Source organism: Coptis chinensis, chromosome 2 (assembly GCF_015680905.1).
Source record: "Coptis chinensis isolate HL-2020 chromosome 2, ASM1568090v1, whole genome shotgun sequence".
Classification (NCBI taxonomy): Eukaryota; Viridiplantae; Streptophyta; class Magnoliopsida; order Ranunculales; family Ranunculaceae; genus Coptis; species Coptis chinensis.
In genome coordinates, this window is record NC_141457.1 from 92,376,201 (window position 1) to 92,448,289 (window position 72,089).

The 72,089-nt window shown below is 37.4% G+C and overlaps 5 protein-coding genes and 1 long non-coding RNA gene across 9 annotated transcripts; 5 read left to right on the forward strand and 1 right to left on the reverse strand.

Moving 5' to 3' along the window:
• Positions 1–1,133: 1,133 nt before the first annotated feature.
• Positions 1,134–9,250, forward strand: LOC147518984 (uncharacterized). Its single transcript, XR_015214171.1, has 5 exons — positions 1,134–1,318; positions 1,497–1,599; positions 2,650–2,708; positions 2,832–2,903; positions 9,139–9,250. It is a non-coding gene; the product is annotated as an uncharacterized LOC147518984 (long non-coding RNA).
• A 1,984-nt stretch (positions 9,251–11,234) lies between these two features.
• LOC147518985 (protein MEI2-like 2) lies at positions 11,235–19,649 on the forward strand. Of its 2 annotated transcripts, XM_086590654.1 has the most exons (13): positions 11,278–11,525; positions 11,926–12,069; positions 12,149–12,615; positions 13,947–14,105; positions 14,236–14,352; positions 14,463–14,614; positions 16,324–16,415; positions 16,529–17,134; positions 17,219–17,477; positions 17,591–17,675; positions 17,757–17,825; positions 18,267–18,446; positions 19,243–19,649. In XM_086590654.1, the coding sequence occupies exons 2-13, from the start codon at positions 11,946–11,948 to the stop codon at positions 19,246–19,248; spliced, it is 2,316 nt and encodes a 771-aa protein (XP_086446780.1). In that variant the 5' UTR covers positions 11,278–11,525; positions 11,926–11,945; the 3' UTR covers positions 19,249–19,649. The 2 variants fall into 2 exon arrangements, with proteins under 2 accessions (XP_086446779.1, XP_086446780.1); XM_086590653.1 differs by having other exon boundaries at positions 11,235–11,525; positions 16,529–17,477.
• Positions 19,650–20,546: 897 nt separating this feature from the next.
• On the forward strand, positions 20,547–22,306 carry LOC147518986 (stemmadenine O-acetyltransferase-like). Its single transcript, XM_086590655.1, has one exon. It carries the CDS (start codon positions 20,650–20,652, stop codon positions 22,207–22,209), a length of 1,560 nt encoding a protein of 519 aa, XP_086446781.1. The 5' UTR covers positions 20,547–20,649; the 3' UTR covers positions 22,210–22,306.
• A 387-nt stretch (positions 22,307–22,693) lies between these two features.
• Positions 22,694–28,088, reverse strand: LOC147518987 (phytochrome E-like). Of its 2 annotated transcripts, XM_086590652.1 has the most exons (5): positions 27,759–27,933; positions 25,896–27,546; positions 24,661–25,468; positions 23,788–24,081; positions 22,694–23,420 (listed from the first exon to the last, which is right to left on the reverse strand). In XM_086590652.1, exons 1-5 carry the CDS (start codon positions 27,798–27,800, stop codon positions 23,207–23,209), a joined length of 3,009 nt encoding a protein of 1,002 aa, XP_086446778.1. In that variant the 5' UTR covers positions 27,801–27,933; the 3' UTR covers positions 22,694–23,206. The 2 variants fall into 2 exon arrangements, with proteins under 2 accessions (XP_086446778.1, XP_086446777.1); XM_086590651.1 differs by having other exon boundaries at positions 25,896–28,088.
• A 32,081-nt stretch (positions 28,089–60,169) lies between these two features.
• Positions 60,170–61,132, forward strand: LOC147518988 (ribokinase-like). Its single transcript, XM_086590658.1, is given in 4 exon segments — positions 60,170–60,340; positions 60,464–60,620; positions 60,623–60,658; positions 60,749–61,132. Coding segments are annotated over 4 exon segments (441 nt in total). The 5' UTR covers positions 60,170–60,184; the 3' UTR covers positions 60,841–61,132.
• Positions 61,133–61,235: 103 nt separating this feature from the next.
• Positions 61,236–62,780, forward strand: MSRB1 (methionine sulfoxide reductase B 1). Of its 2 annotated transcripts, none has more exons than XM_086590656.1 (5): positions 61,236–61,588; positions 61,674–61,785; positions 61,907–61,972; positions 62,063–62,260; positions 62,564–62,780. In XM_086590656.1, exons 1-5 carry the CDS (start codon positions 61,402–61,404, stop codon positions 62,589–62,591), a joined length of 591 nt encoding a protein of 196 aa, XP_086446782.1. In that variant the 5' UTR covers positions 61,236–61,401; the 3' UTR covers positions 62,592–62,780. The 2 variants fall into 2 exon arrangements, with proteins under 2 accessions (XP_086446782.1, XP_086446783.1); XM_086590657.1 differs by having other exon boundaries at positions 61,357–61,588; positions 61,680–61,785.
• Positions 62,781–72,089: the final 9,309 nt, after the last annotated feature.

Sequence of the window (72,089 nt, forward strand, 5' to 3'; positions counted from 1 at the left end):
TTACTCTCGTCAGTAGTGGAACAACCTTGCACGAACTCTCGTCAGTAGTGGAACAACACCTTGCGCGAAAATAACTTGAAAGAAATTGAACAACTTGCGCGAAAATAACTTGAAAGAAATTGAAGGTGAAATTGTGTTAGAAAGCCGGGTAGACTTTATTTCTAATTTTTGTATGCAACTGCTTTCCTAACTTCACTTTCTTCTGTCTTGTTAATAGCAAAAATAAAAAATTGGGTTTTCTCTCACATTTATTGTTCTCTAGGCTGCTCTTGTCGCAAGGAAGAAATCTCTTATCTAGCGAAAAGGTGTTTTGGACACTACTCATTAAATTCTTGAAAAACTGGAAGCTCATTTGGGGTAGTCGCTCATTTTCGAAAAACAGCTTTTCTTAAAATTTATGTTTGTTTTTTTACGTGATTTTGTGTGTCACTGTTTTTTCTGAAATCAATTGAGTTTTTACACTGAGTTTGTCTCCTTTAGCATGTTTTCTTGCACATCTACTGGGATGAAACAGTCAATACTATTCAAAAGATGAAGAACCATCTTGAATCGGCAACAACACGGGGTTCATCTCATGCCTTTGTAGTATGTGTTTAGAAGCATGTTAGGGAAAAAAATATCGATTTATGAATTCTTTTTGATTACTTTTTAACTTGTTTAAACTTTTCAAAAAAATTAATGGAGTTTATTTTGTTGCATACATAGCCGACAATGAAAATTCATCTACAAATGTGTGTTTTAGGGACCGTATGATGTCTTTTGTTGGTTGTTCTTGAAAGCATGCTCAAGAGATGGTCCTTCTTTAGGTAGTCTGTTTTCCTTTAATCTTGTTTTTCTTATTTTTGCAGCTCAGTTTTTAGCATGTTTTAAAATCACATCATACTTGGACGATGAGAGTCATTGTGCCGGCTGTGCTGCACTGCTGCCTAAAGGTTCATTTCATTTCGAGGTGGTTCTTTTTGTAGAGGAGAAATTGTAATGATTTGCCATTGCTTATTAGATTTGACTTCCTAGCTTGGACGTGTCCCAACCTGTACCAAAACATTTCTGTTTTCAAAATGGTATTAATATCTTGAATAACTGGCCCTTAAACTTTTCAAAACAATCCAGGGATTTATCAGTATTGTATCATGTTGAATCCTTAATGCAGAATTTCTTGAATATGCTTATAAATCTCATATATGAAAGCATGGTTTTTTCATGTAGTAATCAAAATATCAAACTTTCTATGTAGGCTGAACAAAGGGCGCGAGAAGAAAGCGACAAGTTGAGTCAACAAGAGCGTGAAAAAATTTCAGAAAATCGGTGGAGGGATTTGGTGTGTACTTCCTTCTTTGCTTATTTATGAAACTTGATTGGGGACTTTTTACCAAGATATACCTCTTGACTTCTTTACTTTTGTACTATGGCTGAAATAAAGGAAACAGACCTTCCAAATAATTTACCTAGCAGTTTGATCTCCAAAGATAGCCTAATTCCTCTTATGTTTACTGCAGACTCTCCGACCTCGGGGGTAGCTGCCAAGGTAGAAGAAAAAAAACTGGAGTTGCTCTTTCTCAAGTGGAGTGAGCACCATAAAATACTTGGCAATTATTTAAGGTAAATTTTCATATGATTAGATGTGCTATTTCATAAGGTGATTTTGCTGCTGGGAGGTTGTATTCATGACAACAATTGAGTCACGGTCCCGAGTATAATCTCCTTGTGTATAGCTATGGATGGTGCTGATGTCCAGTGTAATTTTGTTATTTTCACATTGTTTTGGGAAAAGACATTAGTTTGCCTTAGTTCCTCCAGTCAACTTTTTAGGCATGCTATACTTTGAAAATTTCTTAACGTATAATGTAGTTTTCTTAGATGAGATGTTCTTAGAATTATTTTTAAAATGTATTATTTTTTTCCTTTTATTCTCTTTTGCAGTTTCTTAGTTTTGAATAATTTTCCTATGCAACATTACCTCTCCATGTTTTATATTCATGCCTACAATGTCTTCAAGCGTGAGAGCTAACTCCCCCTTCCCCAGATATGGCTTCCATTCAGATTATCATCTCCATGTGCAATATTTGGCGTATTTGGTATTACCCTTTACTCTTGCCAAATATGAATAGTTTTATGCTTCTGTCCTATAACGACACATTTATTATGTGTACTTTCTTTGCGCTATTTTCCATGTATATTTCTTTATATATATCATTCATGCATGTTCTACCATGTCATGTCCCAATAACCCAATAGAAGGGATGCAAGTAGGCTTACGGCTAGTGGGTTACACCACTGGTGTCGGTGTCGAAAGCCCCAACCACATCACCAACTAAAGATCCATTAGCGTTTACACTTCTGGGGAGGTTTGAAGATGTGGAACCAAGCCTTATTAGATGCATAAACCAAATCTCTATATGTTTAAATCATGATTCAGAATTTTTGTTTGTTTATGTCAACTGCATGTAAGTCCAATTTTAAATTTGGAAATGTATTTTTACTTTAAATTTGTTAGAAATATTATCCAAAATGAATAACAAGAATTAAGATACAACTTTATTCTATCATTTTCAAACAATTCAACAAATAAAAGCAACCTAATCGTTATATAGATTTACTTGATTAAATATCTATATTCATGGAGCTAACCATTTTCTTCTGTCTTTACAGCTGCAGTTTTTTGGCTCTAGGTCTTTCTGTTATTGTGGATTTATTTTTAAAAGGAAGCGGTATGTTTTCATTCAGATTTGTGGTATTCCTATTCCTGCAACAAATATTTTCTTGGCCTCTAACTACCCGTTTTCATTACAATATATTTCCAAAGCTAACCACTATTTGTTTTGTCCTTGCAGGCTCAGTTCTTTTGGGTTTTTTTTTGTTCTAAGTCTTTCTGTTTCTTGGAGATATTTTTGTCAAAGAAATTGGTATGTATTCATTCGCATTTGCTTTACTCTTGTTTTAATTTGTTTTCATTTTGAAACTACTATTTACATGGTAATGCAATTGGTGGAGACGGTCTTATATAAGTCATGCATTCCTCATGAATATTCATGCATTTCTCTTGCGCTTAATATTCTAAATATATCCTAATACATTAGTTACTTTGGGTGCATTTAATAGGCGGGTAATAATGGTCCAAATTTCATTATTTCATTTAGATATAACAAAGTAAGTGGTCATATTTATGTTTCATATATATTGCAAGTTTTTCACATTTATGACAACCACAGTTGAAATAATAAGTTTGAAGTAGTTCGACTTTATAGTTTTTATCCGTTTACTCAACTTTTCCTGCCTTAACTTCTCGTTAGAGAAAAGAAACATAATTCCTAAGCAAAACTTTCAACTATTTAATGCCCATGTAGGGATTTCAATTGACACGACATAAGAAGGCTTCCCTCTCATCCCTCCTTTTCCACTCTCAGTGTTTTAATAATACACAATGGATGTAGCTGATGAAGGTTTTTCAGTAACACTGCACCAAATTGATAAGTTCTTTGGTAGATTTTATAGTCGTCGGAATCGACATACTCCCCTACCAACTACTACTCGGCCGCGTCTTCATAATCATCGGCCCCGTAACTCTTTCGCCCAACTTTCAACATGCATCGGGAGATTAGATTGCCTACCAGAAATTGTATATCCAACTACTCGAAGACGTACAATTCGTTCCAGACGTACTTCTTCTCGGATTATGACGGCAGTGGCATCTCAACCTGAGAGTTCAATGCATATTCATAGGATACCTGATCAGCCAGAATCCTCTATAAGTAATCACTTGGTTAGAAATTATGCAGAAATCTCTTCAGCAAGGGAGAGGGTCGATGATCTAGATGAAAATTGTCCGCTCATGGAATGGGTTCGTATGGTTGGAAATCCTACGCAAAATTCTTTGCCAAGGGAGACTATATCTGATTTACCAGAAAATCTACCCCATATGCAAAGGGTTGACAATCTACCAGATCCAACAGAGACTTCAAGAGGTATGACAGTGTTGGAAGTCAAGCAGATAAATCTTTGCAACTAGATAGTGTATCTAATTTTGATTTAGCAGACAATTGTCCCCTCATTCAGTGGCTCCGTAATCCAAGGGTTGCAGGCCCAGTTGATAATATTTGCCTGACACCGTTTCATGCTGAACCTTCTAGACATAATTCTTTGCAAAGAAGTTGGGTTCTAATCATAACAGCATTTCCCACACAAGGCAACGGGTGGAGCAAAAAAGGGCTAAAAATACTGCAAAAAAGAAAAGAGCCCGTGCAAAACAGACAAGTGAGCAGCATGCATCGACCCAGTCAATTAATAGTGCTAGAAGAAAAGTTGCAACGATTGGCGAAACCTCCAAGCACCGAGATGCTCATCGTACCCTAGACACCGCCAAAAGCTTTCGCCGCGTGCATTGCACATGGACGGAGTACGAAATTCGAGACAAACTCGAAGAAGATCAACATTTGTAAGGCAAAACCCTGTTGAAAGGGTTGTTCAAAACGCCCTTAATGCGTTTCGTAGTAGAGTTGTTGGGCGAAGAGTTGCACGTCAAATAATTGCCCGTCAAAGAGTTGTTATTGCTCGTCAAAGAGTTATTTCACAAAACGTTGTTCATCAAAGACTTCCTGGTGTTCAACTGATGGTGTGTGAAGACAATATCCGTGAAAACCCTGATCTGCCACCTACTATAGACGACTACATACCACTCTCCAACGCACAAGTATTTAGAAAATCATGCAATGATATTTCATGGGTCAGTTGTCCTCTATGCAAAAGAAAATTTCCCGATCTAAGGATTTCTGCAGGTATTTGCTTTTCTTTGTATATTTTATAGGAATATGTTAACCTCGCTTATAACAATAATTGATGCAGGTATTTGTACCTCTTGCAAGTTGGATAACCGGGCCAACACTGACGCTGGCATGTTCAGTGTTAACAATTCAATGGATCCGAGCATTGTACCTCTGGAACTGTCTCATTTGTCTGATTTAGAAAGAATTCTCATTGCCAGGGTGCACCCCATGATGTCTGTGTATCGTGTTAGGGGTCAACAATACAAGTACAGTGGTAATGTGATCAATTTTTCCCAAGATATATGTCAATCTAATTGCCACTGTTCTTCCATTCAAACCCGCTGATTTGTCTGCAATTCTTGTTGTTAATAGAGGGGGGCCACATGCAAGTAAGGAATTCCGTTCGGCAGAATTTTGTGCTTGGTTTGGTTGAAAACTTATCATCGGTACTATAATGATATAATTATTGACGATGGAACTATCGAAGGACTACCTGTTGATGGACAACCTGATGACCTACCACATATGTCCCGACAAAGATATCAACGACCCTAGGGAAGCCGATGACGCGATGACGGGCCACCTCACTTGCATAACCGTGGATTTGCACATTGATGAGTTTCATCTTTGTTGGAACTATTTCTATTCTTGCGAAACCCAATCAACAAGCACGTCTCCAGAGGGCATTTATGGTACCAAGTGTAGATCAAATTAATGTTCATATGCCTTTAACAACTCACATCATTGATGAGTTTTCAATCACAGGGTATATTGCTATGACATTTCCAACTTTGTTTCCTTACGGTGATGCTGATCTACGTCAAGCTCGCCAGCGGAAAGTCAATCCATTGTCATACTTCCAGTTTTTGATGAAATATCATGATGGGCGTTTTGCTAGAGATACGAGGTTCCACTACTTTGCTTGGAACTCTCTTTCAAGGTGGCGCTTTAGGCGATGTTTTTTTGTGAGGAAGAATCCGGGGGATCTTTGAGTTGTCAATTGAGGAAATTGAAATATGGTTTCGTCCGGGGGACAAGCAATTAGCTAATCGTGTCTCTTACTTTGCTAACAACATTCATTGGTACCGGTCTTATTGGTATACAAGATTGAAAGAGTTGACTGCCATAGTTAAACAGTTAGGTGCACCAACCATTTTCTTCACACTCAGCGCTGCTGACATGCAATGGCCAGAACTGTTTTGTATTTTAGATCCTTCTAATGATCTTGAAAGGATGTCTCCTTTAGATAAAAGAAGGGGACGCACAAAATTAATTAATGATAACCCAAATGTTGTCGCTTGGTTCTTCCAAGCAAGAGTGGAATTCTTCTTTCGGGATTACTTACAAGCTGAGTTCTCTGTGGTTGATCATTGGTACCGGTTTGAGTGGCAAAATCGTGGTAGTGGTCATGTTCATGGATTTCTTTGGCTAGCAGATGCTCCAGATGTTACTAAGATTGCTACAAGTGCTATCGATAGATCTAATGTCATTGAATATTTTGATAGACTTGTTTGCACTGTGAACCCAGACCCCAGCATGTCTAGAAATCTGCAAGACCATCCTTGTGCACGCACTTTGCCACTCGATTTACAACTTGATACAGATGAAGATGACTATGTTTCGTTGGTCAATTGGGTCATGCGACACTCTATATGTGGGAGTCATTGTTTGCGCTTACACAAAACAACCAAACAAATGGTATGTCGCTTTAGATACCCATTTGATGTAATTGGTCAGTCGAAGATTGTAGAAGAGCCTCCCAACAGTAACATGTATTGTTTCCTCGGCTGCCGGAATGATGAACTAGTGTGTTCCCACAATCGAAAGATTTTGCAGACTTGGCGTGCAAACATTGATTGGTCTCCTGTCCTTTCAGTGCAATCTGTTGTCAATTACATTGCTAAATACGCCGCTAAATCTGAACCAGCTTCAAAAAGTTTCAGAGATACTTTTCAAGATATTGTTGAAGATTTTCATCGACCCTGTCAAAATGCAAGATCTGTTTTCAAGTGGCTACTTATGAAAAGTGTCTCTGAAAGAGATATTTCTGCCCAGGAAGTATGTCACTTGCTAATGGGGTACCCATTAACCCGATCATCCAGAAAGTTTGTACTCTTAAATGTTAGTGAAAAGAGCATGGTAGCATCAATTGTACGCCGTCGAAGAGTGGCCGATGATGATGAAATTGTTGGAACAGATCCAACCTTTGTAGGAAGATATCTGCAATGACCTTCTTGCTATGAAAATACTTCCCTCCTGAATATGGCAAAGAGACATTACTTCAAGCAGCAGGTTTGGCACACTTCTAGAGTGGGCGCATGCGTCGCTTAGTTCCCCGAGCTAGACGGTGACATCCTACCAAACACTGAAAAATGGGAATCATTTTGTCGTCGACAAGTCTTAATTCATCACCATTATCGAACTCTCGAAGAAGCTCAGGGAGATTTTACCTTGTGGTCTGAAAGATACTATGACTTGGGTTTCGAAATCACTCATAGGATTATTCTTCCAGAACCGATAGATGAAGAGCTTGAAGATGGTATTGAGGTAGAGCTTGGTACTGAAGACTTACTTAGGGATGAGTGGATGATGGCAGCATCAATGGGGCCCATGTTTGTCCTTGGGGAAACTGTGGAATTAGGAAGGAGAGACTTCAACATTTCACACAATTGGGTTGAAGGTTTACATCGATATCCAAATATAGAAATTGATAGAAAATTTGTTCATGCTCTGCGTGGTGGCAATGAACTAAATCATGAACCTCAAACCGTTGTACCAGATCATGATTTATCTAATGAACAAAGACTGGCTCATGATATGGTTGTTAGAGCACTACAAGCTGGAGCATGTATTCGGTTCATTGTTTGTGGGGGAGCAGGCACAGGCAAGTCCACACTCATAAATGCAATTGTGTATTCAGTTACTGCAATTTTCGGAACAAACAAAGCAGTATGTGTCATGGCTCCTACTGGAGTTGCCGCTTTTAATATTGGAGGTGCAACCATCCATCATGGACTCTCTTTCACTGTGGAACATAAAGGTGTGAAAGAAACTTTCAAAAAGATTGAAGGTGATCAATGTCGACGTATGCAAGAAGACTTTAAAGACACCAAACTTATCATTATCGATGAGTACAACATGGTTGGAAGAAGTATGCTTGCAAATATTGACCGGCGTTGTCGAGATATTTTCTCAAAGAACGAGCCATTTGGTGATGTATCTATTATTCTCGTTGGTGATATGCGTCAATTACCTCCTGTATGTGACAGTGCATTATATGTCCAAGGTGGGTCTATTCAAAAACAACATGGCGGAATTGTATATTCTAGTTTCAATAAATGTGTTCGGTTATCACATATATTTCGACAAGCAGGGGATGATCAAGCATCATTCCGAGAAACACTGTTCAGACTCAATAATGGAACTTCAACCGTCAGTGATTGGCAATTATTTCTAACTCGGGATATTTCCTCGCTTAATATGGATGAGGTTAACACCTTCAAAGATGCTTTGCGTCTTTTTCCTACCAAACAGCCTGCACATGATTACAATCTCACCCGACTGCTAGAGCTTGGTAAACCAGTTGCTCGAATTGTATCACTAAATAATTGTGAGACCGCTACCAAGGCTTCGTCAGATGATGCAAAAGGCTTGGAGAAAGTTCTGTGTCTATCACTTGGTGCACGTGTTATGCTTCGTTCAAACATTGCCACCACAAATGGATCGTTAATGGTGCAATGGGCCTTTATTGTAGATATTGTTTACGGAAATGGCTGCAAATCACCGTAAGATATACCTCTTGTCGTTATGGTTGACTTCGACCACTATCGTGGTGCTAGGTTCCGTCGATTCTAATACAATACCTATTACTCCACGGACATCAAATTGAAGTCGGTAATGCTTCATGCCCGGTAGCGCATTCAGGTTCCCCTTGTACTATGTTGGTGATAACAATTCCACAAGAGTCAAGGCCTCACTCTTGATCGGGCTGGGTAGATATTGGAGAAAGGGAAAGCCTCGGTTTGACTTTTTTGTTGCTTTGTCTCGCATTAAGAAAAGTTGTGTGATATAGCATTTAGCCCTATGTTCTCTTTGGAGAGACTTCAAAAAAGATTGAAAATGTGTTGGCCTTAGAGGCCGATTGCAAGAGGAGAATCGTTTGTTGCACTTGTCTGCTTCAACCATTTGATGTTATCGAAAAATCTGACCTTTGAAATGTTAATTTATTATTTTTATCTCGGTATGTAGTATTCATCTTTCTATCTTTATTTATATTTATATTGTTTGCAAATTCACTTCATCAAGATGTTTTATATTTCTCATAAATGAATATCTAATGTCGTTATCATGCTTAATTTTGTTGTTTGGATTTATGTAGGTTCTTCCACAAGTAATATATAGGAGGACATTTTTTGATGGTTGCTGCAGAAGGATTTTGTCACTTCATCTACTACCTTTTATATTATAGTTGTTTGGACTTTTGTTAACCCTCCTTTATGTGTCTTTTGAGTTGAGTTGAGCAGTTTGTAAAGTAAATAACTGTGCAACTTGTTATATGTATAGTATTTTAGAACCTTTGGGATGTTGTTATTTTGGTTCGATGTTGTTATTTCTGTTCTTCTGGTCATATGACAGGTTTAACGATTTCTAGATATGACAGGTTTTTTATGATTTAATATTGAAAATACAAAGGAGATTCTGTCGAAATTTTCATTCGTAAAATATGTGTTGTGATTTTTCTACGTTGAAAATGTAATATTTGCTTCTAAAGTAAATAACTGTGTTACTTCTTATATGTATAGTGTTTTAAAACCTTCAAAATGTTACTTTTGTTTTCTGATGATGTTGTATATATATATTTTTAGTTCTTCAAATAACGAATGACAAAAACATGTTTCTTTGGAATGATAGGTTCTGTGATTTAATGTTGAAAATATAGAGAAGATTTTGCCTAAAATTTCATTCTTATCCATTTGGAGAATGTAATATTATTTTAAAATTAAATGCATGTTGATAGGATATTATGTGACTTAGCTCCAAACATAAAAGGGCTCTATAGGGGTATTCATTGTAAGGCAGGACTACTTAGCAGGGGAAATTTCCGCAAATACTAGTTTATTTCATTGTTGGGATAATGGTCTACGTCTTCACATTTATCGCACATGTAATTATTGATAGATAATTCTGTGTACGTGCTAAAGCATTACACATGTTAATACATGACTGTTGGTTTCAAGTAGGAGTGTAAAAAAAAACCGTTGACCCATCATCCGGTAGGGTACCCGGTCTTCACCCGCCACCCAAACCCGCACCGACCCGAAAATAGACCCGCCCCGCCCCGCCACCGTTTTTATGCGGTCGGGCTATGGGTGTAGGTTCTATGTTCAAACCCCGACCGAATCAAGCCCCCCGCACCGTGTCAAAAGCCGTTGACCCAACCCTGTTGACCCGTACAATTTCAAGACTCTAACTCTAAAATTTTTGTATTTTGTTTATAATTTCTTTTAACTTTTGTAGAAATTTGAGAGATATGAATACAAACTTATGAGTTCAATATCAATTTCACATATTCAAGTTTGAATATTGGGAAAATATTAGAAATTCAAATTCAACTTTTGAATTTTGGAGGAGATAAATCATTCATCCTTGTATTCATTTTGAATTATTTTAGTTTATATTTTATTGTTTTGTACCATAGATCCTCGCTCCCATCTTCATTTTATCATGCTATGGAAAATAATCAATTTACAAATGGTAAATCACGATAAATAAGTTTCAAATTTACAAATATGGTTTTGGATTCAAATTCAAGTTTTGTTATTTTTGTTTATTTTTTATTGATTGATTCCATTTTTTCTCTATGTTGTGAATTGGAAATATATTACTTGCAGAATTATAGATTAAAGTTTTTTTTTTAGTGAAATTGGGTTAAAATGATAATTTCCACTCGACCCAGATGACCCGCCCAAAACCAAAAAATACCTAACGGGCGGGGTGATTTTAAGACATGACATTCAAAATGTGGGACCATTGATTTGTATCCCCTAACCCGCCATCCCATCATTTTATTTTTATTTTATTACCCCTAGTTTCAAGTACGCAATAAAATTACCGTAGCAAAAATATTCAATCAATATTGTTATACTTGAATAAACTAGACAATGATATAATTTATTTTTCTTAATTTATCATAAATTTAATCAAGTCGTGGAAATAAGTAAATAAATAAAATATATATAGAAAATCAGAGCCAAATTAATGATATACTACGCTCATGCCCCACTGCAATGCAGTATGCTAATTTATAAATATGGTGGGTTTATATAGATCCTCCCAGAGTCCCAGTGGATACTAGAAGCATAAGCATGGTGTTTTGGTTTTGGTTACTTTATTAGAGCAAGAAGCACGGAACACGTGTCATTAATTTTTCACAAAAAACAATCGCATATTTGTCAAGTAAAGCGAGGACGTGTCAAAAGGCACCAAATAAAGATTCAAATAGAATCAAAATTTGCTCAAACCAGAAAAAACATTGTTCCTGGGACTTCTCACTTCTCTTTTCCAACCTTGAAGAATATCAAAAAAATTCACTTTCTCAAGTACAGGGAAGGAAGTAAGAGTAGTTAAACAAATCAGAAACCGAAAAAGTTTCAATCTTTTTAGTAAATTGAGTAATGGGCCTGCACTTTCTTCAACTGTTTTTGTTTTTTTTTTCAACTGAATTACAACTTCCCTGACTCTGGGCTTCCTTGTTTTGCTTGAATAGTAAGTAAACTCTTCTTTCCCTCCATTTTCTTAAATAGTTTTTATTATTTGTTAAGTTTAGGAATATTTTGAGTAGAGGGGTTTTTAGTTTTACAGTTTTTGTTGCATGTAGAAGTGAAATGTGAAACGTGGTTGCAAAAAGTTTGATTTTTTCCTTGTTGCATGCAAACTGTTTTGATTCTTAGGGACTTTTTGGTTCAGTGGAAAATTTTATTGGATGAAAATGTGTATTCATTTAGGATTGTGGAAACTTAATTCTTACGAGAATACAAAAAGACTTAAATAAAGCAATTGGTTTGTATCTGTCATGTTTTGTATGTTGATAGTAGTGTTTTGTTCTTTCAGTCTCAGGCATTTAAAGACTTCTGTTTTTAAAGAAACATCTTATTATCTGTTTCAGGTTCTACTGAGTTTCCATTAATGAATACACAACAAGAGGCGGGAAGTCGAGGATGGAGAATTCCATCAAGATCTGATGTATATAATAACTCAGCTGACATTAGTTTGTTTTCAACCTCGTTACCTGTCCTTCAACATCAAAAGTGTACGCGCAAAATCTCCTTGAAGAATATGTGGAATAACACCTTTAAAAGGGTTTTAATCTTAGTTTTGTGAAATTGCAGTGACTTTTGCGGATTCAGAACATGGTGGTCTATTCATTGATGATGCGACACTTGGCTTAAATAAGCTCCAACTAGATGTAGAAGATGAGAGTTCTCCTGGAGATGTTGGTGTAAATGCTATTGGGAGTCTCTTACCCGGTGACGAGGATGAACTTTTAGCTGGTATTATGGATAATTTTGACTTAAGTGACCTGCGTAGTCAATTGGAGGACATGGAAGAGTACGATGTTTTCAGAAGTGGAGGCGGTATGGAATTGGACTTTGATCCTCAGGAGAGCGTAAATATTGGTGTGTCAAATGTAAATCAATCTGACAGTCCTGAAAATGGAAGTAATGAACAGGGACTTCCAAATGGTGTTGGAGCAATTGCTGGGGAACATCCATTGGGGGAGCATCCTTCTAGGACCTTATTTGTCCGTAACATTAACAGTAACGTTGAAGAGTCTGAGCTAAGAGCTCTTTTTGAGGTATTTTAGTCATTGGATCTCCTGTGCGTTGGGGTTTTATTTGCTAATCATGTGGTCCCGTATCTTCACTCATTAGTTGTGGTAACTTTGTTCCCTTTCTCTAGTCAGACAGACAAAAACTGTTATCTTTTATCGATGACAAAAAAAATAGGGCTATAAGTAGGCCGTTTGCTATTGCTCTAAGGGATGCTCACCTTTTTACTGCTTGGCTTCACTATCGCTCATATGTAATGCCGTAATAGTCAGTCCACTGGAAGTCGACATAGCACCTTGCATATGTTATTATCCCTAATCTATGGGATGAACAACAATAATAATGTTCCTCCATTTGATTTATCATTTATCCAATGTAACAGAGGCAGAAACACATACTGCATGGTGTTTACGGCAGCTACAAATTGCTGCACACAATGACCCTCACAAACCTGATAAGATGGCTTCTTGACATATTTTATTTAAATGTCCTAGTTTGTTGTGTGAATGCCAGGAGAGTACCAATAAGTTGGTCCGTATTTTAAGTTTTATGTGTAATTGATTGAATTACCTACTGGTAATAAATGAAAAGTGTAGGCGTAGGTATTTAAATCTGAGAATGATCTTGTTCTGCATGCAAGTTTGAAATTGCTATTACACCTTTGTCCACATGATCTTATGCAACCGGCAGCGTACTTCTAACTTGTTGTTGAACTAGTCTCGCGTTCTTTTGTTTGGGTTGCTCAGAATCTTATAGATGCATTGATGCACACTCTATCTTTTTTCTCAATCATTAGGTAACATTTCATACATCTAGAATCCTTGAACGATGATACCAATTCGGACACCAAAAAATTAAAGTTAATACAACCATATTCTGAACCGATCATTGTTGATAAAGGCAAGAAGTGAGATTGATTCCTATTTGGGGTGAAAATTAGAGCTTCCATATTATATTGAGGTTTTTAAAATATCAACTTATTTGTACACTATCATCAAGGAGGCATTTATTGCTAGTTATCCAGTTTTTATGGAAATTAGCGATTCTAGAATGTGGTCTAGTGCACCCTCAGAATCAATGAGATTACCATGAGGTTGGTACAAACACTCGAGTTACATTTGAAATAGAAATAATGCATGCCATAAGATTTTCTTCTCTAGTATTTGTTATTTTCAAACTTTCAAATCGAGTATGTTGTCCCACTATCCGAAATAGTTCACCTGTTTCGAATGTTAGTCTGAGTTATATTGGGGGAATTAATGCATGTTTCTATTGTTGTGATGCTCTATTTTATTTATTTATTCATTATTACTGTTATATTACAATTATTATTATTTTTTCGTTTTTTTTTTTGTAGCAATATGGTGACATCAGGACTCTTTACACCGCATGTAAGCACAGGGGATTTGTTATGATATCTTATTATGACATCCGAGCTGCTCGAACTGCTATGCGGGCATTACAGAATAAACCCCTCAGGCGGAGAAAACTTGACATTCATTTTTCTATTCCAAAGGTGAAGATACGTTTTGAAACTTATTATGCAAGCTCCCTTCAACTTTTGTGCTCACATTCCGTTTCTTCTTTTGCCGCATTTACATGTTCTTTGCTGTTTGAAGTAAACAATTTTTCTGGCGCCATTGCAGGATAACCCATCAGACAAAGATGTGAACCAAGGCACCCTTGTAGTATTTAACTTGGATCCTTCTGTTTCAAATGACGAACTTCGTAATATATTTGGGGCTTATGGGGAAGTGAAAGAGGTAAAGTTCGTTTTATTGATGCTTTGGTTTTATTATGGTTGTCCTTCTGATGCTTCTTCTGGGGTTTTATTTTAAGTTTTGCACAATTTACTCCATTGCATGTAAAGCAGATAAGGGAAACACCACACAAGCGGCATCATAAGTTCATTGAGTTTTATGATGTCAGAGCAGCAGAAACAGCTCTTAGGTCATTAAATAGGAGGGACATAGCTGGGAAACGGATAAAGCTTGAGCCTAGTCGTCCAGGTGGATCACGACGAAAGTGAGTATATGCTTTTCGTTATTTACTCTTTTATTCCACTTAATGTGGATAAGTAACTTAGTTTGATAGAGTAATGCTAACAAGCTACCCTTCTGTCAAGGTAGCATAAAGCCATCCCTTAAACTACAAGGTTTTTGTGGATATTTTATGCCTTTGAAGTGTAAAAAATTGGAATGAATCCATAAAAGTTTGTATTTCAGGAGACTAGCTCCTTAGCACCCCAGTTTGACATGTTTTTGATGGTTAGGATAAGCTGAAAATTTTAAAGTATGACATCATCTTAGTATTTTAGTATTTTATAGAGTTCAGAAATAAGGTAAAATAATGTGCTATCAAAGAACAGTTCGCAATCATTTTAAGGTGTTTAGGTGGTCTATCTTAGTGGACATGATAACATAATGGAACAGTCAAACATAGGTATTGAGAGTCGACTATGTTTCTTAGAATTGAAACTCCAACCATGATTGGGTGGTCATGTATGTTTGAAAGAAAATGCCTCTGAGGCCTTTGGAAATTGTGGTTTTTAATTTCAGTGCACATTAAGAACATGTAACTTATCTTTCATGTTTTGTTTTCATCTCAATCTTCCAATCCCGCCTCACAAAGTTGTTACCACCACTAAGCTGTTACCTACAACAGCCCAATTCTCTTGCTGTCGCCATGAACTCATTTCTCCATTGCCGATGCCACCTAATGCTACTTCATTGAGTAGACTAAGCGGTGTCAAATGGGCCGGGCGGGCCGGCCCTCAAACAATGAAGCCCTCATGTTTTGAGGGCCGGGCCAGCCCTATCCTCATTTACCTCGAGGGCCGGGTTGGGTCGGGCCAATGGTTAAATCTCTAAGCCTTTACCCGCCCCTCAACCCTCTCGGGAGGGCTTGAAGGGTCGGGCTTGAGGGCCAAACATGAAGGCCGGATACTATGTTATACATTTGATTTACAAAATAAATTTATAAACATTAGTTAAAAATGATAAAATCGAATGCACTTCACAATTAAATCTTCAAACTATTAAAAAAGCTTGTTAAAGTTGTATTAGTCAATTAATATCAGTTAAATTCATTTCATAAAATATTATAATGAAATTATAAGGTTGGCAAACTTAATAGATAAACGTTTTTTTAAGTGATTTTTAGTATATTAATGCTAAAATGAAATATATTGTAAAAAAATTTATTAAAATATATGTAATAAATGTTGAGGGCCTAATGAGGGCCGGGCTTAAGTTTCAAAGTCTAGGCCCTTACCCTCCCCTCAAAGGCTTGAGGGCCGGGTAGGCCCAGCCCACGGTTTTTTCGGCCTATGGGGCGGGTGGGCTGAGGGTTTGAGGGCCATTTTGACACCCCTCTAGTATCACCAAACAGGTTCTTTCTAATTTTCGAGGCTCCAAAAACTTATTGAGTTGTTGACAGTTGACAAATGGTTGAAATCGTTATCTGGAAAATTTCTTGCGTTTCTTAGTTTGTAACCATCATTATCTTACCACCAAAAGGCCTCTACCTTTATTCTATGTACATCCTCTGCCACTACAATCAGCACCATTAAAATAAGTGTGGTACCACAACGGCATTGACCACCATCGCAGTTGAAACTACTAAAGCTAAGACCATACAATTGCTAGCTCTTTTCTTTGATATCCCAAACCTTCAGAATGAATTGAAACGGTAATAAATCTGTATGCTTACTATGATTCTTGTCCACTTTTCAGCTTGGTGCCACAACTGACTCAAGAGCTGGAACAAGATGAAACAAGAAGCTTTCAACATAAAGTGGGTTCACCAATTGCTAATTCTCCTCCAGGTAGTTTTTTTTCAACATATTACCTGTTTTTCAGTATTCTGGTCTGAATTTCCGCTGTTGCTTATAGAACTTATCAATATAGTTTTATGACATTAACACCACATTCATGACAGGTAACTGGGTTAATTTCAGCAGTTCACTTGAGCATAATCCTTTGCAAGCTCCAAGTCATTCACCCATTTTTGGAACTAGTATTACTAGGACCAACAACCATTCGACTGGGTTAGCGTCAATCGACTCAATTCTACCTCATCTTATGTCCAACCCTGTGAAGAAGGCCCCAATTTCTAAAGACCCAGGTCGATTTAGTCATGTGGGCCAGTTATTCGGCAATACCAATTTAACCTTTGAGCATTCATACTCCTTTCCTGACTCAACCTTGAGTGTCTTTCCTGTAAACATGTCTTCTTTTGGTCCATCTGCTTCACGTGCATCTGGTACTGGAATGTTGTCTGGACAGCAGTTTCTTTGGGGTAGTTCACCTCCTTACTCAGAGCAGAGTAATTCTTCTTCCTGGTCAACACTATCTACGAGCCATCCATTTGCATCTAATGCTCAGGGGCAAAGCGTTCCTTATTCTACTAGGTGTGGATCTTTCCTTGGTTTTGAAGACCAACATCACGTTGGATCTGCCCCATCTGGTGTTTCCCTTGACCGGCACTCGAGCTATTTTCCCGCGTCACCAGAAACATCATTCATTAACAAAGTCACATATGGAGGTATGGGTTTAAGCCGCAATGAAGGGAATTTCTTGATGAATATGGGTGCCCCTACTTCTATAAATGGAGGACTTGCTTTTCCAGGAAATGTGTCTGAAAATGGTTCTGGCAGTTTTGGGATTTCGCCCTCACAAATGCTAGGTCCTACATTCCTTGGTAGTAGTCCATATTCAGGACCAGGGACTAATAGCAGTGAGCGATTAACTGAACGCTGGCGTAGTCGACGAATTGAGAACAATGGAAATTCTGTAGACAGCACGAAGCAATATCAACTTTATTTGGATAAGATAATTAGTGGTGAAGATACTCGTACTACTCTGATGATAAAGAATATCCCCAATAAGTAAGAATAGTTTTAGTTGATTTCTTTTCTTTTATTTTTATTTTGTGTGTGTGTGTGTGTATTAATTTTGGGCCTGTGAATTTTGTTAGATGATATCACTTTTTTGGTTTCAGGTATACCTCAAAGATGCTGTTGGTGTGCATTGATGAAAATAACAGGGGTACTTATGACTTTCTTTACTTGCCTATTGATTTCAAGGTACTCTCATTATCTCGGCTTAATGGAAATCTTTACAATTCTGAATTGTGGCTAATTCTAAATCTTTGGTTGTGATTACAGAATAAATGCAATATGGGGTATGCTTTTATCAATATGGTGGCTCCTTCACACATAATTTCTTTTTATCAGGTACCATTTACTGCCCTGAGCCCCTGAAGCCTTGATCAGTTCATTAACTTCTTCTGTTCTTTATCTTGATTTTTTCAATAGTTTTTTTATGATTTGATTCTATTGCCTCATTTTACCCTATTTGGTTAAAACCGCCATGATTGCAGCTCTCCCCTTACTGCATCATCATCAGTAAGACATCATTAGTGCCTATTCCTTTTTTATACCTGTTCCCCATGAAAACCATTATAATCACCATTGTCATTGTTGTATCATTGATTCCTTGACCATCATCACCATCGTTTATCACCATTATCTTGTCTATTATCAATTTTACCACTATGTCAAATTTGGAAACCACAATATCCTGCCATTTCTTTATAGTGACATACTATGGGAGCCTAAGTCTTTGAGAGGGCTTGAGTAGAAGCATGGATTTGAATTCCTGATGGCTTAATGCAGGCATTCAATGGGAAGAAGTGGGAGAAGTTTAACAGTGAGAAAGTTGCTTCACTGGCCTATGCTCGAATCCAGGGAAAGGCAGCCCTTGTGACCCACTTTCAAAATTCAAGCCTGATGAATGAAGACAAAAGGTGTCGGCCTATCCTCTTCCATCCAGAGGGTGTAGAGTCTGGTGATCAGGTAACTTTGTTAGGCCTTCATTTCTAAAAGCTGTCGGTGTTTAAAATGTCTCGAGCCACTTTCAAAAGTAGTAAAAATTGTCTCATTTATTGCTTACTTAGCAGAATATCTTTTGTTGGATTACCTAGATCATATGTTTTTATAGTTTTTGTGAGATTTTATTGTATCTCACATAAATATTGAACGGAACAAATAAATGGTTGCCAAGTCTGTATGACAAGTAAACATTGTTCATCTCCTGGTAGGGTGATGTGAGGGGAAGTAGCCGGTAGCCTTAAAATTTGTTTGCTTTTACTTCATTCACAATTTAAAGGAAAAAGAAAAGAAGAAAAATTGCAAATTTTACCTAATATGCAGTTTCTGTCTGACTATCAACCAATCCTCTTGGCTATAACAACTCTGCTTCAGGTTTTTCTTTTCTGGGGTTGAAAATTTTAAAGCTCAAATATTTTTATTATGGTGTAAATGTCAAAATCAGGAATCTTATTCATCTTTTTCTTTTCGTTCTTCTGTATCGTATTGTGAATTGTGAATGATTAATGTCAAAATAGCTCTTCAGGAACCATTAAATGTTTTATTGTATTGTGAATTATACAAGAAGCTTTATCCTGTAATATGAACATCAGTTTGCACCAGCCTGATTGGTCTTACTCATGAAATCCACCAGAAAGCCCTAGTGAGGCAACTCATCTTGGCTAATGTTCTATGCGTAAAGAATTAGTTATAGGGGAGAAAATGATTAAATCTGGTTTTTGTGACCATTATTGAGCGTTTGATGGCACTGAGTTTTTCGCAGGTATAAGTGAAGGTTGAAGCAAGTGGAGGAATTTGTTTTTTTTTTTTGCATAGAACAAGAAAAGAAGAGTACAAAGTTAACAGAAGACGAGTTCAAACTGCAGTTTCTCAGTTTTAAGGACACTGCAGACTAGCTTTGTTGTATTTATTTTGTTTTTTTGGGTCCTTTTGTGTATTTTTTGGTTAAGGGTCCGTTTGTGTTGGAAAATGGGTTTAAATCACTATATGCAAATATACCTGTTTATATGGGTTATAGTTTTGCGGAGGCTTAGTAGTGATATATAAGGGGAGTGACCAGTTTTCGAAACTGTAAAGGGTATAGAGAAAGGTTTGTTGTGTAAATCATGTGTCCAGTGTAACTGACATGTAACTAGAACATATATGTATGCAATGATACCTTTCTGAGTCTCTCCCTCATTTCTTATTTACATTTTTGCCGTTCCTTTTTCATTAATTTTGAGATAAATATTCTACTCAATTTCCCTAACTTAAATGTAAAAAAATAAATGAAAGAGTGATATATAGCGTGTCAGAAAGATGCTCAGGATGAAATGAAAACGTCTTTCATTTTAACAAACAAGAACTATTGGTCTCTCATTTTCACCAATATAACCAGTACTTCTTGTTTCTACTCTGTTATACTTGGTTTGAAATTGGCCTATACTACATGAAGGCTAAAGAAGGTAGTAAATTTGCCTGGAAGAGTTTGTGTAGAGTGTCAAGATCCTGGTTGTCAAGCGGATTCCTACATTTTCAAATTTTATGATGACCAGGCTTGGCTGGATAGCAGAGCAAGTACGAGTATTAGTAGCATAGCACAAATAAGACCCAACCCAGCAGTAACACAAAGAAAATACAGTTCACTAAACGATTGCATTTGGGTTCGGATGTCTGCATCCACCCAAAAAAAATAAAATGTAATACCATTGTTTTCCTCATTTTTGTAGGCGATAAGGGCGGCCATCGTATAAGATACACAAAGTATCATCGTCCAATACAATCTGTTGAAAGCATCCTGCTGGCTTTTAAAGAAAATAAATAACCATAGGATGTTGTACATCCTCTTTACATCATTGTCGTTGCCACACAATTCTTCGTTTATTATAGACTTATTACACACATAGCCGTATCGACCAAGCCAACAATGAAACCAACAAGCCGATTGATTGCTTTTTCATAAGTTGCTCCAAAATATACAGACAAAAGAGTGCTTTCTGGGCTTTGCATTATAGTGGGCAAGTGGCAACATGGTTGATGACAAAGTACTGGTCTATAAGGTATACATATATTCAACAATAAGCTGCTATATGATAAAAAGCCAAATGAGCTAGACGAAAACACTTGAGGTTGATAAATGGAATCATATGATATACATTTTTCATTCAAGCTGGGTACCTTCTGAAATTTGATGACAATGGATGTAGTGGTTATCTCAAGAGAGACAATCAAGCCATCCTCTCCAACACCTCATCACCTTAGGAGCTTCAAACTCTCCCTCATAGATCAATACACCATTCCTAAATTTTATGTGCCTCTCATTCTCTTCAAGTCTGCCGAAGGAGACTGCAAGCAATGTGAAAACAAAAGAATGCCGGACTCCTTACCAGAGATCATAACCGATACTAACCAGCTTAGCAACGGAGTTAACAATAACCACCCAGTTGACTACAGCGACAACAGTGTGGATCACTTGGATGCACAAGTTGAAGGTCAGCTCAACCAAGTTCTGACCAGTCCTGCATTTTATATACCTCTCATTCTCTTCTATCCAGCTGATGGAGATTGTGATAAGTTCAGAAACACAAAAATGTCTGACCAGCTAAAAAAATCTTTATCAGAAGCCTTAACCAAATTTTACCCGTTAGGGGGAAGAATTCATAGTAACCATTCAATTGACTGCAACGACAATGGTGTCGAATACTTGGAAGCTCTAGTTAGAGGTGAGTTCAACCAAGTGCTTAGTTGTCCTAATGCCAATGAATTGAATGATTTACTTCCATGTGATGTACACTGCAATGGTGGTGGTTTTAGAGGACTATTGGCAGTTCAAGTGAACATATTCGATTGTGGTGGAATAGCTATATCTGTCTGTGTATCACATATACCTTCTGATGCGATGACTTTGTGTACATTTATTAATAGTTGGTCTGGCATTGCACGAGGGGCTAACACAATAGTGTCTCCGAAGTTTGATTCCGCATCACTCTTCCCTCCGAGAGAAGTACCCTCAATTCCTATGATCATCAAGGATGGATGCCCAATGGAGAAATTTATCAGTAAGAGGTTTGTTTTTGACGCGTTGAAAATAGCTGCTCTCAGGGCCAAGTTAGCTGACGAGTCATGTGTAGAGTGCCCAACAAGAGTCGAGGCAGTATCGGCACTCATATGGAAGTGTTTGATGAATGTAGTTAGATTGGCACCAAGGTCCTTGAAATCCTATATACTTAACCTCACAGTTAATTTACGTAGTAGAATGAGTCCACCATTGCCTCCGCATTCTTTTGGGAATCTTGTTATGGGTGCATTATCTCCAGCATCAACAGCAGAAAGTAATACGGAGTTGAACTTTTCAGTAGGACAGCTGAGAAAATCAATACAGAAAATTGACGGTCAGTTTTTGCATAAACTACAACTTGATGATGCTAAGTTGATGTTAGATCATCTTAAAAATGAAAGAGAACATTTCCTTAAGGAGGACGTAGAGGCCTACATATTTACTAGTGGAAAAGTACTCTTTACTAGTTGGTGTAGGTTCCCTTGCTATAAAGCTGATTTTGGGTGGGGAGAGCCAACATGGGTGACTTCAGTAAACTTGATTCTTAAGAACTGTGTTACACTTATGGATACAAAGAATGGTGATGGAATAGAAGCATGGGTGACCTTGGATGAAGAGGACATGGCAGTGTTTGAATGTGAGCAGGAGCTCCTTTCTTTTGCCTGCCAAAACCGCATGGCGTATCAGGAGTGAGTGCGTGACTACTTTAAGTTACACCAATCTGTACATTTTTACAAGTTTCCTTAGGTTCTCCTATACTTACTATATATATTTAACAATTAGGTCTAAACCCCCTAAGAGACTGAAAAAGTTTTGACTTGGCACAACAATGTGCATTTCTTGTTGTCATTACATACGAGCAGAGCAAGCCAGCAAGGAGCCTCTGCACTTGAAATTTATTCAGCGTTGAGGGTCTGCAGGTTGTATTGGGGAATAACGTAGACTCAGACGCAGACGCACAAAAAGAACCAAATGACCAAGCTTTCACTTGAATCTGAAGAGGCTAATTGTTTAACTGGAAATACACTATCTCTCCTTTCTTTTTCTTATTAAGAAAACCTCCTTATTTTAGAGGTCGTTGCTTATACCCCGGGTAACTAGAATCCCGGTCTAAGTGGGTATTGAACCCAGGATTTCCTGGTAAAACACTCTCTTACGGAAACACAAAAAAAAAAAGTTACTGTACAACTTTTTTCTTTCTCCTATAATAAGTTGCCTGCACAGTTACATATATATTGACAACTAATGCTTGGTTATATCATGAATATGACATACCTTCAGCATTGTGTATTCGCTAAAACAACTCGTGTATACAATTTACAACGCCTATTCAAAACAGATACATTATATCAGGATACAGGAGAAGTGACAGAGAAAAAATCTTCTCTACAGAATTCGCTTACACGAGGACCAGCAACCACACTTGAGTCGTGACCACCATTACTTAACTTGTAGTAACGAGTAACATGACAAATACCGATGAAACGTGTACAACTGAGACAAAACTGCCACCATGTTATATGCAGATGACACATGTACAACTGAAACAAAGCTGCCATTATGAGAGATAATTCGAATCGTACCAGCCGTTTCAAAGTGCACTGGAGCTTACTAAATCTTTTAGGCGTCCATAGGCCACATACAAAGGACTTCAAGAAATAAGGGGAATCTGCCAATGGGGCCTACTGTTTCACTTGCATCTATTTTGAAAGGACTGAAACTCAATATCAATAATGAAGTAGCATTTGGTGGACTCTCTGACATAATGGACGTCACCATTCATTATCTTGAGAAGTTTACAGGACATGTTTAGTGCAAGGCCTTCCTGTGGAGTCCATCGAGTTCCTGCCTCGAACATATTTTTGACAAGTTCTGAAGGAAGACCCTTACCAGGGTGAGTCATTCTACAAGCACATAGAGAAACAGTCACAATCACGATCAGTGTATGATAAACCAATTTGAAGTTACGCTTTCTTCTTTAGAAAAAAATCTGAAAAGAGAAATGTTTCTCCTTAATATTCTTGCAATGGCACAAGCAAAGACATACATACCGTACAAATAAAAGAAGCTAAATAAGTTTAATATCCGACACAGTAAACTTTTTAGAAGATAGTTTTTCTTTTCAAAAGATGAAAATACTGTTTTTCTTAAATGCCTTCCTTACAAAAACACGGTGTCAACCAATCAAAGTTTTAACACATCAAGTAGCTTTAAGTCGTGCAAAAAATGAAAATGAAATGCTTCAGTCTTAAATTGTCGCGACCAGTGTACCTGAACTGTAAATGCACCAGCTCAATACCCTCCTGTATCAGCTTAAAGCTGGGCACAACCTTGATTTCAACCCAACTATCTGGAGATGGTGCATGACGTATTACATTCAGCAAGAAGTCTGCCAAGATTTGTTGGAGTCTAATTTGATCCCCATAAAGAGATAGTGTCTTGATCTCCTCTGGGATCTTCCAGATTAGTTGCAACTTTTTTTCGCTCAACAAAATCATTACTTGACTAACAATGGCATCCATAACACTCCCCAAGAGAAAGCTTTCCATGTTAAGCTCCATCGTACTGCCAGAACAAAATGATGCTAAGATATCAAAAAGTACTGCTGCCTAATTCTACGGAGAACAAGTAATCCACCATAGACGGCATTATAGCGTACACAAAGTCAAAAATTAAAACCTGACACACTTAATTCAATAGAACATGTTTGGTATATAATACATTATTATGATTGTGTGTGTGCTGCAGTGCTGGTCATTTTAGTAGGGCAGGTTTTTTGTAAGAGTACCAAGTTGTGCAAAACAATGCCCTACAAATTTCGTGAAGATGTACGAGGGAATTGCCTAGAGACATCATGACATTCACACTTATTAGATCAATGTGTATAGCAAACTTTCTAAAGACATCAAGACTCCTCTTTTTTTATGCAGATGTGTATAAATCAGTAAGAGGCATCAAAAACTCTTACAGCTCATAATAGCTGTGTAAGTTAATTTCCTAGAGACATCAAGGCTCTTAATATTTTTAGATAAATGTGTTTGAGTTAATTGCCTAGAGACATCAACACCCTTATGTTCTCAACTTTTAAAACATGCATATAATACAAGTTTATATACTTATAAAGGAAACTAGAACAAAACCTACCCATCTTCAATACATCCCAAATCCACGTCTTCCATGATTGTCATCATTTGTCTTTCACATGCATCACTAGTCTCCAGAAATTGCTTCTGAACGTCTGAAACAGCGTTAGTCTCCAGGAGTTTGTGGGTGAATATTATTCCATTTAAAGGATTTTTCATCTCTTGTCGAATGTAGGCCAACTCTTTTGCTTTTGCAAAGCACTTTCTCTCCTCTTCTCTCTGAACTTCTAAGGTTTGCTGCAGATCTGGCACTTGTGTTTGTAGAAAGCAAAAACACCCTGTTCCACGCCCACTCTTATCAGTCCTCTTATTTGCTGTTAGAAGAACCTCCACACATTTCCCTTTCTTGTCATAGAAAGCAAATGGGAAGTTCTCTGTATCCTGTCCACTAATAGCACAGTGTAAGAGAATCATAAACTTAGTCAAAGAATCTTGTCCTTCCAATCGACAGATACCCCCAAAGATTTCATTGAGAAGCATTTTTCCAATAATGTCCCCTCTTTTATATCCAGTTAACTCTTCCATTGCAGCGTTCCACTCAGAGCAACAAGCATTCTCATCTGAAGCAAATATTGGTGGGATTAATGGATTCAAACTCTGGATGATAGCCTTGTAATCTCCTTGCAAACGAACAAATTTATCCATGACGACTTTCTCTTCGGTTACATCTTGACCCACAAAGCAAACTCCAATAACATTGTTAGTGTAGTCCTTACTTGTGCAGGCATTGGCCACAATGAATAGAACCCTCTTATCCTTCTGCAGCCCAAAAGTTTTCAATCTTAACTCAACACTATTATCTTCCTCACCTGGGGAAATACAATTTGACAAACAACTGAACAGCTTAGGAAAAGCATAATGATAAATATTGAATAGGTACAGTAGGAACAAACAAAAATTTTAAAACCTCCTACATCTTAAATTGTTTGCATGTAAATCTTGACCTCTTTGCATGTACACAACCGAAATGCAAAGCCAAAGAACCCGATTTTTCTAAAAATACATGAACCGCGAAATTTTACAGCGAAAATTTTCAGCTTTTGTTTCTTTAAACACTCTTGTGTTACTACTCACTGCTAATTGTAGATATGGTGAGCACACTGTAATACCACACAAAAACTGAGAAGTGCTTAGCATGGAATGCTAAATAAACAACTCTACCAGCTAAAATAATAGCGTCATTATGTTAAAAAGGACGGCAATGCCATCTTTACAATCCTCGCATGAAGAACGTACCTTGCAATGCTCTTTTTAGATGACTTTCAATGGCTAAACGGGATTCCTCATGGACAAGTTCACCAACCAAAGATTTCCCCATAGCTTCAGTAGCTGCTAACCCGGTTAGTTCAGCAATTTTAGCATTCCATCCATTTATCAGCCCAGTTGAATCAGTGGCGAAAATTGGAGTAGTAGCAGTCTCAATCAATTTGACCAATTCGCTTGCAACCGAACTAAGCTCTTCCAATTCCTGTACATCCGATTGAATCTGTTGGGTATGGGCCATTGCATTAATATTATCGTCCTCTATGTGTTGAAGGGAATCTCTCATAATTAGCTGTAGAGAGTGAATGGCGTTCATCTCTGAAACCTCCCAAGGCAAACTCTTGTTTTTTACAATTTCAAGGAAAGCCTTGAACGACGACCTAGGGTGCATTTTTCCTCCATCATCTTTATCCTCCGGATGATGCTTTGCACCTCCCCATTTAACTTCTTTTGCAGTGTGAGACCTAAACCAAAACAAGAAGTCGTTCCGCAAAATTAGTGCAGCAGCCATACCACATACTGCATCCCCAAGAAAAGCTGCACCTGGATAACCAGCATCAGCAAGGCAATCTGTACTTATTCCTGTTGAATCGCCATGAGAGGTAAGGAACCACTCTGCAATATCTTTAATCTGCGCTTCAGTTGGTGTAACACCTAACAACCAACACTGCCCACCATATAACAACGCAGCGCCATCACATTTGACAAGGTCCATGATATTTGGGGACTGAGTCACTATGCCAAAAGGTGCATCTCTAAGGAGCATGTCACATAATAATGTTTGCATCCGAAGAACTTTCTTCTCAGCCAACTGTGCTGCCAACTGAAGCTCCATATTCAACTGTAGCCCAAACGCCTGCATTAGAAACTCACAAGCATAGCGAAGAGGGAATGGAACATAACGAGGTGAACCATGGTGGCAGACCACTAACCCCCATAGACTTGACGATTCATTCCAGTTGACAACTACTGCCATAACCAATGAAGCAATAGAACCCATGTTTGACATATATTTTGTGTGGCAACCATGTGGAGCCCGAAGAGTTGAACTGACCAAGCACACCGGCTGCTTCAGTTCTTCACTCTGGATGATACCAACAGAATCCGCTCGACAATCACAAATCATCCTAACACGATTCTGCTTGAACAAAAAACGTGCCGCTTGAGGTACATCTGTTGCTGGATAATGTAACCCCAAGTAAGGTTCCAAATCAGACCTCCTTATCTCCGACAACACCTCACCATGCTCGTCCTCATGAAACTTATAAACCATAACCCTGTCATACCCAGTAAGCTCACGAACTTTTTCCACCACCGTATCGCACAACACACCAATATCTCCCCCAGGGAGTGATTGTAGCCTAGAAATTGCCCTCACAGCGAGTTTCTGAGACTGTACAGCCCCAGCAATTGTAAATGCAGGGTCACCAGAACGCGCTGGCTCCAAGTCTACCACAATACCCACATCAATCCTATGTAGTATAGCATAAAACGGTCTTTGGGTATTCCTAGAATGAACCCAAATCGGGTTTACCAGCGAAATCTCCCTCGAAGCAGACGCCCTCGCCAAGGACGCCCCAGACGCAGGAGTAAACAGTAACCGGACATCAAGACCAAGTAAAGACTGAGTAAAAACTTGAGTATCAAGACCCAACAAAGAAATGGTATTCTCACTATAAGCAATAACAGTTAAAGAACGTTCTTGAAGAGCAAGCATACAACCAAAAGGTTGAATAGAACCACCCCTTTGTATTCTAGATAGGTAAGCAGTTATTTGTTGCTCAGAAACAAAGTTTTGTGCAGATTTAACTGACTCTGAGTAGTGAAAAGACTTACCTGATTCTTCTGACTGTTCAAAAGCAGCCAAGAGATGTGCATCTACATTATATTGAGCTATTGCTTTGTTTTTCTTGTTAGGCACTGATGATGATGAGTTGGGACTGTTGTTGTTTTTCTCCCCAGACCCCATTTCTTTTCTTCTCAGTTATCACTCTGTCTTTACTTCTTCATGTGGTTGGTATCAACTTTCCACTCATTATTCTTCTTCACTTTTTTTCCTTATTAAACTGTTTTAAGCATGCTTACTAATTAATCTTCTTCCGTTAACTTAAACATCTCTCTCTCTCTCTCCCTCCCCTTGTGCCTTAAACATTGTTTAATTATATTATTATACTTTAATTGTTTTTCTTTTTCATTGCTTTCCGAAACATTCATGGAAACCGAAATTTTGACATGGTCACATTCATAAATTTTTTTAAGAAAAACACGATTTCTAGAAAATTTGTTTTGAATGACTTATTTGGCACAATATTTGTTTAGAGTCGGCCTTTCCACTCTTATGTTTTATACATGTCAATTTTTCTTGGATGTGAATTCATGTGGTTGGAGATGATTTGATACATGTCAATTTTTTTGACACACGTAACATGCATTCATCAATGTTGCGTTTTCTCGGGGATCTATATTCTATACTTGTGGAGTATCTTCATACCCAGTGACCAGTGTTCCCCTAAGTACGTGGTTACCATAACTCAAAAAATAAACACAAACAAAGACACTTATTACAAAAATGGGTAATAGGTGAAGAATATTAACTTCATATAAAAACATACTCTTTGTTATAGTGGGGCATATAATTTACATTAGACTTTAGTCTTTTAAACTCATTCAAATTTTAAGTCTATATGGGCTTTTAATTTTCGACATTTAATCATTAAAAAAAAAAAAAAAAAACTAAACGCCTAGACCGATTTTTAGAACATTGGTCATACCAAACACTTTAAGGAGGTAAGTTTGTAAATTCCAATAATCATCGATGGCAAATTTGTTTTTTTTTTATTTAATCATCTTTTTTTTTTTCTAATTTTTTTTGTAACACAAAAAAAATTTAATTGACATATATTTGGAAATTCTTGATTTCGTGCATATACAATCTTTCTTATCAACAGTCAAAATAGATTCAGCGTAGAAACGAAAAATCAAATTTAAACAATAAAATGGTAAAATATCACACCATGGTGTAGTCACATGCATGGTTTGTGATTTCGACATAATTTTTGGAATTCTGCCAAATATTTTGGTTTTTGAGAAATTTAGAATTCCAGATCAAGAGTAAAACACATAAATTTCATAATGTACTCGAAATTTAACAGAAGAAGAGTTGAAATTCCAATTTTTGGATTTGTTGGAATAACTATGGTCACATGTAAACAACCTCTTAAAATATAATAATATAAAGTTTATTGTGCCATAAATGTGTAATAGATTCTAATTGGCCAAACAATGCACACAACTAAACATACCAAAATAATAAGCACACATCAATAAAACTTCATAGTGAAAAAAGTTTTAACTTTGAAATTTTTAATATAACAATTTTTTAGTATTCTAACTCACGCACACCATAAGATTCATATACTCCCACACATCTATTCTAGAATTTTCAGGGTTGTTGTACCAACTGTTTTTGTACTTCAAGGGAGATATGTAACAGAGTAAATATATAGCCTTTGATGGCTCACGTATTCTACAATTTTCGGGTTTGTACCAACTGATCTCGTACTTCAAGGAAGAACTGTAGGGTCAAACTATATTAGAAATTTCAGCTGCTTGATTTCTTGTTGGTGATGTAGTGATTTTGAGCTCTCCGTATCACCCTGCACAGAGTAAAAGGCAGCCAAATTCCAAATGGTTTGTAGCTATCGTGTTTGGCTAGGCTATATAAATAACATATAAAAACTAATAACTAACGTACATAGCATTAATTTGTAATGAAAAGCTAGCATACGTGGCATAGAAAGTTTTGTGGTAGAAACTGGTTAAAAAGAGTGAAAGACACAACAAGAAATGCATTCACATATAAAAAAAAAAGATAACTTTTGGATTATTTTAAACATTTTTTTCCCTTATATTATTTTCTGGTTGACTTTCAATTAATGTAAAGAAATGGTGAGATACCAACCAAGCACAAAGTGGTGGTCGAAAATAACTAATGTTATGATGAAGTAAAAAAATCTACACATACCATCATCAACAAGCAATACATCTAGTGAATCATCAAAAGAAATGCATCTTAATGTTAGGTGACACACATTTAAACACATTTATACATGTTGTCCTATGTACACTTAAATTTCAAATATATATATAATTTAATTGAAATCTTAGATACTCAAATAGTTTAAGGTGCAATGTGATATATATATGCTTTTGTAACATATATACATGAAACTTACGTACTAACCGGGGATAAGTAGTCGTGTGTTAGAATATAAGTTACTTGTAACACAAATTACTACAGGTTGCATCTTTAGACCCCTAGTTTGCATGCATGCATAATTTTGTTAGGGAGATTTCACTAGAAAGTTACACCTCAATCTAGCTACTTTCTATCCCAAATGATTTAAACTTGGAGATCATATCAAGAAAATCACTCACCCAAGACTTTGGTAGTTATCACAACAAACTCAAACAAGCAAAACCACTAATTTATCATCACCCATAACAAGCAAACAATAAATAAGAAAGTAAATATGCAAAGAGACACAAAGATTTAGGTGGTTTGGTAAATGTTACCTATATCCACACAAGAGCCGAGTTTCCTTTATAGGAAAGATTGGAGAGTTTACAAGAGATATCAAGAATCAAGAACAAGAGGCCTCACTCAAACCTTAGCTCAATAGAGCTCTCATAATACCCAAGAAATGAATCTCTCAAAAGTTATCTCAAAACCATATTCTATTTCTTTTATATAGGTACACATAAAAAAAGGTGAGAAAATAGGCTTTGGGTCGAAATATCGGAAATCAGTGAAAATTTCGAAAGACATGAGCGCGGGTCGCGCCTCGGCCAAGGCTAATCCGAAGCCGGGTCGCCCCAGACTCCAAGAACTTCCGGTAGCTGGTCGCGCCTCCTCCAAAAGCCAACCCAGGCGGTCAGCTCCCCTCTCCAAGCAAAGAAATCGTGAACGCAGCATACGGATATTGGAGCAAAGCTCGACGGTTCCACAACCCAACAACCTCCCACTTGGAACCTTCGAGATTTTACATACACATCACATCTCAATTGTAACAACTCAATCCAAATCCAATTTACTAATGAAACACTCGGCTTTTCCATCATGGTCTTCAAGCAAGAAGACCCACCGAAGTTGAACACAACTTCAACTTCTCAGTAGGTACGGTCTTGGTCAACATATCCGCCGGATTCTCACTCCCTTGGATCTTCTCAAGTGCCAAAACCTCATCCTCTAATAGAGATCGGATAAAATGATACCGGAGACCAATGTGCTTGGTCCTAGAATGAAAGGCAGAATTCTTAGCAAGATGTATAACACTCTGACTATCACTGTGTAACACACTTCTCTCTCTTGCTTCATCCCAAGCTCTTCCATCAATCCCTATAATCAAATCATCTCTTTGCTTGCCTCTCTAATGGCCACATACTCTGCTTCTGTGGTAGACAAAACAACGATCTTCTGTAACTGAGAAATCCAACTCATTGCAGAAGCACCTACTGTAAAGACATAACCAGTAGTACTTTTCTTCTGCGATCTACCTCACCTACAAAATCGGCATCCACATACCCTTGCAGGTTCACAACACCCCTTCCATAACATAGGCATTTTTTTGTAGTACCTCTCAGATATCTCAATATCCACTTCATGGCTTCCCAATGTTGCTTGCCAAGATTAGACATAAATTTACTGACATCTCCCACTACTTGGGCTATATCCGGACGCGTGCAAACCATGACATACATAAGACTTCCAATGGCAGAGGCGTATGGTACCTTAGCCATGAAGTTGCTTTCCTCAGCAGTCTTGGGAGAATGTTCCTTGGACAACTTGAAGTGGACTGCCAAAGGTGTGCAAACTGGTTTCGCACCACCCATGTTGAACCTGTTCAATACCTTCTCAACATACTCAGCCTGAGACAACTCCAGAATACCTTTCTGCCTATCTCTTCTGATCCTCATCCCTAGAATCTGTTTCGCTGCACCCAAGTCCTTCATAGAGAACTCACTTGCCAACTTCTCTTTCAATCTCCCAATTTCTGACATATCAGAACTCGCTACTAACATATCATAAACATATAGCAATAGGATGACGTAGCTGGAGTCGAACCTCTGGAAGTAGCAACAATGGTCAGTGTTGTACTTATAGTAGCCATTTCCTTGCATGAAGTTATCAAACTTCCTATACCACTGCCTAGGGGCTTGTTTCAAACCATACAAGCTCTTTCTGAGCCTGCATACCATATTCTCTTTACCCTTCTTGATGAAACCATCCGGTTGCTGCATGTAAATTTCCTCAACTAGGTCACCATGGAGGAAGGCAGTTTTAACATCCAACTGCTCAAGATACAAATCTTTTCGCTACAACAATACTCAACACCGACCGAATAATAATATTCGGTTTCACCACCGGGAAAATATCTCGAAGTCAATGCCGCTTTATATCTTAAAACCCTTGACTACTAGCCTCACGCTTTGTCTCTCAGGAACCATCATGTTCCTCTTTTGACTCTAAACACCCATTTGTTACGTAGAGAGCTTTCTTGCCCATGGGTAGTTTGGCTAACTCCACGCGCCATTAGAGATGAGGGACTTCATCTCATCTTGCATAGCAAGCTCCCACTTGCTTGCATCACTTTCGCCTCAATGTTTCATCATAACATTGAGGCTCGCCACCATCGATAAAGTAGCAAGTAATTCACATAAGTGGAGGATATCTCGTTACTTTCGGTACATGTGGCTGGATGTCTTCATTGGGGCCTGGTGGAGATGGACTTCGGTGGTGTAGTATCCTCATTATTCTCTCGAGTCACTACTCCTATCATCCTCTGACTGTGGGGGGCTCCCACTATACCACGACTTACATCGAAGTCTTCCAACTCAACATACTCTGTGCCGCTCTTTGTACCCGATTCCTTGGTTTGTGCTTCATCTCTGTCCTTGTACATCACCTTCTCATTAAACACAACATCTGTACTATGAATGATTTTCCGATTTTGATCATCCCAAAAGCGATACCCAAAATCATCACCGCCATAGCCGATGAAGGTACACTTTAGTGACTTAGCATTAAGCTTGCTTCTAGCTTGGTCACTAATGTGGACATAGGACACACAACCAAATACCTTCAAATGGGAAAGGTTCACATCCTTCCCGCTCCACACTTCCTCTGGAATCTTAAAATCCAAAGGTACTGATGGTCCTCTATTGATCAGGTAAGCTGCTATGCTAACACTTTCTGCCCAGAATTGCTTGGGTAAGCCTGCTAGTGTATGCATACACCTAGCTCTCTCTGTCAGTGTTCTATTCATCCGCTCTGCAACCCCATTCTGCTGAGGTGTCCCTGGCAAAGTCTTTTCCATCTTGATGCCATTGTCAGCACAATACTTCTTAAAACCCGAATCCTCATACTCTCCACCATTGTCGGATCTCAGCTTCTTTACTTTCAAGCTTGTCTCATTCTCAACCATGGCCTTTCAAGTCTTGAATACTTCAAATACTTCTGACTTGTGTCTCAAGAAATAGACCCACACTTTCCTAGTATGGTCATCAATGAAAGTCACAAAATATAACTTTTCGCCAAGTGAAGAGACATTAGCTGGCCCCCAGACATCTGTATGAATCAACTCAAGCCTTCTAACTTTTAGAGTCTGACCCATTCTCTGAAAACTCACCCGCTTCTGCTTTCCAAATACGCAGTTCTCACAGAAGTCAATTTCACTCGACTGTAACTTTGGGAGTTTACCAGGAGAATGAAGGATTTTTATTCCTTTCTCACTCATGTGACCAAGTCTGCGGTGCCAAACATTCGGATCCTCTTTGTCATGTACCACGACAATCGACTCACACCCATGTGTAGTCATGTAGAGAGTATCATCTTTCTTACCATTTGCAACAACCATTGAACCCTTCGAGACCTTCCAAGTGTTACTGGTGAAGACTGTAACAAATCCTTCACTTGCCAATTTCCCCACAGAAATCAAATTCTTCCTCAAATCCGGAACGTGTCTTACGTCCCTCAATAACCATGACGAGCCATTCATCTTGACATGCACGTCACCCTTGCCGACAATGTCACAAGATTGGTCATCGCCGAGAAAGACCGTTCCAAGGTCACCTTCAGCGTAGTTCTCAAAGAACTCTCGATGTGAGGTAGCATGGAAAGATGCGCTGGAATCAAGTACCCAAGACTCCTTCTTTTGCTCCATCGAACATATCAAGACATCATCTACCATCTCAATAACATTAACTTCTTGATTCTTTTTCTGTTGTTGTTGTTTCTTGGTGCTGGGCAATTTGGACTATAGTGGCTAGGCCTACCACAGTTGTAGCATACAACTTCACTTAAGTCTCGAGGTTTGTGTTCAATGCTTTGCAATTGGGGGCTTGAGATTTCGATCTCCCCTCCACTTTTTCTTACTACGACTCCTGTTTGACTTTCTTCCCCTACTTTCAGTGCTCAATGCTGACCCTGAAGTTGACTCCGAAGATGAAGGACAATCCTGTCTCCAGATTTCCTCGGTTAGTACCATACTAACAACGTGCTCAAACTTCAACTTGGTCATTCCCGCAGAGCCACTAATAGCCGCCATAGTCGCCTTCCAACTTGGAGGCAATTGTCCAAGTATCGCCAAAGCTAGCACCTCATCACTAAATGTAATCTCAACCGACTCCAATTGGTCCTTAGTTTGGTTGAATTTATTTAGGTGATCCTTGAAGGAGGTCCCCTCCAACATTCTCATACTAAATAGCTTGGTGATCAAATAGACTTTGTTCGCGGCCGAGGGTTATTCATACGTCGTAGTAAGTGCCTCCATGAGAGACTTTGCCGTCTTCTCGGTTTTAATATTGAAGGCTACCGACTTCGAGAGACTCAATCGGATTGTGGCCAATGCCTTTCTATCTTGCAAATCCCATTTGTCTTGCAGAATCTCATCGGGCTTCTCACTTATCAATGTTTCCATCAAATCCTTTTGATAGAGTACGCCTTCGATTTGCATCTTCCAATAGCCGGAGTTTGTTCCATCAAACTTCTCTATCTTGTAGCTTTCCTTTTCGGTTGTTATGACTTCCACTTGAACCAACACAACGGTGGAGTATCTCTCAGAGGAATTTCTTCAAACACTTAGCTCTCAATGCTAAAGGTGGAGTCTTTCCTCACACACCTTATTCCAATGATTCAAAACCGTGCTCCGATACCACTTGTTGGGAGATTTCACTAGAAAGTCACACCTCAATCTAGCTACTTTCTATCCCAAATGATTTCAACTTGGAGATCACACCAAGGAAATCACCCACCCAAGACTTTGGTAGTTATCACAACAAACTCAAACAAACAAAGCCACTAATTTATCATCACCCATAATAATAAAACAATAAATAAGAAAGTAAATATGCAAAGAGACACAAAGATTTAGGTGGCTCGGTAAATGTTACATACATCCACACAAGAGTCGAGTTTCCTTTATAGCAAAGATTAGAGAGTTTACAAGAGATATCAAGAATCAAGAACACGAGGTCTCACTCAAACCCTAGCTCAATAGAGCTCCCACAATACCCAAGAAATGAATCTCTCAAAAGTTATCTCAAAATCCTATTCTATTTCCTTTATATTGGTACACATAAAAAAATGTGAGAAAATGGGCTTTGGGCTGAAATATCGGAAATCAGTGAAAATTTCAGAAGGCATGAGCGCGGGTCGCGCCTCGGCCAAGGCTAATCCGAGTGCGGGTTGCGCCCAGCTCCAATAACTTCAGCGTGGGTTGCGCCTCCTCCAAAGCCAACCAGGGCGCGGGTCGTGCTCCCCTCTCCAAGCAGAGAAATCGTGAACGCGGCATACGGACACCGGAGCAAAGCTCGACGGTTCCACAACCCAACACATTTGTCATCAACTAAAGAAAGCTTTAATGGATCAAAATCTGCAAAGCACCTATTAAGATGTCATACACATTTCCTTGAAAAAATGGCAGGATGGTAACGATCTATTTTATTATTAAGAATAATTCTAGCATTTTATAAGTGCAAATAAAAAAGTATAATATGTACTTGCCAATTTTCAAAGATCGAGCAACTCTATTATAAGATTCTTGAGACAATTCAATTAGTTCCTGTAGAGACAATTAATAGTAGAGACAATTAACATTGTATATTGAGCATCATTTGATACTTCCTTACGAAGATACAATCATCAATCCCACTCCAAAGAAAATAAGTTATAGCTTATATTTACCTAACAATGAAGTCTTGCATGTAGTTTCTAATTCCCGAACTACGTGAAAGTTGTATCAGATGCCAACTTTTTTGGTAAGAGCTTGATGTCCATCTTTGGTTTCACTATAAGGTTCCAAAGAAAATAGGGATGGTACCCAATGTCTCCGTGTCTTCATAGTCAGGCTTTCTCTATCTCACTTTAGTTTCTATTAAGCCTAAACACGTTGTAGTCAAATATCTTCGCTATATAGCTCTCTCAATTGAATCGAATATTGTGACGTTGTAGTCAGAGTCCAATTTGAGTTGACTGATAGTCAAGTAGAAGTAATATGACCAAAAACTAATATTTCAATATTTATGGACCAAAGTCTAATTATCATAATAATAGTAGGACCAATGTCTAAAAAACCCTAAAATCAATATGAAATTATGTAGAGAAGAGAATGTGGATATTGATCAGTATTGATTGGGCTTATTACGTAGAGAAGAGAATGTGGATTCTGTAATTACAAACTTTCGATCTTATCCAACTACTATCTTTGGAATGTAACTAGCTTTCGAACCCGCCCTACGAACGGATACCGTTATATTAAATTATTCTAAAAAATATTTGAACTATGTAGATAGATCCACTTATGAGATATGAATATTACATTGGTCACTTATCCAAATTTCTTACAACATGAAAATCACACTCCATAAAATAATGATAATAATAACGCACTTTTATAAAAACCCTTCGAGTTCTTTTTGTTGTTTAATAATAAAAGTTTGATAAAAATTTTGTGAGAATGCCCAATGAGGCGAAATTCATATTGAATATACTTGAATAGCAAGTCATTCCCAATCATATACTTGTTGAGACATTTCCACTACACATAAAACAACAATGTTTTGAGGTTAGTTCAATGTATTAGCATTTAATTTTTGATTTTCCGTTAAATATTTTTTGAGATCAGTTCATTGCATTTGTATCCAGTTTTTGATTTTATGTTAATTCATCTTTGAGGTTAGTTCAATGCAATTACATCCAGTTTTTGATTTCCCATTTTTCAATTTTTGTTAATTATTCTTTGAGGTTAGTTCCATGAATTTGCACTTAGTTTTGGATTGCGCGTTAATAACTCTATGAGGTTAGATCAATGCATTTGCATCTAGTTTCTTATTTCAAGTTAATTATCATTTGAGTTTAATTAGTTCAATGCATTTGCATCCAGTTTTCGATTTCCCGTTAATTATTTTTTAGGTTAGTTTAATGCATTTGCATATAATTTTCGATTTCCAGTTAATTATTCTTTAATGTTAGTTTGATGTATTCGCATCCAGTTTTCGATTACACCTGAATGATTCTTTCATCTTATTTCTGATTTGTCGTTAATTATTCCTTGAGGTTAGTTCCATTCATTTGCATCTAGTTTCTGATTTTCTGTTAATTATTCTTTAAAGTTACTTCCTTGCAGTTGCATCCAGTTTTCAATTTTCCGTTAATTATTCTTTGAGGTTAGTTTGATGCAATTGCATCCACTTTTCGATTTTTTTTTAATTTTTCTTTGGGGTTAGTTTGATGCAGTTTCATGTTGTTTCCGATTACCCGTTAATTATTCTTTGAGGTTAGTTTGATACATTTGTATCCAGTTTTTGAGTTCCCGTTAATTATTATTTGAAGTTTATTGAATGCATTTGTATCCAGTTTTCGATTGTCTGTCAATTATTCTTTGAGGTTAATTAGTTCAATGCACTTGTATCCAGTTCCTGGTTTCCCGTTAATTATTCTTTGAGGTTAGTTCGTTGCAGTGTTATATCCAGTTTTTGATTTCTCGTTAATTATTCTATGAAGTTAGTTCATTGCAGTGTTGCATCCAGTTTCCAATTTACCGTTAATTATTCTTTGAGGTTAGTTCATTACATTTGCATCCAGTTTTCAATTTTCATCCCACTAATTATTTTTTTGAGATTAATTAGCTCAATGCATTTGTATTAAGTTTCTTATTTTTCGTTAATTATTCTTTGAGATTAGTCGATGCATTTGCATCCGGTTTCGATTTCCCATTAATTATTCTTTGAGGTTAGTTAGTTTTGGATTTGCATCCAGCCATGTCATGTTAATTATTCTTTGGTTCAGTGTAGTTGCATCCAGCTTCTAATTTCCCGTTAATTATTCTTTGAGGTTAGTTAAATTCATTTGGATCCAGTTTCCAATTTCACGTCAATTATTCTTTGAGGATAGTTTGATGCATTTGCATCCAATTTTTTATTTTTCGTTAATTATTTCTTTGAGGTTAGTTTATGCAGTTGCATCTAGTTTTTGATTTTCCGTTAATTATTCTTTGAGGTTAGTTCAATGCATTTTTAACTAGTTTTTTATTTCTCGTTAATTTTTCTTTGGCGTTAGTTCAATACAGTTACATCAAGTTTCCAATTTTCCACTAATTATTCTTTGATGTTAGTTCGATGCATTTGCATCAAATTTTCGATTTCCCGTTAATTATTCTTTTAGGTTAGTTCAATGCAATGTTACATCCAATTTTCGATTTCCCGTTAACTATTTTTTGAGGTTTCTTCAATGCATTTGCATTAAGTTTTTGATTTCCCATTAATATTCTTTGACGTTGGTGGTTCAATGCATTTACATTCAATTTTCCAATTTTTCATTAATAACTCTTTGAGATTAGTTCGATGCATTTACATCCAGTCTCCTATTTCCAGTTACTCTTTAATTATTCTTTGAGGTTAGTTCATTGCAGTATTGCATCTAGTCTCCGATTTCCCGTTAATTATTCTTTGAGGTTAGTTCGATACACTCACATTCATTTTCCGGTTACCCATTAATTTTTCTTTGAGGTTTGTTCAATGCAGTGTTGCATCAATTTTCCTATTTCCCATTAATTATTCTGAGTTAGTTCAATGCAGTGTTGCATCCATTTTTCGATTTCTCTTTAATTATTCTTTGAGGTTAGTTCAATATTGTTGCATCCAACTTGCGATTTCTCATTATTATCCTATTTCCCATTAATTATTCTTTAGGGTTGGTTTAATACATTTGTGTCCAGTTTTTGATTTCCTGATAATTATCAAAGTTGGTGTGTAATACCAGCTTCTATTTATCGTTATGTACAATCCTCAAAGCAGATAATAAGAATGTTCATCGTTTGCTAATTCATGTTAGCACGTAAAGAGCATGAGCACTGATATGTCTATTGATTCAATGACCCTTTTTCTAAAAAAACTTAGGTACTCTTCTTCATAGTTTAATATTTGAAAACTATAAGAGACAAATGTGGAATGTGGTCCGTGATAGAAGGCAAATAAATACTTAATTTACTAATAGTGCAATTACAAAAAAAAATCACTCTTAAAAACATGAAAATTTCAAACCAAACTTGTGATAAAAATTTCAATTTTGTTCTACGAAAGAAATCTATTAATTAGAACCCCATCACAAATTAAAGTGAAGTAAAACATAAGAAAGAGTCGAATTAACACCTGAATCACAAAGATCACTCTATATTAGAAAAAGAATTCGGACTACAACACTAACAAAAACAAAAAGTTGGATAAGTTGCCTTTAAATATATATCAGTTGCTCTGTAGAGTCTATCATCAATAACTCGGGCATAGTCAAGCAAGATTTCAATGATATCAATGAATTTCCGTAGACCTAGATATGGATCAAGCGCAATTTCTGATAGCTAAGCATCAATGAGTCATCCAACCTTCAGGACTGAGCCATGACTTGGAGAACCAAGACCTTCAAATTCATACCCAAAATGTGATGTTTTTTAAGATTCTTTGTCTTCGATTTGTTGCAAAAGAAACCAAGTGCTAAGAAATCCTTCCTTTTGTAATTGTAAGTGGGACGAAAGTACCAATGAAGTAGCGTAAGGCTAACAAAAATATAGTAAAGCAACGCATGTGAAAGAAAATCAGCATTATATTAGATTAATAACACACCTGAATCTAAGAACATACAAAACAATCAGGTTAGAAAATCAATCAAACGTACCCAACTGGGTCGAAAAACGCAGTACCGATTGCTTTAACTTTAAGATACATTAAACATTAACTTGTGAACCGAAAAATCAGGAAAAGCGACTCCCACAAAATTTAAGAAATATCAAATATATATGAATTATGTTGTGTGCCTAAACTTCAATTTTAAGAAAATAAATCCATATGAACATATTACTCAACTATTATGGTACATGATCATGGAACCTTTTAGTTTCCTTCACGTATCTATATTATCATGTAGATTTACATCATTTTATTTTAAGTATGCATTTGAAGAATGGTAGTCTGAACGGCACAAATGTTCCAACATAGACATATGTACAGAATAAAATTAATGCGACCAAAAAATTTAGAAGTACAGATTCAAGTTTTGAATATATAGTCCAACAACTTCACAAAACACAACCTAACTCGGTTATATCGTATTAGATTTGCAAGGTTTACTTATTATTATTATTATTATTTTATATATATATAGAAAACCTCATTTAGTCTACTAACTCACCTTCTGTTGAAGAATCTCCTATTTGTGTTTTCATGTAAGAATCTCCTATTTCTGGCAGCGCCACTGACACTCCTTGAGAAATTTATCTACTCCAAAATACCATCGGGATGCAAACTACTAACACACAAACCTTAAACATGTACAAAGTAATTCATTCCAACTTGAGTACACTACTAACACCAAGAACCCCATTCAAAATTTAAACAACGACCATGAACTTATCAGATTATGCAAATATAACCAAATAACAACTATGAAAGTAAGTTTGGATTACTTCAACTTTTAAAGATATTATGGATAGAATCATTTATGTCTACCCATGCACGAATTGGTCTAGAAATTAATTGGTCTTAGGAAATTAAGAGTGAAGAATAAAAAATAACTAACAACCACATATTGAAACAAATAAAAACAATATAGAATATAGGGGGAAAATACTTGGTTATCAGATCCATCAATAAGTAACTACATTTACATCTTTATGATCCACTTAAATTTTATTATTATGCCAAAAGAAGTTTATCCGTTAGCATGGATGGGGCATGCTAATAACTACGGAAAAAGAAAATATAAGTCTTAAACACATTATATAAAATACAGCTAGTAGATGAGGATTAGGTGAGTGAAAATAGTTACTTGAAAAATTTTATTGATCAAGAATTGCTCATATGAAAGAGAAGTTCAAAGCTCCAAAACTATACATGTAAAGTTTAAAGCTTTAGATCCACTTACTAACGTTTTTATAAAACATACTAAAATATATGGATAGTATATAGATAGTGACGACTAAAATAAATAACTTAACCTTCTCCCTAGATGAGGAAGTAGACTGAGTTGATAAACAATTAGGGTTGGTATATATACGTAAAGTGTATGGTTTGTCAATCTCGGAAGTCACAATCAAACGTACTAATGTTAGACCTGTATTACCTTCTCCCTTAACACTCCAAACTTTATGGTAAACACAAATCAAAAGAAAGAAGACTTTTGAAATCAACACATACTGGGGAGGTAGAGAAAGGAGACTTTTGAAATCAGCACAATAGTTGTAAATTGAAGAACTCGAGAATATGGGATACTTAGAAGTTCAAGAATTAGGACTTTTAGTTCCTATTTAGTTTTTTTTTTCTTGCAGCTTGTTTCTCTAGCTTTTTTATCAGCAATTTTTTTCTCCTTATTTGAATAGAGTCTCTCATGTAATCTTTATTATTCTTTGTTTGGATGTGTATAGATTAGGAACAGGAAACATAATTAATTAGGACTCTTGAAGAAGAGAGTCTCTCCTATAATCCTTATTATTTCTTGTTTGGATGTGTATAGATTAGAAAATAGGAAACATAATTAGTTAGGACTCTTGAAAAGAGATTTAGTATATAAAGGAAACATAATTAATTGGGACTCTTACTTACTATTTATTTTCTCTTATTTTTTCTTAATCCCCTGCTTACGTGGACAGCCCCAATGAGCCCAAAAACATAATTAATTAGGACTCTTGAAAAGATATTTAGTATATAAAGGAAACATAATTAATTGGGAGTCTTACTTACTATTTTTTTTCTCCTATTTTTTCTTAATTTCCCTGCTTACGTGGACAGCCTCAATAAGCCCGAAAACATAATTAATTAGGACTCTTGAAAAGAGATTTAGTATATAAAGGAAACATAATTAATTGGGACTCTTACTTACTATTTTTTTTTCTCCTATTTTTTCTTAATCCCCTTGCTTATGTGGACATCCCTAATGAGCACGAAAAGAGACTACTATTATATATACTAGCCATTTGGCCCGGCCTATGGCCGGACTTGCTACATAGATATCTAATGACTCAAAAGTTTAAAGTCCACTTGAATAAATAATATATGTATATCAAAGACCATTAATACTGAGTAGTTGAGAATGCTCCCAGTGACCCACGTCAGTCCCCTTTTTTTCTCTCAGACTGACACATCAGATTTTACTTAAAAAAATGAATTCTACGCCTTTTTTTTTGCGATTTCAATTGTTCGTAGTCCAAAATACATAAAAACCCAAAATAGATAAGTAGATAAAAACCTCTTTCTTAAATCTTATCTCCATTCTTAAATCTTATATCCATTCGGTTATAATCTTTCTTCTACTATATAGACTTTCGGTTCGTGGGATTAAATGATTTTGATCGCAAAAGAAACTGTCATTGCTGAAATTACACCTAATTGTCCATATTGATCTCATTTCCGTGCATCAGTGACATATTGTTAATGGTGTTACCATCTTTGAGTTGGTTCTCCCAACCAATCTTTGCATTTGTTTGGGCTACTCAAAATCCAAAACATTTCACCCAACTTATTAAACAAATCGCTCACCCTTTCTCACTTCCAAATTCCAAACCATCTCTCAAAATCTCTCTGAAAATAATGGCTCGAGCAAAATTGACGAATCCTCCAAGAACAAGAAAGAGGGTTGAAGTTGAAACCGACACCAACAAGCATTCCGGTAACTCTCTCAAACGTGCCAAAGATGGAAGTGCTTTCACCCGATGGTAATAATCTTTCTTCTCCTTAAAATAAAACTTCAAACTTTATCTGTTAATATATATATATATTTTTTTGCAGTGAAGAGTGTAATAGAGATGTAGCGGTGGTGCTTATAGATATGCATAGTTGCAGCCAAGAATCTAAACTCAGAATGAAAATGGGTTTTATTGGATATCAATGGAAGAAAAATAACCATGTAAGTGCCCCCCACCACATATTTTCATTTATGGCTTCTTTGTACTGTGGATGGCATAGTTCAACATAAGCATTGGAGAAGCACTCGAAGGAACTACATTAATACCAGTCGATCAAAGCAATGATTCAAGCAGAATTGGATAGAGTAACCCGTAGTAATGTCATCACTACTCCTGGTGGTGTAGGCGCCATGGCTAAATCTGCGGCAACTATGAATGCAAGGATAGATCGAGATGAGGACAAAACAAAGCTTGCTGATGCCCTTATGGTAAAAATTGTGTTTATATCAACTTAAATCATAATTATACATTATTTAAAGGGTCTATATAAGGAGACTTACTTGATATTCGGCTATCTATAGGATGCAACCGCCATTTTGCCTAATGACAAACCCGGTAACCCAACAAGATGTGGAGATTATTGACGTTCATGCAATGCTGGGTTTTGTAAGATAGTTTCTTTGATATGCTTATATCAATTGTGAATTTGTGATTTCCTTTCTTCATATCATTCCATTTGTTCAAATCTTTTTTTAAAGATAATTAAATGGTAAAAGTACTTATTTTGCACCTCTACTTATGAAGATGTACACATTCCCATGTTTTAAAGTCTATCCTTCAGTTCTCAATTAATAAAATGAGTTCCACGGTTTTTCATCGGTTAATCCCATACATTTTTCTAGGAAAAGAAGTCTAGAACAAAGTTATGATTATGATTTTGGCAAGAAATAATCAAGGTCCAATGACAACTACATTTTGCGAATCGCAGAAGTTTGGAAGGCGTAGATATTTCAGCTTACTTTTGCTCCACTTATGCTTAGATGCCTATTGAAAGTAACAAATGGAAAAATCCCCTTTAAAAATGTTCTTCGCCACTACTAATGTTGCTTCACTTGGAGCTTTAACTTAGTCCTACTCTTCTAAACTCCGCTCTGATTGTGAACCTCGAGGATCTTTGCATAAGCATGTCTAGAGATATGCACAGATGTGTGTCGTATGTGGTAAAGAGGCGTTATGGATAACTCATCACTCCATTCGCTATAGAAATGTATATTTGCTATTTCACTCACTCAAGTCAACATAATATCCTTTCTACTTAGAATATTGCATAGCAAGTTTTAGTGAACATTGATAGTGGTAGTGATATATATGTAGCTCCAGTATCATATTCTTTTGAGTTTGCTATATAACTTAAAGCAGCTGCATGTGTGTGAGAAGCTAAGTGTGGGAGCCTCTTGAGTATGGGAAGTATGAAGAAGATCATATTATATTCATGACATGGGAAAGGAGACTCACAAGTGAAGGGAATGCAGTTACTCTCTGGGTGTACAACAACAAAAAAACAATTAGGCGGTGGGATGGAGTGATCTGGCGTAAAGGCGGTTATTTTGGAGGTTCAAGTCCTGATGGACTCCATAGAATTGGATGATCGCTCTTGGTCCGACACCTAAGAAGACAGAGTCGAGGCGACGTGAAACGCCACAAAGGAGACCGTATGATGGACCCAATGGAACCCGATGATGAGGCCAAGAGGATTCTTTGCGTACTTTCTATCGGCCGATTAAAGATCTTTGTCATTTATTTCCGCTGCCGTTGCTACCATGGGAAGAGGAAAGATAGAAGTAAGCAATATTTTTCATTAGGTATTGTACATATTTTTTTTTGAAGCATTTGGTTCAATAATATGTTGAGTCGATTCTTCTAAAAACCGGTACAAAGATACATCTCTCTCAGAATCGCTTTTTAGTTTACGCACCACCGTCCCATTCTAGATTTTAAATTGTTCTAAATTGCCCAATAGACTCCGTCGATCTGTTTTTGTTTTCCTTTTTAGTTGTTTAAGATTTGTATTTACAAAACCCACATATCGAAAAGGAAACTCTTCTTTTGTCGATAGCTTCCATCTCCTCGCCATGAACATTGTGATTTTATATTCGCCTCCATTCCCTACCCCCGGAGAACTAGAATTGTGAACTTTATATTGAGAAAATCAAATCTGAGCAAATACGAGAAAATTTTACCTATCAAAATACAAATCTCATATATTATATTTAGGAATAATTTTTGTATCAATGAAGGTGTCGCATAAAGTTACTTTAATATTTGGATATTTAGTTTTGATTCGTTTTGTGAAAATACAATCTCATATATTATATGTTTTGGTTGGTTTGATTTGTTTTACATTGTAGAGGTAGTCAAGCTTGGGAGTTCTACTTTCGGATCTGCGTTGAAGATTTGATTCATGAGATCATGACCGTAGGGACCTCATTTCGGGAACCAAACAACTTCTTATGGCCTTTCCAGGTTAATTTGCTCCATTAGGTGGAATTAAGAAGAAGAGAAACCACTATGTTGAAGGTGGAGATTCTGGAAATAGGAAAGATTACATCAATGAGCTCATAAGGCGGATGAACTAGATAAGGAGCTCATATTGTCACAACTATGACTATATGGTTTCATTTTTCGTTTCGGACACTATGTGGATTTTAATTGCTCATATTATCAGAGCTATGACTATATGGTTTCAGTTTTCATTTTGCAGAGTATTTTTGGATTTTGATTTAGCTAAGTTCTGCATTAAACTTATTGTTTGTTTGTTGGGATTTTGTTGTTCTCACTGTCTACCGGTTACGGGTTAAGTATTATGCATTTATAGCCAATTTCGGATGCTTTTCATATTGGATACATACATCATTTATGTTCATAGACGATATGCTCCTATTCTATAAGTAAGTACAATAACTATATATATCCACTTCCAATATGAAGTGTGCTTCTCTTAATTTGCCGCCTCTACACCCGGTCGGTTATGTCTTCTGCGTATCATCATCAATTTCTTCAATCCGGATCCTCTTCCGCGGCTGGCGAATCATTCCTCTACCTATTCGGTATCTCAATCAATTACATCTGATTTTTTTACCGGTCTTTCGCATTCACAAGGCCCCCATTCTTCTCTACATGATATGCTAGCTCATCGCTATTGGTGAAGCATCAATATAGGCCCGATGAGTTCTCATCTATCTCCCTCTTATCGGCATCTTTGATAACTTCGGTCACCACCTTCTTCTCCGACCACCTCCTAATTGGCCTTGCACCATAAAGCGGATCATAGCTCTTTGACAAGACAACATCCGAGGCAAAGATCGGATCTTGCTAAAGCAATATGTCACACCCTAATTTCGGCCAATTCGGAAAAACAATATTTGTCCCCTCGACTCTTCGATCTCAGAGGTGCGACACACTCTCCATTCCCAAAACCCATAAACAAATTTTAAATATCGCGGATAATTAAAACCAATAAAATTTTTAACTTAAACAACAAATTCTATTCATTTCAAAAATAATTTACAAATGAAAATGCAAATAACATTATCTCAACCGAAAATCTATATCACCTCAAAGGAAAACAAGACACATCCCCGAGATCGCTTAACGCTTAAACACAAGCCGCGACCAATCTTCTTCAACATTAAACTGTCAAAAACTTATCAACTATGTTCATTGAAGAAACACCCGGATAAGCAAACATGCAAATCGGTCAAGATTATAAAAATCTTTGGTGTGAGTAACCTAAAATACAACATATAATTATACATATATACATACCAATCCATACTACGGTTAGTTCCTCCATCGAGTGCCTTTTAACTTTTAACGACTAATCTGACAACATCCTTAAGAATAATAATTAAAGGCGGTAGTTCCTCTCCACCGAGTGCGCCCTTAACTTCCTACTAACCACACAACAAACTATACACATAATAAATAAGGCATGTAGTTCCTCCATCGAGGCCTTGGTTCTAACTAAACAAATAACCGACCAACCATATACAAATCATCTATCTGAGATATATCATTTACCAACATATTACCATAATTAGGATTATTTCGGGCTTTCTTTGTGTGTCCCTAAAATCACGCGTCGTATCTATGTCTTTACCTAGTTTCCTCGGCTACCCAATCGCAAAACCAACGCCGAACATGTACATCCACATGCCTCCGCTTACATAATGAGCCACTCCGTCGTAACCCACCACTGATGCGGGATGCCGCGCAAATCCTCAAATCTCGGCGCGGAGCCAAATCTATGTAAGCATTGCCACTATTCGGCATAAAAATATTAGCGTCATCGTTCTATTTTCGCGAATCGGAATAATCAAGCCACTATTCGGCTTTCGCCCCGGCAGCCGAAAGGCCATTCAAATTTTAAGCGAAGCGCCGGAAGGGCAGCGGGCCGATCGGTTAACCTGAAGCGCCGGAAGGGGCCAATCACATGAGTTGTGGTAGTCGGGTTCTTTTTCGTTATGTAATTTATTCGGTTGTCATACATTAATGACTCATAAACATTTCTACTATATCACGCGTCGCGGGTCAATTACCTTATTGCACTAAGCCACAATCTCTAGAAATATCTCAATATATCTCATAACCATATTTCATACTTTCACGTGCCAATATATTATTGCACTACACCACACTCCCGTGGGCAATTATTCACCAATACTATATTAGCATCTCACATATAAAATAATAGAGTGTATAAACATTTCTCCAAGATATTGCATCAATATATTATAACGTATTATATCATGTCATGTCACAATGCTTCCACGTATCGCATACATTATTTATTATAACGTATTAGGAATATAATGTCTCCTAACATCTCAATATCGTCACGTGTCAAAAATACACAACATCAAGGTCAAATCTTTCTTAGATAATGACCACCAAATATATACAAACTTCCACAGCATTTTATTACTACATGTGTCCATATAATATCTGGCATAAAGCGTAGCACAAATAAAGCGATCCCATCAAAGCCCAATATATAAATCTTTTACTGGCGGCTCTTCGTCGAATCTAAATTAGATAATGACCAACCAAGTTATATAATATTCGACAATATTTTATTACTATATTTATCCATCTAAATCAAACATATGAAAAACTAGAAAAGTCAACATTCCACGCGGTCAATCGGTCAAAGTCAATGATCAACGATCAAAGTCAATGGTCAACGGTCAAAGGTCAACACCTCATGGTCAAGGTCAAACTCAACATGTCATGGTCAAAGCCAAACTGCAACATTGTCAAAGTCAAAGGTGAAAGTCAACCGTCCATGGTCAAAGGTCAAAGTCAACCATCAAAGTCAACGGTCGATGGTCAAAGTCAAACCGCCTCTAGTCAAAGTCAACGGTCCCCGGTCAAAGTCAATTCATCATTGTCAAAGTCAAACCGTCGTTTAAAGGTGTTCGGTCAGGTCATAGCCATGGTTCGTGGCTTAAGGTCGAGTCGTGGCTCGTGGGCTCATGACCCGATGTGGATTTCGGACCAATGGCGAGTCCAAACCTTAGAACCGAAACTCTGAAGTCCACTTATTTATTCTACTCCGACCTGGATCTATTTTAAGTCCCACTATGGGTGGCTCCGAACAATATTAAAGCGGGCCCAACACAATTAAATTGGTTCGGTCCAAAATACAAATGAAAGCGGGCCCATAGACTAATATTAGAACCGGTCCCAAACTAAACTTAATTAAACTCCGGTCCAGATACACATGGGTTCGGCCCCAAAATACAAATCCGAGTTTACCCGAAAATTTAACTGGCCCAACAAAAAACAATAAGAGAGGTTGGCCCAAACAACTAAAACAAACCGCCCCAAACAAAATAATAGAATTGGGCCCAAACAAAATAGAAATGAACTGCCCAACATAAAAATAGAACCGGCCCACATCAAATTTGAGTTTTGGCCCAAGGAAACCGACCGGGCCAGCCCCAAATCGAAATTGAAATTACTTGTTCATCATCCCTCCACCAACAAAATCCGGCCCACCCCACCACCAACCTCCACACAACCACCCTTTCAACCCATCGGTTTTACTCATCAAGAAAACCCTCCAACTTTAACAAAGGCAAAAACTCCAAATCATACAATCCAAAACTATTCCTAAATCTAGATCACGGAATTTCGGCCACCATTAGAGCTTGCTCCAAGCTCAATCGACGATGACCATCCCCACTACCACCAAACATCATCCCATCAACCCCACCATACAAAACACGGTTTAAACAATTTAAAAACGATCAAACCAAATCCTCCGTAAACGATAATGGCGATGCGCCATTGGCCGGATGTTACGAGCTTCAAACCGCCCAACAAAGACAAAGACTCCGCGACCCCAACAATACACTAGTCTAACATATAACCCCACACTCCAATTAAACAAGAAAAACAGACCCAACCACCGGTTCCATCCCACCACCACACACCTGACCGAAAATGGTTAACACCTCTTTTTCGAGTGTTTAGGGCGGCCGCCATTAACAACTTCAAGGTTCAAACCCCCTCGCTTCTTGACGACTCAATCACGGTTTAACAAAACAAACAACACAACAATCAACGGAATACAAAAAACGATCTTGGGGTGCATAGGCCATTAAGGAACCGTGCAAGCTTTACGGCTTTGACCGTTTTAAGTTGAGTATCACCGGTGTTTGAAAATACGGTTTAACCAATGTAACAACTTCACGGGACCCGAATAACAATAACCGAATAATGAACGAAAAAACTTTGAACGGTACAATTATCGTGAGATAGAAAACTAATCTACTCCGCGGTGTCTTAACAATCTCCACGAATTTCTTTCTCAGAAACCGAGCCGCCGTCATCCCATCGCTCCAAAAAACCGAACTTCTCTCTCGCCTCCATTTTCATTATTTTATCCTTTTTTTTTTTTTTGAACCCTATTTTCTAGAAAAATGTGTTTATATACTTGGGTCCGAAACCCAAGCCCACCGACTTCGGGCCCAAAACCGGGCCACATATCCCGAGTCCGATCCGACCAATTTTGAAAATAAAATAATTTAATTAATTAATAAATAGAAAAAATCGTTATTTTTAAAATCTGAGGCATATCTTATACATCTCAAAAAAGAATCTCGTCCCCGAGATTCTAAGTAAAAAAACTATCTGAACAAGTAATGCGTTGGTTATTACCTTAGAACCTATACAAGAATGCACGTTGATTAAACTTAAACAAGATAACATTGGTACTAATTATTATTTTTAAATAATACTTTCGAATATATATCCTCATGCCATTACAAAACCTATTATAGTTTAAGCGCCTATATTAAAACACATTATTATTGTCCTTAAACGCAAGATAAATACATCCTTTCTCATTAGCATGCGGTTTCTTGACACGTAGCAAACTCTACGAAAATTAATATTTTACTTAAATTAATAAATACTATAGGGATAAGTTCATCCATGCATGAAACATTATGGAGTTCTCATTATCATGCATAAAAGAAAATTAGTGTCCTGGATACACTTAAAACAAAATGTCACTCATGTCATTGATACTATAATAAAACTTTATATTTACTTTAATCATGCTCTCGGAAGCATTAAATTTAAAACAACCCTTGAATCTAATTCATGCTTGCAATCGGATCAAATATAACATCGTATCCAAAAATAATTTTGTTTTCATATTCCTCTATCAAAATCATATAGATCAAACAAAACAATTAAGAGTAAATACTTTCGATATGCAAAAATCATGTGAAACTAATTTAACGATATTAATCAATCATATCATACGGTAATAGTTCACCTATATACAATAATATAAAAATCCTACGTGTATCGCAAGTATACACATCTCAAAAATACACTGCGATATCATAAGTATACACGCTCTCAAAGAATACACGTGTATATGTGTATGGTATACACATCTCAAAAAGAATACACATATATTTTATTATTATATTCAATCTATTTCTAACTAATCACCTCTAACAGATTAATCTCTTATACTTTAAAATATTATTCATCCATTAACGCGTGCGATGTGGTGAGAGATAGTTCCTCCAACACCGGCGCGATTAGTTCCTTACTCAAGATGCTGTAAAGCCATCAAATAATACAACTTATTCAATATAGATTAAATATCTTATTATTTCTTGTATAATATCATACCACTCAAATACAAAGTTCACAGACATGTGGTCATACTTAATCCATACTCCACGTGAAAATGATCACTAACAATAAATCAATATTACAGCAGCACAGCTCATTTTGATCAAATCCGTTAATACTTAACATATTACAAATATAACCACTCCTCATATGATAAGGAAAAAATAAAAGCATCTCATATGCACTCCACAAGAAGTAACTAATTTAAATATCACATCACACGCGTCAAAACAAATCCAGAAAAATATCGACTCTTTTATTTATATGTCTCTTTCATTTTAACGTTTGAAAAATAAAACAATGGCGGAAATAGTTTTGAAAAATAAAACTTCTTAAACACTACCCATAAACCACGATCCGGAATCACCTGGGCTTCACCTTAGTTGCAAGCTAACCAAATGCTTTCGATACCAAATCATTAACACCTTTAATTTCGTGACGAATCTGAAAAACAATATTTGTCCCCGACTCTTCGATCTCCGGGGTGCGACACACTCTCCATTCCAAAAACCCATAAACGGTTTAAATATCTTGGATAATTAAAACCAATAAAATTTTTAACTTAAACAATGAATCCTATTCATTTCAAAAAATAATTTACAAATGAAAATCTGAAATAACATTATCTCAACCGGAAAATCTATATCACCTCAAAGGAAAACAAGACACATCCTCGAGATCTAACGCTAACGCAAACCACAAGCCGCGAACCAATCTTCTTCAACATTAAACTGTCAAAACTTATCAACTATGTTCATTGAAGGAACACACCCGATAAACAAACATGCAAATCGGTTGACATTATAAAATGCTTTGGTGTGAGTAATACTAAAAATACAACATATAATTATACATATACATCTGTGATCCATACGCTAGTTAGTTCCTCCATCGAAAGCTTTAACTTTTAACGACTAATACAACATCCTTAAGAATAATAATTAAAGGCGGTGTTCCTCCACCAATCGCTTGCTTTAACTTCCTACTAACCAACACAAACAAACTATACACATAATAAATAAGGCGTGTAGTTCTCCATCGAGTTGTTCTAACTAAACAAATAACCAACCCATATACAAATCATCTATCTGTATATATCATTTACCAACATATTACCATAATTAGATTATTTCGGGCTTTCACATTGTCCCTAAAATCACGTCGTATCATGTCTTTACCTGGTTTCCCCATTTACCACAATCGCAAACCCAACGAACATGTACATCCACATGCCTCCCCTTACATAATGAGCCACTCACAGGTGCGTAACCACCACCTGGCGGGATGCATACGACACCGTAAATCCTCACAAATAAGCCAAATCTATGTAAGCATTGCCACTATTCGGCATAAAATATTATGCGATCATCGTTATTTTCGAATAACGGAATAATCAAACCAATTATTCGGTTTTCCGCCGGGGCCGCCGAAGCGCCATTCAAACTTAATCGAAGCGCCGTAGGGGCCTCGGGCGCTATCAGATTAACCAAACGCCGGAAGGGCCAATCACATGAGTTGTGGTAGTCGGGTTAGGATTTTCGTTATGTAATTTATTCGGTATTAAATACATTAATGACTCATAAACATTTCTACTATATCACGTCGGTCGGTCAATTACCTTATCATTGTAAAGCCACAATCTCTGAAATATCTCAATATATCTCATAACCATATTTCATACTTTTCACGCGCCAATATATTATTAGACTACACCACACCTCCCCCGGCGATTATTCACCAATACTATATTAAGATCTCACATATAAAATAATGGAGTGTATAAACATTTCTCCAAGATATTGCGTCAATATATTATAACGTGTTATATCATGTCATGTCAATCTTTCCGTGATCGCGTACATTATTTATTATAACGTGATTAGAATATAATGTCTCCTAACATCTCAATATCGTCGTCGTGTCAAAATACACAACATCGAGGTCAAATCTTTCTTGATAATGACCACCAAATATATACAAACTTCCACAAAGTTTTATTACTACACGCTATTATTATATAATATACACATAAAACGTGTAGACAAATAAACAAATCCACAATCAAAGCCCAATATATAAATCTTTTACACACTACTCTTCGCCAAATCTAAATTAGATAATGACCAACCAAGTTATATAATATTCGACAATATTTTATTCTATATTTATCCATCTAAATCAAACATATGAAAAACTAGAAAAGTCAACATTCCACAACCAATCCACAAAGTCAATCAACAACAAAGTCAATGGTCAATCTGGTCAAAGGTCAACACCTCATGGTCAAGGTCAAACTCAACATGTCATGGTCCAAAGCCAAACCTGTCATTGTCAAAGTCAAAGGTGAAAGTCAACCGTCCATGGTCAAAGGTCAAAGTCAACCATCAAAGTCAATCGGTCGATGGTCAAAGTCAAACTGTCTCTACAAAAGTCAACGTGTCCCGGTCAAAGTCAATTCATCATTATCAAAGTCAAACCGTCGTTTTAAATGTTCAAACAGTCAGGGTCGTAAATAGCCGTAGTTCAGTAAAATTTAAAGTCGAAGTCGTGGCTCGTAGGCTTCATGACGGGCCGGACCTGGATCGGGCTCAAACCTGAACGCCTAAACTCTGAAGTCCACTTATTTATTCTACCGACCCAATTGGATCTATTTTAAGTCTATGACCGACCTCCGAATAATATTAAAACGGGCAACACAATTAAGTGGTTCAGTCCAAAAATACAAATGAAACGGGCCCATAGACTAATATTAGAACTGGTCCCAAACTAAACTTAATTAAACTGGTCCAAAGATACACATGGGTTCGGCCCAAAATACAACTGAGTTCGGCCCGAAAATTTAACTGAAACCGGCCCAACAAAACAAATAAGAGGTTGGCCCAAACAACTAAAACAAACCGGGCCCAAACAAAATAATAGAATTGGGCCCAAACAAAATAGAAATGAACTGGCCCAACATAAAAATAGAACCGGCCCACATCAAATTTGAGTTTTGGCCCAAGGAAACCGACCCAGGCCCAAGCCCAAATCGAAATTGAAATTACTGTTCATCATCCCCTCCACCAACAACAGCCCAAATCCGGCCACCACCAACCTCCACACAACCACCCCTTTCAACCCATCGGTTTTACTCATCAAGAAAACCCCTCCAACTTTAACAAAGGCAAAAACTCCAAATCATACAATCCAAAAACTATTCCTAAATCTAGATCTGGAATTTCGGCCACCATTAGAGCTTGCTCCAAGCTCAAATCGACAGCCCCAACCATCCCCACTACCACCAAACATCATCCCATCAACCCACCATACAAAAACACAGTTTAAACAATTTAAAAACGCATCAAACCAAATCCTCCAGAAACGCAGTAATGGCAGTAACGCCATTGACGGATGTTCTGAGCTTCAAACCGCCCCCAACAGCACTCACTCACGACCCAACAATACACTAGTCTAACATATAACCCCACACTCCAATTAAACAAGAAAACAGCCCAACCACCGGTTCCATCCCACCACCACACACACAACCGAAAACAGTTAACACCTCTTTACCGGAGTGTTTAGGGCGAGCCGCCATTAACAACTTCCAAGGTTCAGCACCCCCCCCTCCTTCAGACGACTCAATCACAGTTTAACAAAACAAACAACACAACAATCAACAGAATACAAAAAAAACGATACTGGGGTGCGCTGCCATTAAGGAACCGTGCAAGCTTTACAGAGCTTTGACCGTTTTTAAGTTCAGAGTATCACCAGTGTTTCGAAAATACAGTTTAACCAATGTAACAACTACAGGACGAATAACAATAACCGAATAATGAACGAAAACTTTGAACAGTACAATTATACGTGAGATAGAAAACTAATCTACTCACAGGTCTTAACAGCTCCACGAATTTCTCCGAGTCCGAGCTGCCGTTCCAATTCCGGCTTCCAAAGAAACCAGAACTAAACCTCCATTTTCATTATTTTTTCGTCCTTTTTTTTTACCCTATTTTCTGAAAAATGTGTTTATATCTTGGGTCCCAAACCCAAACCCCAATGACTTCGACTTCGGGCCAAACCGGGCCCACATATCCCGAAATCCGATCCGGATGAATTTTGAAAATAAAATAATTTAATTAATTAATAAATAGAAAAAATACGTATTTTAAAATACGGGCGTTACACAATACCTCTCTCCGCCCTCTACACCAGTCAGTTGTGTCTTCTGTGTATCATCATCTTGAACATTAGTCATTTACTGTTGATGCATTGAAAAAAGAGTCATTTACTGCTGCAAGTGTATTAATGCAATAGCAAAAGTTCTGCTCATGTATAAAAGAAGCTATACTAATGAAAATGTACTAATGCAAAATCACGCAAGATCATCTCAATGTAAAGTCCAAAATTAAACGCTAATATGGGCCATTCCCCCACTCAGCCCAAACAGTTAACAAAAAACACGTAACCGACTGCATTCATTCTCAACACTACCCATTACAAGGCGAGGAGTCTAGAATGTTTTCGACACTTCTCAACCAAATTCGTTTCTCTTATTAAAGGAGATGTACTATTGCAGTTGTTGGACTAACGCTTGCATAAAACTTTCTTTTGAGTGAGATATTTGACAATACTTTCAGCAAAATTTATTTCTCTTAGATTTGATATTGTATGATTGTGTATACATACCTCTACGAATTGCACTTCTTCAACATCACTGCATAGCTGCCATTGACTCCTCTGATAGAGACTGGAAGATATTAGCTAGAATAAGTAGATTATGGGAAGCCGTTGACTACAGCTAGGATGAAATAACAAGTTTAGACATGCTCCTCATTGACGAACACGTATGTATAATTATATATCTTTTGTTTTACTTTTTTTATCAAACACAATATATATAACAACATTTGCACTTTTACCAGGTACACCAGATACATTAAAGAATTTATAAAACGTTCATGGATAAGTTTAGACACCGCATAGTTGAGAAAGAGATTTATGAAATCTATAGATTTTCTTTGATAAAAAGCGACAAGGCATATAAAGTAACATCTAGAGAATATATTATCACTTTCAATTGGAGCACCATGATAAAACCAGCCAAAATCAGCGCTACAAACTTCGCAGAGCATGCATTCCAATTTGTCGATTTTGATCAAATATCATCCAAGATTAACGACAAGCATCTTATAGGTATGTACCTACATACTATAATATTTTAATAATTATTTCCAATGTTAATCTAATGTTTTACGCTGTTCTTTTTATTTACAGATGTAGTCGGACGGATAATTGTGTGGAACAAACTAAAGAATGTTACAAAAAAGAATGGCCATCAGACTGTTATAAGGGAGATACAAATCCAAGATGAACAATAAGACATTTCATTCCAAACAAACATTAGAAATACTCTGCGGATGAATTACTTATTTATGTGTACTTACTTTTCTATTAATCACTATACTTCGTTATCACTATACTCCGTTTTAGCATACTGTTATTAAATCTTCTTAAATTTAAAGAAAGAGGAAGGAAAGTTTCAGACAAGGGGATAAGGCAGAACAAAATAAGTGTGGGATGAATTTCATATGGATCCATTTTGAAAATTAAAAATACTTTATATTATTCTACATAAAAATTCGAAATCAAAATTGTCTCTCTCTATTTACTTTCCCTCTTTACACACATGCTACCTCTGTTGCATGGGTACGCCCTAATTTCCTCTCAGATCGCGTGCCGTGTCGATGCGGACACGGATAAGGACACGCATTAACACCGGACTCAAGCAAAACAAGACCTAATTCTCCGATCTTGCCGCGGTCCAAATCGTCGTGCCGTGTCCAAACCCGGACACTCCGTCTGTACCCATGCAACCTGACATGCTACCTATTTATTGCTTCATCATGTAGAGGATATGTCCCGATTAGGGTCTTCTTATGGGGTTTATGGGAAAGTTATGATTGTATATGATGTTGTGTACTCTTTCTCATCTTTTTGTATGTTTGTATTGAGGGCATACTTTTGTGGTTGCTCTTACAATGTGACCCCATTTTGGTACCGCTCTCCTCACTTTTGTAACCCGGAAAGACTGTTTATATATTCTCTTTCTCATAGTTTGTTTTTCATTTATTTATTTAGTTGAGATAGTTAAAGTCGCTATTAAAACTTTCGTCCCAATGAAAATCGGTATTAATTGTTTTGGAATTTGCTTGAATAGGTACTCTTTGTCATTGAGCAATCAAATAGTCAGTATTGAGGACTGGGATGATGAGTTGGAAAATTTAATTCTTAGTGTCTACTGAATTTTGAGAGCTATGACAGAAAATTGGAAACCCAACTACAAGGTGTTTTGGAGCCTAATATATGTTTTGGATCTTCATTGCATATTATGTTCTCTTGCTTTGCTGAAGTAAAAGACCATCCTTGGCCCATTGATTGATTTAAAGAAACTAACTAACAGGTGTATTATGGGAAATAGGAAGGTGTATCATGGGGGCTCTGAAGGAGATCAGTTGCAGGCATCAATTATAGTTAGTGGAGAGTGGATCGTTCCTAAAGAACCATATGGTCGGCTTGCTACTTTATGTACTTAACAAGGATTAGATTGATGTAATTGGTTTTCAATTATTAATCCTTATTGCTAAGAACCATATGGTCGCTACTGAAACTCTTAAAGATCCTTAGGTGATTCTTTATTCAACACTGACTCTATATTGTAGTATAGGGAGACTGTGCAATGTCCAGTTACCTATGAAACTTGGTGTCATCTATTAATATTTAAGGTTTTCTTGAGAAACTTATTTTTTTTCAGGTTGCATACAAAAATAATGATATATTCAAAATCTTATAATCCTTTTTTATCCTTTGTTTTCATTTTTTATTATGAGTGGAATAAATTTTTTATATTTTTTTCTCATGGTTTTCTGTCTTAATGTGGTTTTCAGGTAGTCGATACTAAGTCATTCTTGATCTATTGGTACACTTCAAAGCAATGGAAAGGAACCTAGATTTCCTTGAGGAGATCTTTTAAATCGTAAGGGCGGCAATTAGAGGTTTTGTAGAGTTTCCAGATGGTCATAATTTTGAACCAAAGTTCCTGCTGTTTTTCGGAAATGGCTTTTTCGCCAGATTCCTTCCCTCAAGGCGAAGCACATGTACTAGTTCTTCACTTACACTCCATCTGCTCAATATAAGTAAGAATTTCTATTGCGTGGTTTTCTTTTGGTAAATATCTAATTTCAACTATGCTTTTCTACTTTGACATTTCAACATCAACAAGTATTGTACTTAAACACAACGTATGTTTTTCATCTTGAGATTTGAAACAGAAACTACATTGTTGCAGGACACTGCTCAACAATTTTTTTTTCTTAAACTAATGGTATGACGTGTGGTTGTAGAGAAAGAAGCAAGAAAGGAAGAAGACCTTAGCCAAATAAAACAATTCGTGCTACAAAATCTTGGTAAAGTTCCCAAAGAAGTACTGGGTGTCATAGAAAAAACCGGTTTGGAAAGCATTATCTCAGCTCCATTAAGATCCGGGAATCCATTGAATGTACTATGGCCAGGTGCTATCTACAAAGAAAATTTATGTGTAGCAGGAGAGGCTCTGCATCGTATGACTCCTGATATTGGCCAAGGGGTTGTCGCGCCTTAGAAGATGGTGTTGTTTTAGCAAGATGTCTTTCTGAAGTCTTTCCGAGAAAGCAAACTAAAGAAAAAACAGATGATGAAGAAGAATATAAGAGGATGAGGAAAGGTATTAAGAAGTTTGCTAAGGAAAGAAAGTGGAGAAGTTTTGAGCTCATTGCTACATCTTATATTGTCGGTATGTTACAACAGAGCAATGGGAAGATCATGAACTTCTTTAGAGACAAGTTTTTGTCGTCGCATCCTAAATGGGTTTGTTACTCAAGAAATCTGACTTTGATTGTGGGAAGCTCACCTCTTCCCTGAACCGATATTAGTGTAAGTCACAAAGATTATTGATGACCTTGGTCACCGGGTGTGCAAATTTATTCTTCTCCGTCTCTTTAGTTGTTGAACCTTTCTTTGGCCATTTTCAGTGGAGATTAAATGCTTAGTCGAACTAAGATAGTTAAGTTTCCTTCACAGTTAGTTGAGTCTTTAGGATCAGTGAAGGATTGAACCTAATTGATCCCAAAGATCAATAATATATGTGCTTTTAAGATTTGAATTTAATGATGCAATCATTATTTAGTTAGTAGTTTGCAACTCAAATCCTACTATAACCATGTGAAAAATGAGGCGAAGAAAAATCTGAGAAACGTTTCGTATAAATGTTCTAATGACACAGAAAGACACATTCAAGGCTTCTCCTGAACATTCTTATTCTCTCAAATCAAGCAAGCGCTAATCTTTTATTTGGGAGGGTCACATGTAAATAGGGAAAGAAGAGTGCACAAACTACACATATTGTTAACGGCGGGCCATGAGGCACATCAGACTAAAGTTGTTTTCGTACTTTAGCGAAAAAAAAAAAGTCCAGGATTAATTGAAGATATGCTATAATTGTAAGAACGTATGACACTATGAGATATGGACCATGTATGATCATCCAAAATAGAATTTATTTGAATGAACAATGGAGAGTGTTCTTCATTGAGTAATTTTGTAATTACATCTGCCTCGAGGCATGACTCATGTATTAGAAAGTGCTTCATGTTTTCATTAAGCATTATTCCTCTCTCAGCTCATAGCCTCAAAGGTGCGAATATTACAGATTTGTCCTAGCTTTGTACAGATTTCTGATTTAGTCCTTAATCGTGTATACCTGCAGGCTGCACGGATGCAGGTGTTCAAGTAATTATGGATGCTGGGGGAATGGAGGGAGAAATCCCATTACAATTACTTTGTTTTGTCGATATACTGAGCCCAAATGAAACTGAACTGGAACGTTTGACCGGAATGCCAACACAAAACTTCAGTGAAATAAGTCAAGCTGTGTTAAAATGCCATGAAATGGTCAGTTTTCTATATGAACTTCCAAACTTCTGTACATGCTCTACATTCTCCAGGTGATCCACACTTCAGATCAATAAACTGTTTTATTCTAACTACTTCTCATTTGAACATCTTTATTCTTAGGGTGTCAAGCAGGTCCTGGTGAAACTCGGTGAGAAAGGGTCAGCCTTATTCATAGAAGGAGAGGAAGCAATCAGGCAACCCATCATTGCTGCCGCAGAAGTTATTGATACAATTGGTGCTGGTGATACTTTTACTGCTGCTTTTGCTGTTGCACTAGTAGGGGCAAGTCCAAAAAGGAGAGCTTGAGATTTGCTGGTATTGCATTGATTTTCTGTTCTGTTCTGTTTCATTGTTCTGTTTTTATCTTATTCATGTTTTCTCAAAATTATTGTGGTGTTATTCCAGCTGCTGCAGCATCTCTTTGTGTTCAAGTTAAGGGAGCAATTCCAAGCATGCCTGAAAGAAAAGCAGTACTGGATGCTCTCCAATCTTTTTGAGAGCATTTCCCATTGTAGGTTAAGCAGTATACTTCTTCTAACTGCTGAAGGCCTCAAGTTACATATATACTATATAGGCATGTTGAAGTGACAGGTCAGATACTGAAGAATGATTGTGCTGTCGAGTGGTCTAGTGGATCCTCGAATACATATACACGTCAAAATTTTGGTTCAATGGTTTCTATACTAAATGGAAAGTTTACATCATACAGTTCAGTCCCAATTTTGTATTTCACAAGTTCAATGTACAATAGTCCATTATTAATTTCACAAATTCAGTAACAAAAAAAAATCACTTTTTTTTTTTTGACGACTGATCTTCAACACACTAGTAATTTTTCACTGCATAGTGCTCTCTTAAGTCTCAACTGACTAGCTATGTATTTTGAGTTTTTGTGAGCAAGTGAAAGGGCCAATAGTCCAATACACTCGTACAATTTCACACCATTAAAATTCGTGTTGCACCCGCAATCACGTACCAAGCCAAACCCAAGTCCCACGTCAGAGAACCATAAGATATTGGTGTATCTAGACTCTAGAGTTGAAAGATTCTAAGGTGGTATGGCTTTGAACTGCTCCAACACAACTCTTCTCACAACTTTCCAGACTTCTTCTTCTTCTTCTTCAATAAAATACTCTTTCCTCCCCACCTTTCAAGCTTTCAAGATATCAAAAAGGGCCCCACGCTCCTTCTGTGCAATGGGTTCTTCTTCTTCTTCTTCTTCTCAGAAACCAGAAAATGTTCAAGGTTTGTCTTCTATTCACTTTTTCACCAAGCCCAATTCAGTAATTTTATTACGTTTTAGTAATTTGTGTTATTTTATATATGGAAGAGATAGGCAAGTCGGATTATGCTTCGTTAAGCAATGAAGAGTGGAAGAAACGGTTAACAAGTGAACAGTTTTATGTAACACGTCAAAAGGGAACTGAAAGGGCTTTCACTGGGTATAATATATATATATAGTCTCAAACTCCATATTGTTTCTTTTAAATTTTATCTTATGTATAATTTCTGTATTCTGCTTTGGGGTATGGTTTTCATACAAATCCTGTTTCTACTTTTCAGGGAGTATTGCGACACGAAAACTCCAGGGACTTATCTTTGCATATGTTGTGATACGCCTCTTTTTGAGTGAGTTTTTCCCCCGACTCATATTTTATTGGTAGCATTTGCTCTTGTAAAATTGACTTTAAACTGATTAATTACTTCTGTTTCATCTAGGTCGTCTACCAAGTTTGATAGTGGAACTGGTTGGCCATCATATTATGAGCCAATTGGTAACAATGTGAAAACAAAGTTAGATATGTCAATTATCTTCATGCCTCGTCAGGAAGTTGTTTGTGCAGTTTGTGACGCTCATCTTGGCCATGTTTTTGATGATGGTCCTCGACCTACTGGGAAGCGGTACTGTATTAATAGGTAACTAACATCCTCCCTGCTTTTAAGTTTTTCACGGTTAAATCAGTTTTTTTGGAGTGGGACTTCTTAAAAGGAGGACTGTTGGCAGGAAACTTTCTGAGTTGCATAGAGAGGCCATTCAGTAAAAGGCACACTTTAAAGTCTTGGCATTCTAATTTTTAGAATAGCAAGAATATTTTAGCATCCCAAGACAAGAAAGTGCATCGTTTAGTGAGTGTCAGCTGTGCAACTTACAGGGTGTGTTTCCTGCTAGTTTTTCTCAACTTTGAAAACTTACTGTGTTAATTATCGACATATTTGCAGTGTATCTTTGAAGCTGAAACCAAAATAGGAGGCATACAACAGATTGAGGGCAGTCTGGCTTCAAGATTTTATAGCAACTATCAGGAAAGTTTTTTGTACATTTCGTACATTGTATATTTGCATCTCACTTTGTTTCGACTCACTGTGAGTTCGCCATTGTGTTAACAAATGCCTACAAAGTTGCATGTCAATACAATAATGATTATTTTTGCTTCAATGCTTGTGGATGTGCATTCCATATGTTTCTATTTTCTGTAGCCTCGTGTGGCGTATGATTGAATGTTTGATTCGTTGTGCACTCGATTTTTTTCCCCCTGACCAGTTTCATAGTATTATTAGTGGTTTCAAGAAACTAAATATGAGCGTAAAACATGCATAGTCATAAATATTAAGGAATTATGATCATGTACAAAGAATCCCAGGTGGAAAACCTCTGCAGTTTGAAAAACTTATAAAATGGAAAAGTTTTCAATGATAGAATAACCTAGATGGTGTGAAAAGCTTTATCCTCAGACTATTATACTTCATCAAGTATTCAAGGGGATTAACTTCTCTTCTTAATTAGGACGTCTGAACCAGTCTGAACCAATCATGCTTCACCATAATCTTTCTTTTAATCCCATCTTCTATTATTCCTGTTATGTACTTTGGCCTTCACATGTTTCCCAACAAAGACAATGCAATTTAGATAATAGTTTCTAATAAGCTGGGTGCGCATAATTTCTGAACTCATCAATACTAGCCTACTTTGTAGGTAGCACCAACAAATGATATGTTTTATTCAGGACTAGTTGAAAATTGCTGTTCGTATAGTTGTTTCTTGGATTTAGGAGAGGCTATGAGTAGAGTTTAACACTTCAGTTTCCATGTCTGTGGTGCACATAAGTGGATTCTGTTCCCTTACCATTGTGGAGAAGTATACCATACTTAAATTGAAGTACTTTGGCTTTCTTTAGTTCATTAGCGAAAATCTTAGCAGAATGGTCTTCGAGAAATGGAATATGCATTGATTGATCCTTTGCTGCTTACTGTGACTTCAGAAGTTCAGATGAAAGTTCCTCTTTAGGTTAACAGATTACAAAGATCTCATCCAAAGAAATGGAATTATCATCTATTAGACCAGCCGATGAATTTGTTGAGACAAGAGTCCTCATGGTACAAAATGTTCTGGATTGGTGCAAGGATTATGGAAAGGAACAAATAGTGAAACTGGCACAGAAAGGTGAAGGAGCTAAACTGCTGAAGCCTGTAATTTTATCTATAGAATAGGTTATTTTAGAGGGTGAGATATAAACATTAGAGTTATGAAGTCATTAATGTCTGATGCACCAGAAAATGGAACTTCAATAAGGTCTAAGTAACAGTGAAATGGCTAAGGAAATAACACACGTAGGTTGATCCTCTTATATGCTAGAAAGTTCTTGTCCAAAGAGATGGAACAAACTCTTCGTGGCGACTACATTAATCTGCTGAGACAAATAATGGCCGCTTGAGTGTGGTTTTCAGATTCTTGATGCTACAAGAGGTTTCTAGATTGGTGTCATGGACTGACAAGGAGCATAAACTGCAGAAAGACCATCTAAGTTGCTTATCGATGTAGACACACAAAGCAAAACATATCTCAATGGTCTTACAAGATGGAAAGGACGGTCGTTTGTGATGAAGAAAACTTCTGAATCACTTCTCTTCTGTTTGGGATCATTCCATCAGTTTTGAATTCTCTTCTACCGTGTCACTTACTACCAATACCCCAACCCCAACCCCAACCCCAACCCACACACACACACACACACCTTTTTCTCTCAATTCTTAGTGTTTCAGTATCCTTGCTGCATAATTGTGCTCTGCAATTTATTTATTTTTTTGGTAAATAACTGAAACAGTGCTTATAGAAATGTAGTTAAATGAAATTCTCAATTGGCTCAAACAGCCAATTGAAGACACAAAACATTGTTAAATGGTTGCAGTGCCAAACAACAATACATATGTACATGCTAACATGCAGCGAGACACTTTCAACAAGCAGGCAAGAGGGAGGAAGGGGGGAGTAGAAAAAGAAAGAACGAATAGAAGAAGAAAAAAAATGTTACTGCCTTTTCCTCAAGCATTCACACATTGGGTGGGACGGAGTCTGCTCAGTCGGTCATTGCCAAATCATTTGCCAGGTACAAAGTTGGTGGCATAGGCCAGGCACTGTTGTTAACAGGGTCAGAAAGGTGGTCAGCCAGGTTCTCAATTGGTCTCTTGCCAGTCACAATAGCCTGAACAAAGAAGCCAAACATAGAGAACATGGCCACCCTCCCATTATTGATTTCCTTTACCTTGAGTTCAGAAAATGCCTCAGGATCATCAGCAAGTCCTTGAACCACACTGTCTCACCAAATTTGACTGTGTTAGAGCAAGTCCAATGGGGGGTTATATGGGCTGCTAAAGGCAAATATAGCTAAAAGGGTCATTCCAATGGAGTTGCTAAAAGGGTCTTAAATTTGGAAGGAGTCAAAAACCCAGCCAAAGTTAAGACCTTCACTAGCAGCTGCTATAATAAGTTCGGGAGACGGACGACATAATTTCTGCTGTCCGTGTCTTAAATTTCGACAGACGGCAGAAACTGTGTTGTCCGTCCAAAAAAAATTCAACTTAAGTTACAAAATAATGGACGGACGGCAGAAACTATGCTGTCCGTATCATTTAGCACTTCAAAACAGAAAACGCGATTGGATTGGTTTTTTGATTTTGGGGTGCCAAATTTGGCTGGGCAAGCTAAAAAACCTATATGACACCTTTTAGCAGCCCAATTTAGCAGCTCTCCATTGGACTTGCTCTTACAGTCTTACGTGAAAGAAGCTCTGGGAAGGTGCATCTAAGATCCCCAAGCATTGCCCATCTACAGTGAATAACCTTGAGTTCACGGTTCTTCGCAAATGTTTCTGGGTCTGCTGAGAGCCCGGCAGTATCCCAAGTTTATTCCCAACCATAGCCACCTGAGAATTCTCCGGTGAGGTAAGAGGGATTCACTGGAGAAGGGTCCCAAGTACTTGACTCGGTCTGGACCGTACCATGGGCTAGTTGATGAAATGGGCTTCGACTTGGATACAGTTTTTCGCATGGAAATTCTTCCTTCACCAAAAAGAAGCTCTGAGGTGGATTAACTTGGCAGGCTTCCCTGCTAGAGAGGGAGAGGAGGGAGCCATTGTAGAAGAAGCCATTAGAGACTTCAGCAAGATCAGTATACTTCTACAAGAAAAGTGTTAATTTGTGAAGAAAGGACGGCGATTATTGGGGTGAAAGGTGACTGTTTGAAGGGCGTATATATATAGGAACTAGAGCTGCGATGCAGAGAAAGAAACAGAAGTTTAACTATCCTTGAAAATCTAGAGGTCCTGTTACATTGGCTGATGGATTCGAAGATCTTGTCAAGAATCCAGTGGCTGTGTATGTGCCACATGAGCTAGACTAAGATACACCAGGCCATATATATATATATATATATATATATATATTTTTTTTTTTTTTGAAGCAACTAGGGGTTAAGGTAGACCCCAACCTTTATTAATCATCAATGAATTCTCTCATACATTATTCCAGACGCACATCCCGCTCTAGAATATTACAAAGTTTGCATCATATGGACCTATGAAAAAACTCAGATGATCATCGCCTTCCTTACTGCACTTAGAGAGAAAATCAGCTACTTGATTGGACTCTCTAAACACATGTATCACATTCACTCTCTCAAAAGTTCGGATCTTAGCCATATTTTTTTTTGCACCAGGCCATATTATTGTTTGCCGTGAATCCCTTGATATCTTTTCCTGTTTTCTTAAAAAAAAAAAGCTTGTGATGAGATTTCATTTTGCGAGATGAGATTGGGTAGACCTCAACCAGATGTACATTTTGTAATTGAAACCACATAGAACAAGCTTATACGTACGGATGGTCCAACTTAGTTATGTCAAATGTATTTCATGGATCACACTGGATTAGGTCTTACTTAGTCGAAGGAACGGATGTTGTTAGAAACCATGTCAGTTTTGCTAGAGTTGAATATTAGGGTGAGGTGAAGTTTGTATATATTATTTTTACCGAACACCATGTTGGGTTGGTGGAACCGTCGAACTTTGCTCCGGTTGTCCGTATACCACACTCACCGACGCATCGATGAAGGGCCTTTCGTCCATGAAAGGCCATTCATGGATGCCTGGCAACAAATACTGCCTAAAAAAGAACATTGCCAAGCCTTCTGAAGGCGGCCCACCTATGGAAAACTTCGCCAAGCTCCAAGAAGCCCATTTTACTTCCCCTTTGTCTATGTACACCTATATAAAGGAAATAGATTAGGGTTTTGAAAAAAAACTTGAGAGATTCATTTCTAGGGTATTGTGGGAGCTCTGTTGAGCTAGGGTTTGAGTGAGGCCTCTTCTTATTGATTCTTGATCTCTTGTAAACTCTCCAATCTTTGTTATAAAGGAAACTCTCTCTTGTGTGTGGATGTAGGTAACATTTACCCAACCACCTAAATCTCTCGTGTCTCTTTTAGATTGTTACTTCCATTATTATTGTTGCTATGGATTGTGGATGATATTGTAGTGGTTTTGCTTTGTTGAGGTTGTTGTGATAACTACCAAAGTTTGGGTGGGTGATTTCCTTGGTGTGAGCTCCAAGTTGAAATCATTTGGGATAGAAAGTAGCTAGATTGAGGTGTGACCTTCTAGTGAAATCTCCCAACAAGTGGTATCGAGCAGTTTTGAATCGGGAACAAGGTGTTGTGAGGAAAGTTTCCACCTTTGGCACCAAAGAAGCTAGGTGTTTGAAGAAATTCCTCGGTAGAGTCTCCACCGAGAAGTCATGACGACCGACAAAGGAAGCTAAAAATAGAAGTTTGATGGTACAAACTTCTACTTTATTGGAGGATGCAAATTGAGGACATACTCTTCAAAAGGATTTGTATGAACCTTTGATGGGAGAGAAGCCAATGAAGTCGCGAGCAAAGTGAATGGGATTTGCTAGATAGGAAAGCATTGGCCAAATCCGATTGAGGGTCTCTTGAGAAGACGGCGCCTTCATGAAGGCACTAATGCATTTGTAGGGCTTAACAAAGTCTATTTGATTACCAAGCTCTTCTCCATGAGAATGTCGGAGAATGATTCCTTCAGGACCACTTAAATGAATTCAACCAAACGCAAAGACCAATTGAGTCGGTTGAGATTACATTTAGTGATGAAGTGAACTATAATAGACAAATGCCTCCAAGTTGGAAGGCCACGGTTTCGCTATTAGTGGCTCGATGGAATGAATAAGTTGAAATTTGACGATGTGGTTAGTATGATACTAGCTGAGGAAATTCAAGGAGTTCGGATGGAGCCTCGACATCGGGTTCGGCTTTGAAAATCCGAGAGCCGGGCGGATGCATTAACTAGAAGGGGAGAATGAACTCTCATGCCCCTAGTGATGAGCCTAGAGATGATAGTATCATTATATGTTACAATTGTGGTTTGCACCGCCACTATAGTAACCGATGCCAAACACCAAGGAATTGAAGAATCAAGAAGCTAATGTAGTTGAAGTGGAAGATGATGCTTTGATATGTTCAGTCTTGGGTTTTAGATTCCGCCACATCATTCCATGTGACCTCAAATCGAGAGTTCTTTGTGAACTACACCAAAGGTGACCTTGGAAAGGTCTTTCTTGGTGATGACCAAATCTTGTGCCATTGTTGGCAAAGGTGATGTCCGTGTTATGTTGAAAGATAGGACATGGTTATTAAGGGATGTTATACACGCCCGGATTTGAGGAAGAATTTGATTTCGGTGGGTCAATTGGCTAGTGAAGGATTTGTTACAATCTTCATGAAGGATACTTGGAAAATCTCTAAGGGTTCTCTAATAGTCGCTAAAAGCAAAGGATGGTACTTTCTACATGACCGCTCCTTGGAGTCGAATCGCGGGCAAATGGCAAAAGAGGATCCAAATGTTTGGCAATCGCAGGAACTTGGTCACATGAGTGATTCCTTCACTCCAATCGGTAAACTCCCGCTAGAGTCGACGGACTTTGACTTCGTGAGAATTGCATGTTTGAAAAGCAAGGGTGAGTTTTTCGGAGATGGGTCGAACTCAAAAGCTAGGAAGCTTCGAGTTGATTCATACTGTCCGGGGCCGACTAATGTCTCTTCACTTGGCGGAAAAGTTATATTTTGTGACTTTCATTGATGACCATACTAGGAAGGTGTGGGTCTATTTCTTGAGACACAAGTCCGAGGTATTGGAAGTGTTCAAGACGTGGAAGGCCATGGTTGAGAATGAGACTTGCTTCCGCGTGAAGAAGGGAGATCCGATAATTATGGAGAGTATGTTGATTCGTGGTTTTGAGAAGTATTGTGCTAACAAAGGGCATCAAGATGGAAAAGACTTTCATGAGGACACCTCGAGAAAATGGGGTCGCAGCTGATTAGAACACCTTGACATATAGGGCTAGGTGTATCGCGACACTAACAAAGCAATTCCGGGAGAAGTGTTAGCCGCAAAGATTTACATCAACCGGGACCATCGGTACCTTTGGATTTCGTCCGTGAGGAAGTGTGGAGTGGGAAGGATGTGAACCTTTCCCATTTGAGAGTGTTTGGGTGTGAGTCCCATGTGCACACTAGTGACCAAGCTAGGAGTAAGCTTGATGTCAAGTTACCTTCATTGGATATGGCGATGATGATCTTGGTTATCGCTTTTGGGATGACCAAAACCGAAAATTATTCGTAGTAGAAATGCCTTGTTCAAATGATGGTTTTGTACAAGGACGAAAAGAAGCACAACCCGTGGAGCCTGTTCTGATATAGTGACAATCGAAGTATGTTGAGTTGGAAGGCTTTATATGAAGTCGTGGTGTTGTTGTGGAAGTTCCACAACGATGATGATAGTAGTAGTGACTGGGTGAAGAGACTACACCAAGTCCATCTCCACCTCGTGCACTAAGGAGGTTATCCAGCAAAACCACATGAAGTATCCTCCTCCACCTATTTATTTATCGATGATGGTGAACCTCATTGCTATGATGCGGCATTGGAGGTTGGTGATGCTAGCAAGTGGGAGCTTGTTATGCATGATGAGGCGGAGTCCCTCGCCTTTAGTGTCACTGGGAGTTGGCCAAAGTACCCGACATGACTCTACAGAGCAAATGGGTGTATCGAGTCAAGGAGGAACATGATGGTTCCAAGAAATATTTGGCAATGATATTCTCCCCAAATACTTTTCGGTCGGTGTTTAGTATTGTTGTTTGAATGGAAGGTTTAAATCTTAAGCGCTTAAATGTAAAACCGCTCCTCCATTGTGACCATGTTGAGGGAGATTTACACGCGACAACCGGGTTGGGTTTCCTACCGGAAGGATAGAGAGAATGGTGTGCAAAGAAAGCAAAGCTTGCATGGTTCCCCGACAAACCCCTAAAGGCGGTGGTACATGGTTTGCACGCGACCCGATATATCCCATGCGATTGGAGTTGCTTGGAGGTTTATGGCTAACCTTGGCAAACATCATTGGGAAGCGGTGAAATGGATATTGTATTATTCATGGAGTTGGAGACATGTCTATGTCATGGTAGGGGTGTTGTGGAGACGAAGTTGAAGTGTTCAACCCGTTGGGTCTTCTTGCTTGAACCATGATGGATGAGCCGATGTTTCTTTAGTATATTGGTTTTGGATTGAGTTGTTACAATTGAGATGTGATGTGCATGAAGAATCTCGAAGGTTCCAAGTGGGAGATTGTTGGGTTGGTGGAACCGCCGAATTTGCTTTTGGTTGTCCGTATACCACACTCACCCCGGTATCGATGAAGAGGGCGACCGCTTCGTCATAAATGCCGCTTTCAGCTCGCAACAAATGACAGATGCCTAAAAAGAAGTTATTTCACACCTACCTAGCGCCTCGGCTCCAAACTTTTAATGAAGGGCGCCCACACATCATAATAAAGCCAAGCTAAATTACTTCCCCTTTGTCTATGTACACCTATATAAAAGGAAATAGATTAGGGTTTTGAAAAAAAACTCGGTAGATTCATTTCTAGGGTATTGTGGGAGCTCTGTTGAGCTAGGGTTTTGAGTGAGGCCTCTTCTTATTGATTCTTGATCTCTTGTAAACTCTCCAATCTTTGTTATAAAGGAAACTTCGGCTCTTGTGTGTGGATGTAGGTAACATTTACCAACCACCTAAATCTCTCGTGTCTCTTTGCATTGTTACTTCCATTATTATTGCCTATGGATTGTGATGATATTGTAGTGGTTTTGCTTTGTTGGGGTTGTTGTGATAACTACCAAAGTCTTGGGTGGGTGATTTCCTTGGTGTGAGCTCCAAGTTGAAATCATTTGGGATAGAAAGTAGCTAGATTGAGGTGTGACCTTCTAGTGAAATCTCCCAACACACCAAATGTCTCACTGACATAGATTTTCAAACTAAATAAACAATTAAATGTATCGTTGGTATAGAATTTCATCGTGTGTTCTTGAGGGGAAAAATGCAAAAACAACTAAGTGCTAAATGAGTAAATAGCACTATAACTGTAAAACTGTAATATAATCCGAAAGAACACAAGTGCTCGTATATGCCAAAGACTTTTCTGGGGAAAAGATATCTGTTGGAAAGTTTTACTTTCAATAAAATTTTTTACTTTTATGATACCGGTTTTAAAGTCCTTCCAACTTTTAAAGAACTGGGAAACATTCCGGTTCTGTCTTTTTTGTTGTGGTTCCTTGAGCAAAATTTACGAACAGGCCAAGTATACTACAGAGATCTCACTTGTTCGCTTTAGATGACACTGGATGACCATACATATAAGATATACACCAAACATCATTATGCAAGTAATTTTTTCTTTCATGCGTTTCTTCCAGTAACCTCAAAGAAGACTTTGATTTATTTTTTAACCCCCTCAGCATTACAATTGCTTGTATCCTTTTTGAACAAGTCACTTGGTGCGAAAATTGGGTTCAGTAGGCGTATTGAGTGTAGACTAAAAGATAAAAAGCCTTGGGAGATCATAATATCACCATGATACCTACTATTTTACTTAAGAATTGAATCATAAATTCGTTGCTAGTGATTCTACAAGAACTACGTCACATTTGGTCTTAATAGCATGATTTTAAAACTGAAATTCATATCAAGTCATACCAACATTATAATCTAACACAAGAACAAGTTCTTCCAAAAGAAAGTGAAGTTCAGAAGCATAATAATCCCTTAAAGTAATGACGGGAATGGACAAAAACTTGAACTAGAGAAAATGGTAATCAGAGGGGATTAAGAAATTCCCAGATGCGGTGGGTCCCCATAAACAGAAGGGGTTTCACGAGAATTTCACGTACCCCAGCAAAAACTTGGGCTTCACCTTCATGGGTAGCCAGAATAGCAATAGGAACCTGTGGGTGTGCCTTGCAAAATAGAAAAAATAATAAACTACTATCAATTACTAGAAAATTTTCAAATGTAGTACAAATGCACTTACATTAAAAGATTCTTCCTCAATGTGATGGGAAGGAGTATCAT

Bases quoted from the DNA above. Each gene is read 5' to 3' on its own strand.
- LOC147518987 (XM_086590651.1), bottom strand. From the start codon at position 27,891: ATGGGGTCTGGGGAGAAAAACAACAACAGTCCCAACTCATCATCATCA. The intron at 25,469-25,895 runs GTACGTTCTTCA...GTATTTCCCCAG, and splicing joins TCTAAAAAGAGCATTGCAAG to GTGAGGAAGATAATAGTGTT. The intron at 23,421-23,787 runs GTACACTGGTCG...ATGTGCTTGTAG, and splicing joins CTGGTGCATTTACAGTTCAG to AATGACTCACCCTGGTAAGG.
- LOC147518986 (XM_086590655.1), top strand. From the start codon at position 20,650: ATGACAATGGATGTAGTGGTTATCTCAAGAGAGACAATCAAGCCATCC.
- MSRB1 (XM_086590656.1), top strand. From the start codon at position 61,402: ATGGCTTTGAACTGCTCCAACACAACTCTTCTCACAACTTTCCAGACT. The intron at 61,589-61,673 runs GTTTGTCTTCTA...TATATATGGAAG, and splicing joins GAAACCAGAAAATGTTCAAG to AGATAGGCAAGTCGGATTAT. The intron at 62,261-62,563 runs GTAACTAACATC...ACATATTTGCAG, and splicing joins AAGCGGTACTGTATTAATAG to TGTATCTTTGAAGCTGAAAC.
- LOC147518985 (XM_086590653.1), top strand. From the start codon at position 11,946: ATGAATACACAACAAGAGGCGGGAAGTCGAGGATGGAGAATTCCATCA. The intron at 14,353-14,462 runs GTAAAGTTCGTT...CATGTAAAGCAG, and splicing joins CTTATGGGGAAGTGAAAGAG to ATAAGGGAAACACCACACAA. The intron at 17,478-17,590 runs GTAAGAATAGTT...TTTTGGTTTCAG, and splicing joins ATAAAGAATATCCCCAATAA to GTATACCTCAAAGATGCTGT.